General features: G+C 47.0%; 3 protein-coding genes across 8 annotated transcripts in view; all 3 read right to left on the bottom strand.

Moving 5' to 3' along the window:
- Positions 1–5,309: 5,309 nt before the first annotated feature.
- LOC308317953 (uncharacterized protein) lies at positions 5,310–10,936 on the bottom strand. Its single transcript, XM_080767299.1, has one exon. The coding sequence runs from the start codon at positions 10,911–10,913 to the stop codon at positions 6,174–6,176; it is 4,740 nt and encodes a 1,579-aa protein (XP_080623425.1). The 5' UTR covers positions 10,914–10,936; the 3' UTR covers positions 5,310–6,173.
- A 14,494-nt stretch (positions 10,937–25,430) lies between these two features.
- LOC308318816 (uncharacterized protein) lies at positions 25,431–60,583 on the bottom strand. Of its 5 annotated transcripts, XM_080768469.1 has the most exons (18): positions 59,906–60,583; positions 55,485–55,586; positions 53,767–53,886; positions 51,790–52,373; positions 50,817–50,876; positions 50,035–50,292; positions 47,009–47,145; positions 46,218–46,272; positions 45,918–46,052; positions 44,274–44,642; positions 42,635–43,156; positions 39,988–40,185; positions 35,043–35,280; positions 32,934–33,125; positions 31,975–32,102; positions 27,964–28,090; positions 26,739–27,598; positions 25,431–26,522 (listed from the first exon to the last, which is right to left on the bottom strand). In XM_080768469.1, the coding sequence occupies exons 1-18, from the start codon at positions 60,549–60,551 to the stop codon at positions 26,325–26,327; spliced, it is 4,929 nt and encodes a 1,642-aa protein (XP_080624595.1). In that variant the 5' UTR covers positions 60,552–60,583; the 3' UTR covers positions 25,431–26,324. The 5 variants fall into 5 exon arrangements, with proteins under 5 accessions (XP_080624595.1, XP_080624591.1, XP_080624592.1 ...); XM_080768465.1 differs by having other exon boundaries at positions 25,431–27,598; XM_080768466.1 differs by having other exon boundaries at positions 25,431–27,598; positions 50,035–50,289.
- Positions 60,584–70,114: 9,531 nt separating this feature from the next.
- Positions 70,115–72,089, bottom strand: part of LOC308318823 (uncharacterized protein) — a 9,760-nt gene continuing 7,785 nt past the window's right edge. For both annotated transcript variants that reach the window (XM_080768486.1, XM_080768487.1), the window contains exon 6: positions 70,115–71,503. In XM_080768486.1, the coding sequence (XP_080624612.1) occupies positions 70,978–71,503 (526 nt within the window). In that variant the 3' untranslated portion in view covers positions 70,115–70,977. The remainder of the gene's footprint in view (positions 71,504–72,089) is intronic.

Below are 72,089 nucleotides of genomic sequence, written 5' to 3'. Positions count from 1 at the left end.
AGGGGACACGGGGAGAACATGTGAGGGTACCTATACCCTAGGGGACACGGGGAGAACATGTGAGGGTACCTACCCTAGGGGACACGGGGAGAACATGTGAGGGTACCTACCCTAGGGGACACGGGGAGAACATGTGAGGGTACCTATACCCTAGGGGACACGGGGAGAACATGTGAGGGTACCTACCCTAGGGGGCACGGGGAGAACATGTGAGGGTACCTACCCTAGGGGACACGGGGAGAACATGTGAGGGTACCTACCCTATGGGACACAGGGAAAACATGTGAGGGTACCTACCCTATAGGTTGACTTGATTACAGATAGCACAAAATAAATACATTAAAGCATTAACAACCACGGTTAGTGCATTCACTCTAGATTACATTAACTGGTATATTGACATAAACAGAATTACAATTTACCATATATATAAAAAGTCCTTAATCAGTCTTTTCTTAAAATGCCTTTTCCCCTTAATTTCTGTGATGCATACCGGTAGAGAGTTCCATAAAGTCATTGCCCTGTACATGACTGTATTCTTCATTGCATCAGTTCTTGGCTTTAAGGCACTGTAAATCGACCCATTGCAACATGTCTGGTATTATGTATATGTCTATCGCTGGTATAATGAATATTTTTATATAAGCATTTTGGTTTTTTACTTGAACAAATGTTCCTAAAAAATCCAGCCAGACTGGCAGCTAATCTCTGCTCCACCAACAGCCATGACAGCTTCTGATGATTTAACAGTACTAGATCTAGTATTGCAGTTCAGGGCAAGGCGAGCTGCCTTATTCTGGGCTATTTGTAATGTACGCAGGTCCTTTTTAGCTGCATTGGACCACACAACTGGACAATAGTCAAGGTGGGATATCACTAGTGCCTGGATGACCTGGACAGCAGATGTTGGGAGTTAAAAACTCAGCACATCTCCTAATCATGGACAAACCCCCCCCCCCCCCCCCCCCCCTCACATTTTCTTAGTCATGTTTTGAATACGAGTAGACCATGTTAGATGACTGTCTAATGTAACCGCAAGTAGTTTTGTTTCATCTACCTGCTCAACTGCTAGATCGCTCAGATTCAGATTCAATTTGGGTTTTGACTTGAGCATTACTCTGTCTTACTATTTGTATATTAACTTTGGTGAGAACCACATATAAGCCCTCCCTGGGTTTCTTTTCTCACCTGCACACACTTCTCTTTTATTGATGTTACTTTTTTGTACTGTTTTTATTGTGCGAATAAACTAAACTAAACTAAAACTAAGCACATGCTGTGATCCAAAAACAATGGATTTAGTCTTTGAGATGTTCAGGACCATCCTATTGTTCACCACCCACTCTGATATGTTCTGTAGTTCCCATAAGAGCTACAGACAGATCTTCCACATTAGTGGCAGACATATACAAAGTAGTGTCGTCAGAATACATGGCTATATTGGCCCTGTCTAAGACCAGTGGCATGTCATTTGTAAATATAGTGAACAACAAAAGGACCTAAGCAACTTCCTTGTGGAATTCCACAGTGAATATGTTTAGTGTCTGAGAGACTCCCATTATAGTATACTCTCTGTGATCTGCTGGATGAATAGCTTTTTATCCACCTTATTGCAGATAAGGTAAAACCATAACATGAAAGTTTGTCAAGCAATAGATTGTGATCAATAATGTCAAACGCGGCACTAAAATCTAACAGTATTTACCCCACTAGTCCCTTAGAATCCACATTCATTAGACAGTCATCTATTAACTGTGTCAGTGCTGTACATGTAGAAAGCCCATCTCTATAGGCGTGTTGAACGTCAGTATTCAATACATTCTCAGAGAAATATGATTGAATTTGAATAACTTGCCATCAAGGTTATCCAGGCCTGCAGACTTCTCACTGTGTGTTGAAAGTAGCAGTTCCTCCACCACCTCAGAGCTGATGGGTTCAAAACTAAACATACAGGACTTATTATTCATAATTGTGTCTGATATAGAGGAAACACAATGCACATCATTACAAGACATATCCTTTCTTAACCATTCTACTTTGCTGGTGAAGAAGTTGTTAAAAGTATTGAGCTATGTCATAATGGCTTAGTGATAAAAGCCCCATCCACCTCAATGAAGGAGCAAGCCCTATTGGAGCCCCTACCCAGAGCATTGTTAAAGGTTGTCCACAGCATTTTACTGTCCCATTTGGTTTCATTTATCCGTGTTTGATAATAACATTTATTTTTCTTCCTATTCATTTTTGTAACATTATTTCTTGATTTACAGTAGATCTGCCAGACTGCCAGATTCACTTGCCTTTTTCTGAGCAGAAATCCAATCACACACGTGCATCAAACACGCATACTTGTAGGACGGACACACACAACGCAATACAATGTACACGTCAACTTCAATTTTAATTTTCAAGCACTTTTATCCAATTGTTCCTTCATTGTGAAATCTACCACTTGTACAGTAATGCTTCAAGGTATTAGCTTGGAAACAACGATGTGTGTGCGTACATTTAAACAGTACTAGAACTGTCTTTAACCTAGTTAATGTTAGCTTTACTAAGCCAATACAACACCTAACAGCTAGCCCACGAGAACAGAACGTCCAAATGTACTGAACTGCTGCAGTTTAAGGGACACTTCACCCTTTTTGCAAAAAAATATATGTTAATGACGTTTAGAAGCTTTAGAACACTTTCCTGGGGGTCTTTGTGTGTGTAATATGTGGTTTTAGATATTTTAGATTGTAGCAGTGAGCCTGTTGTCTCTGATGTCATGGACACTGGGCTCACTTCCTTCCTGGACTACATGTTGTCTCAGTAAGACAGTTCTCCCCCCTATCCACAAGGAGGAGCAGTGCACCAAAGAATTATGGGAATTGTAGTCCAGGAAGGTAATGAGACCAGTGTCCATGACATCAGAGACAACAGGCTCACTGCTACAATCTAAAATATCTAAAACCACATATTACACACATAAATACCCCCAGGAAAGTGTTCTAAAGCTTCTAAACGTCATTAACATATATTTTTTTGCAAAAAGGGTGAAGTGTCCCTTTAAGGGATATTTCACGTTCACGGTCGCTCACTTCAAACTCCATTTTAAAGATGCATCTTAAAACACCCCGTCCTTATCTTAAAACACCCCGTCCTTGGTTCTGATCATCTTAAAACACCCCCCCCTTGGCTCTGCTGGCGACGGATATCGTCCTTCTAATGCGCGAGGCGGGCCGTGTTTTCCATGTTTATTTTATTTAGAAAGTGAAATATCCCTCAATGACATCTCGAAAAGCTAATTACACATACACACAGATAAACGTCATGGTTTAGTGGTGAATCATTTCCCAATCATTTCCCCAATGCGACATTATGCAGTACGGATCTACATACTGTATAACAGGCCAATATCGGTGCAGTTAATAATCTCACAAATAAATCAATCGGGTTCACGTTGATTGCGTTGTACAAATTGATTCGTCTCGTTCAGAATGGGTTAAATATATGACGGGAATCGGTAGGGCTGAGCAATAGATGAATATTATTATACAGTGGGTTCCCAAAGAGATAGAAATGCCATTAAATGCATGTCTAACTGGGGCTCAATTTAATACTTTTAAACATTTTGAAAATAGTCGATCTACAACAAGCATCACATCACATCATGGTGCTTTGTGAGCTTTTGTGTGTGTGTGTGTGTGTGTGTGTGTGTGTGTGTGGGGTGGGGATACCAAAAAAAAAAGAGAAGAAAGATATCGTCACAAAATTGATATTGAGGTATTTGGCCAACAGTATGATTTTTGTCCACATGGCCCAACCCAGCCCTACACGTACTACATACATACATACATACATACTATACATACATACGTACATACATACATTATGTATGTTTGATATGGTGGGGTTTCAAATCAACACCATTGAGCAACTGAACATAGTTTGCAAACGTACTCAAACCGGGACAAGTTTACCGTAATTAATTTGAGGGAACGATAGTCCCGAACAGTGGCCCCCAGGGGCCATTGAGGGAGTCCCAGGGGGCCCCGACTCCCCAGCTAAATGATAGTTTGGAACCACATGGACCCTTATGGGTCCGTCACTCGGGAGAGTGTACAAATGGAACCAAATGGACCCACTTGGTTCCATTTGTACACTCTCAGAGTTCAATTAACATCGATTTTACAATATAAACGGGGGGGGGGGGGGGGGGGGTCCCAGAGATATAAATTACATTAAACGGGGGGGGGGGGGACTAACGCATGTCAAACTGGGGGTCCTTGAAATTAACCCATTCTGAACGGGAACCCCTTTTGGTGTAAGCATTACGTTATGCTTTAGCTATTGAAAAAAAAAGCAGATCTACAAGCTCATAGCGCGCCACCGAGTGGCGCGCTACGAGCTTGTAGGTTCTGCTATTTTTTGAAAAATCGAAGAACGACTGACACAGAAACACGGCCGTTTCAGAAAACCGTCAGGATGTAGAAGAATATTTATAGAATCGTTCCCGGGTCAAAATGGGTTCAACAGGTCGAGAATCGCTGCTATATAGAGCCGTAAATAACATTCTCTTGTGGGGGTCCCTGGCATGTCTGTTCAAATGGGGGGTCCATCCACGGCCTAATAGATGTCAACGTCAAACGGAAAAAGGTTTGGGAACCACCGGTCCAGAGAACAGCGCCAAAGAGATTCTATATAAAGAGGCGACACTCTCAAATATTTGGAATCACCACTAGATGGCGCATCGGTAGCGCTTTGACGTCATCACACCAAGATGGCGGCGGGAGAAGGGTAATCTTAGAAGTGGAATAGAATGACTTCAAAGACTCTTTTTGGAAGCGTTCGGAAAGAGCGCACTGTGCAATGCAAACTAATACGAGAGTGAGCTCCCGGTGAGCATTTGCGAACGCACCCATGTTTTTTAGAGCAACCGGAAGTTGCGTCATCACACCAATATGGCGGAGGCACTGGGCGCTGGTTGTTACTATGGGGTTTAATGAGAGTGTCGCCTCTTTATATAGAATCTCTTTGACAGCGCGGCGAGACGAGCAGAGATATAAAGGCAACGAAAAAGACAAAAAAACTGTGTGGAGAAAATAAAAAAACAAGGAAATGTGGGGGAAAACAACAGCAATGCAGAACCAATGAAAAGGAAAAGAACCAAACACATTGTGACGTGACGGGATCAGGACTGTGGGTTTAGGTTTCGTCAGTGATTTGCCGTAATAGAGCCTTTCAATAATATAGATTTCCCTCCCACGTATCAGTAGTCGCAGAGCTCTTATCGCCCTTATCGCAGAGCTCTTATCGCCCTTATCGCAGAGCTCTTATCGTCCTTATCGCAGAGCTCTTATCGTCCTTATCGCAGCCCTTATCGCAGAGCTCTTATCGCCAGGCTATGCCAGACCTCAGTCTGTGCAGAAAAAGGCAACTTGTATTTTTTTTTCCTCTCCCCAGTGGATTGTTACGACGGACATTCATTCTCATAAAACGATACACTCTTTAGTTTATACACATTATTCTAGCAATGAAGTCCAGTGTGAAGAACAACCTGAGAATAAGAACACTAGATTAGAAGTTTTTCTTTTTTTACAGCATTTCTGTTAAGATAATAACAGAGCAAAATGGTTCCATCAGTCTCAAGGTCCATCGGCATTTTCTTCTTCTGAGGTAGTAAGACTACCGCGTAACCTCCACAATCCACTGCAGTCGTGTTCAGTCAGTCGTATGACTCGCATGATCCGCGAGCATGTTCCACGTAGCGCTAGCATGATCCGCGAGCATGCTCCATGTAGCGCTAGCATGTTCCATCCATGTAGTGTTAGCATGATCCGGGAGCATGTTCCACGTAGTGCTAGCATGATCCGCTAGCATGATACGCGAGCATGTTCCATGTAGTGCTAGCATGATCCGCGAGCATGTTCCATGTAGTGCTAGCATGTTCCATCTACAGTATGTACTTGCTAGCATGATCCGTGAGCATGTTCCACGTAGCGCTAGCCCGACCCGCGAGCATGTTCCATGTAGCGCTAGCATGATACGCGAGCATGTTCCACGTAGCTCTAGCATGACCCGCGAGCATGTTCCACGTAGTGCAAGCATGTACCATCTATGTAGTGTTAGCATGATCCGCGAGCATGTTCCACGTAGCGCTAGCCCGACCCGCGAGCATGTTCCACGTAGCGCTAGCATGACCCGCGAGCATGTTCCATGTAGTGCTGGTGCAACTCGGTCTCCAGACTGAAAGACACTCCACATTCCAGACAGCTGAGGTCTCCGCCGGCGTGCTCGGAGGCCGCCGCCGGCGGGGTGGCGGCGGGGGGGGGCTGCCCCGTGAACTCGCCCATGCATTTCTGGTGGTGGTCGATGAGGGCCTGGACGTCGCTGAAGGTCCTCGGGCAGTACGGGCACGTGTACGTGTCCGCGTCGAGGTCGCCCGGGCCGTGCTGAGCCTCGTGTTTCGCCAGCGCGGTCGGCGACAGGAAAGACTTCCCGCAGTGCTGGCACTTGTGGCTGGCGGCGGCGGCGGCCTGCGGCCGGGCGGCCGGGTCGTGCTCGGGGGGGTCGTCCTTCGGGTCGACGGAGGCGGCCGGACCGGACTTGGGAGGCCTGGAGGAGGAGGAGGGGGCGGCGGCGGCGCTGAGCCGGTAGCGGAGCTCGATGGGCAGCCGGCGACGCACCTCGTCGTGCCACACCAGGTGCTGCTGCAGCTGCGTCTCCGTCCAGTAGCCGCTGCAGCACAGGGCGCAGCAGTACGGCCGGCTGCGGCCCGCCGTCCGGTGCGCTCCCAGCTGCTCCTCCGTCTGGAAGGCTTTGCCGCACTTGCTGCACTTGAAGAGGTATTTGACCGAGTGGTGCTCGGAGACGCGGCCGGGCGACGCGCGCCGCACCACCTCGGCCGCCGCCGCCGCTTCGGGGAGCCGAGTCTCTCGCGGCGTCGGCGGCTCCTGCTTTACCGCCGGTGGCTCCTGCTTCACGGCCGGGGGCTCCTGCTGGCGGCGCTTTGGACTCGGCTCCTGCTTGTGGTGAAGGGACCCCCGCTTCGGAGTCACGTCCTGGTGTGGGATGGGCTCCTGGTGCGGCGTGGGCTCTTGCTTAAGCTGGAGGCACGTCTTCCTGTGGTTGTGGAGGGCCCCGGGCGAGCTGTACTTCTTCCCGCAGCGCGGGCAGGGGAAAGCCCCACGGGTGTTCGACTTGCTCCCGATCCTCTTCCTCCTCCTTTTGCGTTTGACCACCGCGGTGACGCCGTCGTTTGCGACGGTAATGCTTTGGGCGCGTTTGGCTTCATGGCGCTTCGTGGCCAAGTTGTCTGCGGTAGCAATGGGAGATTTGGAATTGTCCTTTGTGTGCGTGGCATGAGCCTGCCAATGGTGGGCACGCAGGCCTCTGACCTTCGCAAACGTCATGCGACAGAGAGGACACTGAACTCTGCCTCTTACAATCAACGGGGCGGGTTCAGGGTCACTGGGGGTGGCGTCGGTGCCGCTGGGGGTGGCGTCGGTGGCACCGGGCTGTTCCGGGGCCTGCTCAGCCGAGGTGAGCGGCGAGGGTTCTCCGGGAGGATCTGCAGATGTCAAAGTGGCGCAGTGCTCGCTCTCGTAGTGAACGGCTAGCAACGAATCGAGCACAAAGGTTTTGTCGCATTCTGGACATGGCAGTTCTGCACCCGCCGCACTCTCGCCTGGCGCGGGCCGCGTCTCGCCAGCTTTGGCCTGACCCGGCGGCGGGGCGCAGAAGATCTGGTGGCGGCGGAAAACGCACAGGTAGAAAAAGCCCTTGCCACAGTTCTGACACCGATACGGTACGTCGCTCGCCGTCGGGTTCGTGTCGCATTTCCAGTCGCCTCCTTTTACCAGGGAAATGGCAAATGTCTTGTCTGCGTGCCAACGCTTATGCGTCCCGAGGGCCGAGTTGGTGGTGAATCGTCGACCGCACTCCGAGCACAGGAACGACCCCACGGTGTCGTCTCCGTGCGTCGACTTCCTGGGGAACACCGCGGACAGGGCCAGTTTCGCTTTGACCTTGGAGTTGTGACCTTGCCGATGGATTCTCTTGTGGAAGTTCAGCGCTCCGGCCACCGGGAAGCTCTTCGGACACTCTTTGCACTTGTACTGTAACCTCGTCGAGCCGCCGCCACCGCTGGCGTTCTCCGAGGCGCCCGACGACGACGACGACGTCTGCGGTTCCGTTTTGATTTCGACGGCGAGCGCGCTTTCAGCCGCCGGCGCGGCTCCGCCGTCGTCGGCCGGAGGAGCGTCCTTTTCTCGTTTGACGCACAGTTTCCGGTGGGCCCGTAAGGAGGACTTCCTGTCGAAGTGGGCGAGGCACGTGGGACACTGCAGCGCCTCCAGGGCGGCGACAGAGGAGGACCCCGGGGCGGGCGAGGACGGGGAGTAGCCGCTCTCGTAGCCGTGGCTCCTCAGGTGGAACTGCAGGGCCTTGGCCCGCGAGAACAGCTTGCCGCAGTCGGGGCAGCCGTACGTGTTCTTCTGCACCTGCTCCACCTGATGCTGGAAGGACTTGCTGGGGGGCGGCAGCGCCACCTGGTGGGCCCGGTGCACCACCCCGTGCCGCAGCAGGCTGGAGAAGAGGCGGAAGGAGCGGCCGCACAGCTCGCACGTGTGGTTCCCGTCCTCGTGCTTGCGCATGTGCGACTTCATGATGCCCTGGTGCCGGAACTTCCTGCCGCACACGGGACACGCCACCTTGCGGCCGCCGTGGGAGGAGCGCGAGTGTCCGTTGACGACGGGGTTGGGGCCGCTCCTTTGCCTCAGGTCGGCGCACTGGTTCGGACTCTGCTTGTGGTGCGAGTACGCTCCCAGGGACCAGAAGCCCTTCCTGCACTGTTCGCAGTGATAGATCTTTGGACCGAGGAGAGTCTTCGTCGGATTGAACGCTTTCTTAGTCGCCGGACCGTCCTCGTCGGCGGGGTTTTGACCGGGGCAGCGTTTCTTGTGGTCAAACAAGCCGCTCGCGCTAGAGTAAGAGGTCATGCAGTCCGGGCACGAGTACGGCTTCCTTTTAGCATGCTGCATCTGGTGAGAGATCATCGCGGACACGCGCGAGAACTCTTTCCCGCATTCGTCGCACCTCAGGTCGTTCTGCCGAAGCCCGGCGGCTTGTTTGAGGTACTTCTGCTTCAGAATGTGATTGCAGTGCGTGACGCGGTTGAAGGTCTCGTGGCCGCACGTGTCGCACGTGTAGACCTTCTTGGGTTTCCCCGGGTCGCGTCGAGACAGCTTGTTCTTGAGGACACCGTGCCATAGCCTGTGGACGCGCAGCGACGAAGGGCTGCAGAACCAGCGGGGACACTCTGGACAGTGGAACCGGTCCTGCTGATTAGTGGACCCGTCCTGCTGATGAGTGGACCCGTCCTGCTGATGAGTGGACCCGTCCTGCTGATGCCGAGACGCTTTACGCTCAACCTTTGTCATTTCTGATTCCGGCGTCACCGCCCGGTCATCACTTGCCGCCTCAAAGTCTATCTGCACGATGTTCAGATCCACTCCTCCCGGCTCGGCGACCAGCGTGCTCACAGAGACCACGTTGTTCTCCTGGTCGGACTCGCACAGCAGCTCCAGATCGGGGTTCAGGTCTTGCACGTTCTCCGCCTCGTTCTCCTCTTCGGATTCGCTCGCGCTGATCACCTCCACGTGAAAGTCTGCCGTTTCGTAACCCTCCTCGGAGTCGTCTTCCTCCCCCTCGTCTCCTTCGACATTGACAAACACGCCGGAGTCTTCCTCGGTCGTGGCGGGGTGCAAGGTGGCCTGCGTGTCGTCTACGAGCGCCAACACGCGCTGCACCTCCTCCTTGCTGTGCTTCTCCGGGACTACAGGGCGGGCCGGAGGAGGAGGCGGCTCCTTCTCGTCGCCCCTGAACACATCGGTGTGATGGAGCCGGTGGGACTGAAGCGCCGACGCCCTGGAGAACTTCAGCCCACAGTCGGGACACTCGAAGGCCTTCTTCTGCAGCTGGCACACCTGGTTGAGGAAGGACTTGGCCGCCGTGTCCTCGCTGTGGGCCAAGCGCTGGTGCTTGTAGTAGAAGGTCAGCGTCATGAAGACCTTTCCGCACTCCTCGCACGGGAACTTCTTGCCCACGTTGGCCGAGCGGTTGGCGTGCCAGCGCTGGTGGTTGACGAGGGCGATGTGGCCGCCGAAGGTCTTGCTGCACTCGGTGCACTGGAAGGCTTTCTTGGGCGTGGCTTTGGGCTGCTCCGGGGTGCAGCGCACGTTGCGGCTGAAGCGCTGGTGCGTCTTCAGGCGGGACAGGGCGGGAAACGATTTGCCACAGGTGCACTTGAAAGAGTCGTCGCTGGGCGCGACGGCGGCCGTCCGAATTGGACCGTTCTCGGTGTGAAGCGCACCGCCCCCCGCGGCGCCCTTGTCCCCCGCGGCAGGCCCTTCGGCAGGAACAGTCTCTGCTGCACTCTCGTGCCTTTTGGGGCCCTCGGTGTGGACAGCGTCCCCTGCACTCTGGGCCACCACAGGCTGTCCAGTGAGGACGTTGTCCCCTGCCGGGGCCCCTGCAGTGAGGACATTGTCCCCTGCACCCATGTCCTCTACGCGCCCCTCAGTGAGATCAGCGTGTCCTGCACCCTCGTCCCCTTCGCCGTCTCCGACAACAGACCCCTCTGTGTGAGCGGCGGCGGCGACGTCTCGCGCTCGCTTGCCGTCGTTACGCGAGCGGCTCAGTTTCCCCTTGATCAGCTTCCCCTCGTGACAGCGGCGGTGGGCGTCCAGGGCGGAGGCCCGCGAGTAGCTCCGTCCGCACGTCTCGCAGCGGAACGACTTCTTCTTCAGCTGCTCCAGCTCCAGGACCAGAGACTTGGAGGCCTGCCGGTGGACCCGCTGGTGGTTCAGCAGGTAGCCCAGCTGGCCGTACGTCTTCCCGCAGTCTGGACACTCGTAGATGCATTTGGTCATCTTCCTGCCGGCCGGCGCGCTCAGGTCGCCCGATTCGGGACCGGGGATTTCTGGAAAAGGTGAACTGTCCGGCTGGGGGTCTTGGCTGTGAGGTTGGTGGTCTTGGCTGTGTGGTTGGTGGTCTTGGCTGTGTGATTGGGGGTCTTGGCTGTGTGGTTGGGGGTCTTGGCTGTGTGGTTGGGGGTCTTGGCTGTGTGGTTGGGGGTCTTGGCTGTGTGGTTGGTGGTCTTGGCTGTGTGGTTGGGGGTCTTGGCTGTGTGGTTGGTGGTCTTGGCTGTGTGGTTGGGGGTCTTGGCTGTGTGGTTGGTGGTCTTGGCTGTGTGGTTGGGGGTCTTGGCTGTGTGGTTGGTGGTCTTGGCTGTGTGGTTGGGGGTCTTGGCTGTGTGGTTGGTGGTCTTGGCTGTGTGGTTGGGGGTCTTGGCTGTGTGGTTGGGGGTCTTGGCTGTGTGGTCGGTGGTCTTGGCTGTGTGGTTGGGGGTCTTGGCTGTGTGGTTGGTGGTCTTGGCTGTGTGGTTGGGGGTCTTGGCTGTGTGGTTGGGGGTCTTGGCTGTGTGGTCGGTGGTCTTGGTCGTGTGTTTGGGGGTCTTCTTGGGTGGGCTGAGGGCGATTCTCAGCGTAGGCCGACTCGTCGCTAGAAGCGTCTCCATCCTGGGAGAGGACAGGCCCGTCCCCTAAAATGAATAGAGAGGAGAACGTGAGGTCACAAATGAACACCCTTTTTTCATCATTATTGTTATTGGTGACATTCCCCGTTTTTTTTTCTTTTTGTGCAACCCTTCCCCTTAGGTTGGGCAGAGTGACCAAGAGTGGTCACGCTTGCAACTGTGAAAAATGCCATCAGACACCGGTAACACACGCACACATGTTTTGGTCATGTTCGTCTCTGAGCACATTCTGGACTGAAGTCTTTGAGACGCTTACAGTATTAACTGGGACACTTACTGTATAGTGCCTAACGCCATTACAGCGCTGTTTGGCATTTCTCAACTCCCTCCGTCTAGAGCCCATGCAGACCTTATAGCCTTTGTAACACTACTGGCAAGACGTCTAATTCTTATGAGATGGAAATCACCCACCCCGCCCTCCCATACACAATGAGATATTTGTAATAATCTGCAGCTTGAAAGGATTAGATACACAATGAGGGGCCACACAGTATGGGACCCTGTCCTTGCCTTTGCAGAGGGAATCACTTTCCACACAGTATGGGACCCTGTCCTTGCCTTTGCAGAGGGAATCACTTTCCACACAGTATGGGACCCTGTCCTTGCCTTTGCAGAGGGAATCACTTTCCACACAGTATGGGACCCTGTCCTTGCCTTTGCAGAGGGAATCACTTTCCACACAGTATGGGACCCTGTCCTTGCCTTTGCAGAGGGAATCACTTTCCACACAGTATGGGACCCTGTCCTTGCCTATGCAGAGGGAATCACTTTCCACACAGTATGGGACCCTGTCCTTGCCTTTGCAGAGGGAATCACTTTCCACACAGTATGGGACCCTGTCCTTGCCTTTGCAGAGGGAATCACTTTCCACACAGTATGGGACCCTGTCCTTGCCTTTGCAGAGGGAATCACTTTCCACACAGTATGGGACCCTGTCCTTGCCTTTGCAGAGGGAATCACTTTCCACACAGTATGGGACCCTGTCCTTGCCTTTGCAGAGGGAATCACTTTCCACACAGTATGGGACCCTGTCCTTGCCTTTGCAGAGGGAATCACTTTCCACACAGTATGGGACCCTGTCCTTGCCTTTGCAGAGGGAATCACTTTCCACACAGTATGGGACCCTGTCCTTGCCTTTGCAGAGGGAATCACTTTCCACACAGTATGGGACCCTGTCCTTGCCTTTGCAGAGGGAATCACTTTCCACACAGTATGGGACCCTGTCCTTGCCTTTGCAGAGGGAATCACTTTCCACACAGTATGGGACCCTGTCCTTGCCTTTGCAGAGGGAATCACTTTCCACACAGTATGGGACCCTGTCCTTGCCTTTGCAGAGGGAATCACTTTCCACACAGTATGGGACCCTGTCCTTGCCTTTGCAGAGGGAATCACTTTCCTGGTCATCCCTGAATGACTCCCCCTCCTACCTTCTGGTACTATGGGCCCAAGTGCTAAAACTATAAACTACATTGAAGTTACGGTGTGACCGAAATGGCATGGTGTGTGTGTGTGTGTGTGTGTGTGTGTGTGTGTGAATCTGTTATTATTAAAAAAAATTGGCTTGTTTTTTGGTTATCTGTTTTGTCTGTTGTCTGGTGTTCCCTCTTTTTCCCCTCTCCCACCGTGTTATGTTATGTTATGTTATGTTGAAGAAAAACCCAATACATATATAAAAATAAAAAAAACTAGATAAAATTGTTACTATACCGAAACAATGTCACTAATTAGTGACATGATTGTTTCGGTAGTGATGACAAAATTGGATGTTTATGCTTTTTAATGTACTTAATTCTAATTGTTTAGCTTGAGCAAATGTAAAGCATCTTATGAGTTAATATTTAGCAACATAGTTAAGTGGTCACTACCGAAAACCTTGGTTGTTTTGGCTAAAATCAAACATAGTGAGTTATCAACCAATATTATGATTGGTTAGGTGTATGTGTAATGTCAACTACAAATGATGCTGAAATCAATATACCGGTAATCAACTTTATACATTTTACAAAGAATATTGGGTTTAGATTTTGATTACTCTCAATAATTCAACATTAAAAAAAATGTGTTAACATATCAATTTAAATGTATTTAATTGTGGAACCACCTACATACATTTTTTTTAATGGTCTGTAAAGGGGGAAATTTAAAAAATAAAGTAAGTATCTTTATTCCTAACCCTAACCCTAACCCTTGATATTCCAATAAATTATTAAAATACAATATGTCTAAATGTGTCTCTTAGATCTGGTGCAACATGAATATGGTAAAAGCATACAAATTTCACACAATTTCCAACTTTGAACCAATTCGTTAGATTGGCCCATATAGGTTGTGTACAGGTTAGACAAAAATCCCCTGGCTTTCCTGCCGTCTCTCTGTCACTTTGTAAACAAACCACTGTGCATGAGACGGACGTATAGGACCCATAGTCTGGAGGGATGCAACGCTCTGATTGGTTTCTGAAACTTCAGAGCCAGAACTTCAAAATAAAATGCTTTCACTACACGTTTAAGGCTAGACTGGCATTATAGTCATCGAGGTGGACTAGTGAGAGATGAGATTATCTCTCCTTCATTGTGAGACTGCAGAACTCTGGAGATATGTCAACAAACACAACAAATACAATGTGAATTGTGAATGTTAACTCAGTTTTTTAGTTTGTACCTGGAGGAGTAAGGGCCGATTCATACTCTAAATGATTTCGGCTCGTCAGAAATTTTCAGTAGAATCGAGAAAAAAAAACGGTACCCCCCCCCCCCCCCCCCCCACGTCACAATGTAGGCACTACAGCGCCAAACAGACTTTTATTCGGCTCTAAAATAAGAGTATGAATCGGCCCCAAGTGTGTTATCTCTCTGCTGTGCACAGGCGAACCAACCATGTTTAAAAATAGCCAGTTGAACAATCTCTGCTGTGAAAATAGCCACTCTACAAAGCTCACACAACACATCGGATGTTTGGCTAAATGTTTCACAGAATGTTGTCCGGGCCTTTATGACAAGCCCAGAACAAACACGCCAGGCCAGTGTTGCCAACTTAGCGGATTTGTCGTCATATTTAGCTTCTTTCCAGACCCCCCTAGCGACTGAATTAGTGAAAAGCTTCTGGCGAGAAATCTAGCTTTTTTCCCCTGGTGAATTGGGGACAAATCGTGTTGACAGGCGCCAGATATGCGCCAGAGATAAAATCATTTTTTTTTTTTTCTCAGCCTCAAATCCGCTAAATTGGCAAAACTAAAAGTGGTCGGCGCGTCTGGTCTGGCTCACAGGTCACAGCAGGCTCAGTGGCTTCCTCGGCTCGGTTATGTGCACACTGCACAGACTGTCTAACAGTGCTTCCTCCTTTCTTGCTCTGCCTAGGCGAGTGCGCTCCGGTCTAATAACTCTATGGCTCCGGTGCGGTATTTCCGAACGCGCCCCTCGAGCTCGACAGAGCAAGAAAGGAGGAAGTACTGGCAGCTCAGTTTAGTCTGCTAGTAAAAATAAAATACACACTCGGATGCATAAAGTATTAACCTTCTAATTCCTGTATGGATCGGAACAAAATAGCGTTCTAAACATTAGTTGAATTGAGGTATGTTTTTTTTATATTACAATGAGTTTAAACGATGTGTTATCAAATGAAGAGATGATACAAACTAAGTGCACATAAATGACAAATGTTTTTCTGGGCTGGCTACATATTTTCGTTGCTAGGGGCGCCTAAAAGTCGCTAGGGACGCAAAAAAGTCGCTAGGGGCGGCGCGCGCTACGCGCGTGCATATCCCACCCCTGGCGACTTTTAGCTACTTTTCGAGGAGCCACTAGCTACTTCCGTCACTGGAGAGTTGGCAACACTGCGCCAGGCAGGGTTGATGTGGTTGAGCAGGTCAGGCCAGGATGATGATGATGATGAGAAGACAATACATACAACCACCAAAGAAGTGCTTTACTGCTTACTGACTGTCAATGATTGTTCATTTAGGAAGATGGTCCATCCCGATTGGAGCCTCTAAAAGCGACATGGTACACAAATCCTACAAATGGTCTCCTAAGTAGGCCCTGCCTTCAAACGGGAAATCTCGTGAACCCGGGAATCTTAAAGGCAATAGAGCGTCGCAGTCCCGCCCCCTTTCAGAATGACGAGTGGCCCAGGAAATGATTCTCCATTACTTTTCTCCATAGGCTTTTCAAAAAGTATTTATTTAAAGACGGTTACGCCGCGGACAAAGCCAACTCGGATCGTGACAAATCATGACAATAATTACAATGTTTTGGGCCGATCAAATAATGTATAAGAAGAAAAACAAAACAAATAGTGTTGTATCCTGCCTTTATTTTCTTCTTTCAAAATTATTTGATCGGCACAAAATATTGTGTTTGTTGTCATGATTTGTCACGATCCGAGTTGGCTTTGTCCACGACGTAAGTAATATAAGAGGCAACATTTTTTTAATGCTGTTAGCGAAAAAAAGCTGTCATGTTGAAAGCTTGTAGTTCTGACATTTTTGAAAGTCTGTCCTATTTCAGATTGGGGGGTCTGTATTTTGTAGACTATCCATTTGGGGGTCTTTGACATGAAAATGTTTGAGCATCGCCGAGTGAAAACAAGATGAACACAGGAGATATTCTGCAGAGGGATTTTGGACTTGGGTAATTGGGTATATAAAATAATTGGGTTACAACAATAAAAAGGTATTAGAATAATGTTAAATTAACTAGAAAAGTAAATAAAATACAAACATCAACAACAAGAAAGAAGCACTTTGCAAGAAAATATGGACATACAAAATAAATCATTCAAGATGAACTGAGCGGTGCAAGCTGCTCAGAAACCCCACTGGCTGGCTGCAGTTATATAGTGCTCAGTGTGAATGGACCTTTTAGGCTGCTCAACAGCGCCCCTTTAGGTCACCCAGTGGTATTGCAGCTGCCCGTACCCCAAACAGACAGACATACAGACAGACATACACGCACAGCCAGACTCATTGGAGTGGTTTGGCAACGCTCGTAAATTAAATAAAAAGGATATTGTGTGCACTTCGGAGTGTACTTTTGAGGGTCTTGGTAAAATACTTTTAAGACATTTTAAGACCATACAATCATACATCCACACAGAAATGTCCTATCTGATTGACAGCCCCATACATCCACACAGAAAAGTCCTATCTGATTGACAGCCCCATACATCCAAACAGAAAAGTCCTATCTGATTGACAGCCCATACATCCAAACAGAAAAGTCCTATCTGATTGACAGCCCCATACATCCAAACAGAAAAGTCCTATCTGATTGACAGCCCGATACATCCAAACAGAAAAGTCCTATCTGATTGACAGCCCCATACATCCACACAGAAAAGTCCTATCTGATTGACAGCCCCATACATCCACACAGAAAAGTCCTGTCTGATTGACAGCCCCATACATCCACACAGAAAAGTCCTATCTGATTGACAGCCCATACATTCAAACAGAAAAGTCCTGTCTGATTGACAGCCCCATACATCCACACAGAAAAGTCCTATCTGATTGACAGCCCATACATCCACACAGAAAAGTCCTATCTGATTGACAGCCCATACATCCACACAGAAAGGTCCATTGGTCAAGTAATATAAGAGGCAATATATTTTTTAATGCTGTTAGCGAAGAAAGCTGCCATGTTGAAAGCTTGTAGTTCTGCCATTTTTAAAAGTCTGTCCTATTTCTGATTGGGGGGTCTGTATTTTGTAGACTATCCATTTGTGGGTCTTTGACATGAAAATGTTTGAGCATCGCTGAGTGAAAACAAGATGAACACAAGAGATATTCTGCAGAGGGATTTTGGACTTGGGTAAATAAAATAATTGGGAACAACAATAAAAAGGTATTAGAATAATGTTAAAATACACACATCAACAACAAGAAAGAAGCACTTTGCAAGAAAATATGGACATACAAAAGAAATCATTCAAGATTGGAGTGATTGATGTGATTAACCCATTTTGGACTGAGGTTGATGAAAAAAAAGGCATCTAAATCCTAACATTTTTCTGAAAAAACATGTTTCTATGTCAGTAGTGCTCAACCTTTTTCATGTCAAGGACCCCCAGAATTATCTCTATTGGGCCCCCATCTCAAAATCTGTAGTTCCAGGTTTTATTTTGTTTTATGTTATTTTATCCGCTCACTAAATGTATTGAGTAACGAACGGCAAGTATTTCATACAACTTAAGTTAAAAAAAATCTGAACTATCCCTTTAATTGACTAGTTTAGCGGGTTCCAGCATGATTCGCTGCGTTCCGCGGATTTGTAAATGTCACTTGAGTAGCGAAGTTCCATTTAAAAATCCTTGAGTAGCGAAAGTGCCATTTACAGAAATAAATTAATGAGCAATGCTTCATTCAGCAGTGCTCAGTGTTGCCATGTCTGCTTATTATAAGGGACTTTGGACTTGTTTTACTGTAAAGTCGCCTGTGAATATTGGTAGAACTTGAGGTTGTGTTTGTTTAGTTTGGGGGGTTTCTAAAGTGTAGTTGTTTAGTTTGGGGGGGTTTGTTTCTAAAGTGTAACTTTGCTTATTTGGTCCTGGTTCCTAAATGTTATTTAAACCAGTGGTTCTCAAATGTATAGGACACCCAGATGAAGTACTTGTCTGTGACCCACCAAATATTTTGTACGAGATTACAAGATTTTCAAAACCATTCCACGTTTTTCACTTTTAGATTTTTATATATTTTCAAAACAGCTGATGGCTCCGGCCCATTTGAATGTGTGCCCAAGGGCCGCCATAAGAGAAGATGTGTGTTAAAATCTCTCCAGATTACATTCCACATTTTTCAAGATTTCCCCCCAAATGTTTCTAAAATTGCAGATCTACAAGCTCACAACCCGTCGCACAGAGACACACTGTGAGTTTATAGATCGAATAGCCAAAGTGTACAAATAGGGTTAAACGGTTTAACAACAGTTCATCGTTTTGCTGTGGACCCCCTGGGACGGACCCCCTCAAGGACCCCTGGGGGTCCCCGGACCACACTTTGAGAACCAGCGATGTATTCTAGTATGTCTTGCAACTTAAAGCACAAATAACATGCATTTTAAAACTGCTTTTAATATTTACTATCATATTGTCTATGTCCCTCAATGTTATTTCTAATGGTTTGAGCCTCATTCACCACTCTGGTATAACCAGTCCTTGTCATTTCTTTCTGGACTTTGAAAGCAGTTTTAGCTGCAGTACCACAATGTCCTGAGGTGGTGGGAGTGCTGATATGCAGATTATTTAATATTTGAGTCATTATAATACTGATGCTAGATAAAACCTGGCTTGTTTCCATTCCATGCCAGCTTGGAAAATTAACAATGGTGGACATTGTAAACAAAGTGGAAATGCAAATTTGGAACTGAAGACTGGAGAAGAGGAGCTTTATACAAAGTAGGGTGACATTGATGACATCACGATGAGGCCAAAATCAGTCGAGCTGTTTCTGAGAGCACTTTCCATTAAAACACCACACATATGGGAGCCCCAAAAACACAAAATAAATTGAAAAAGTTGAATTTGATGTTATAGGTCCTTTAACACAAAACATCTGCAGCAACAGCTCCAGTTATCAATACATTTGTGTATGTATACATACTTTTGTATTCATTAAAGCTGCTATAAGCAATAGCAGCAATGGATAGAACTCTGTGTCACATCTAGGGGCCACAATCTGCAGTCAAAGACCCGGTCGCAATGACTAACCAATCAGAAAGCAGACAGGCAAAAAATTGAACGATGTTAAAGCTTCTAGGAAAATCCTGTTATTTCTGCGGCCCCTATATGTGTCACAGAGACGCATTATTTTGGGAGCGTTCTACCCATTGCTGGCTGTCTGAATACCTATATAAAAATACAAAAACAAAGATCATTCAAATGTTGACATATTATTGCTTATAGCAACTTTAATCTCTTTTGTAGGGGGTGCATACTGTACGTTTGTTAGACATCAACACAACAGTGTAGTCTAGTCTACAGTAGTTGCGAACGCAGTGAGCACTTACTATGAGACCTAGCAGATCATGTCTGTCCGTGTGTCCGTGTGTGTGTCCCCCCTTTGTGCCCATATATGGAGCTGAGTGATTTGTTTGTGATTGATGCAACACACTGCATATTTGGACGTATAGCTGCTTTGGGGACTCCTTATATGGTTATGGCTAAGTTAAAAACTTAACTTAAAATGAACTTAACTTAAAAAAATAACTTAAAAATAAATCTTTAAAAAACCCAAATATGTACGAGCTGCGTTCGCTTCCCGCGTTTGCGCGTCTTACTGGTACATATGTATAGCATAGTAGTATATATGTATAGTTCATATGTATAGTTTCGTTATATAGATATTCCACTGGTACTTTCTTAGCTTACGCATGTTTCATGATAAATGCTTTTTATGTGATGTATTCCCATGCTTTCTTGTTCTTTGCTTAATGTAAGTCGCTCTGGATTAAGAGCGTCTGATAAATGCCTAAATTGTAAATTGACAACACCGTGCCCTTCAAGTGACATATTTTTCCCAACTCAGAAAGATTATTATTAGATGTTTTTGTGTCTGGATGAATATAATAATATGCATACTGTGAAATAAAATAATAAATCAATCAATAAATCAATCAATCAATCACTAGACATGATTGGAAGAAAAGACAAGACCTGCCAAATCAGCCTCATCCATCCATCCATCCATCCATCTGGCCAGTGGCCATGCATGGATGTCATGCAATTTAAAACTGCGCATCCCCAATTAACATTTCTGCTAATTGGATTTTCGCTCAAAAGTTAAGAAAGTATATGGCTAAGAAAGTATATTTCCAAAACAACATAAATCTAGATTATGAGTTTTAAATTGTAATATGTATCAAAGTCGGTGGATGAGTGGGATTCTTTTTTTTTTTTTTTTTAATCTTTTATCCGCAGTAGGCTACCAACAGTTCTAAAGCCCTGGTATCCATTCCACTCCTAACCGGTGACATCCAGTCTAGACCCCCGCCTACTGCTAAACCGTATCCGGTCAGTTCAAGACGCACACACCACAGGAACCATTTCCGTATCCGCTGAAAGCTGCTCCTATACTGACCGGATATGCAAAGTGGAAGAAGCTAAGTGAACCTAAACACAGAAGGAAGCAGTCTGAGCACATTGCTGCTTTTATATTTATAAATACAAAACCAATGCGTGTGGTTGATGCCACACTGTTATCAATTCAACGTCCGATTCTCTCATCAACGTCCCATGCATACAATACGCACCGTCAACGGGGTTATTTTCGTCTCCTTCTTCGTCTTGAACGTCTTCCTCCTCCATGTTAACGACCACCACGGGGTGGAATTCGTCCATCGCGTGGCTCTGACTGACTGGCGTTACTTTGACACGAAAGTAAAAAAAAAAAAAGAAAGAAACAGCACGTTACCTAAATGCTGCTACATTTACTCTAAATGTAACGTTACTTTGTCTATTTCGGCTATGATAACAGTGTCGTAGCTTGTGATAAATGTTGACTGTATTTGGTCTACTACAGTCAGGGCGTCATTATTAACAGATTAAAAAAAAACCCTGTACTGTTGTTATCTTCTGCACATAAACAACAACGTTGTTTGGCTAATAAGAAAAGCTAAACACTGCTAGCATGCTCACTCACAGACATACATCAGTGTTGCCAGGTTTTGGAAGAGAAACAAGCAACCAGGTCTATGAAAAGAAGCCACTAGACTAGGGGCGATTTGCGACGCATTGTGAGCTTGTAGATCTGCTAATAAATAAATAAATACAAATAAAAAGTCTTCCCAGGGGGGAAGGGGAAAAATGTGACAAATGTGGAATCTTTTTGACATTTTTTAACAACACACATCTGGTACCTGGCACAAAATATGTTAGGCTTGTTATAGGGTCCTTAATATAATAATAATTATTATTATTACATGTATTATCAGTATTATTATTATTATATGTTGTAGGGTCCTTGGACAATGGAATCACAGGTTTATTTGGATTATGAAACAAGCCCAAATAAGCGACTACACTTTAGAAACAAGCGCCAAATAAAATAAAAATATTTGCAAGCAACTTTATAGAAAAAAGAAGCCCAAAGTCACTTATAACAAGCAGACATGGCAACACTAATACATACGGTACTGTAGGCGGTGTTTGTGCGCCTGCGCCGTCTCTACACTGGGGAATCCAATTCACTGTGCTTTGCTTATATCCGTTCCAGAGCGGTTATGAAAACGACTGTAATGTGTACGTGTAAATGACCGGATGCGGTGTGCGGGCTTTATACCGGTTGTGCTGAATAGGAACCTGCAGAGTGACTCGTCTTTAGAGTCGCGCAAATGTATTATAATATAAATAGAAACCAGCTAAGCACATAGCTTGTTGCTTAGCAGAAATGGAATTTAAATAAATAAAAAGTCCCAAAGATATCAGGCTTTTTGTAGATGTGTTCTGTTGTTTTGGGAAAAGGGAGTCAGCTTAAATAAACACAATCCTGGCCTACACAACTGCTTATGTTTATTCACTTAAATTGATGTGCATTTAATTGCAAGATGTAGAATGTGACTATTATGTTTTAGTTCAATATACATGTGTTTTTATTTGTCCAAAATATAACATTGGTTACATTGCATAGCCTACACGAAAATTAAACCAAATATCCATTCTAATACTCTTACTTTAGCCTAGTGTCATTATATTAGCTGCATATCCTTCCACCCCTGATTCCATCTGCATGCAGTAATTCAGCCATAACTCATAAGCCCAAGTCCATTATTTATCCAGCATTTGAGCCACAGACCGCCATTTGATGATATTTAGGGGGTCTCTATTATGCTTAATACATGACTATTACACTTATTCAACTATTACATACACAATTACACTTATTGCACAATTATACTTATTACACTATTACCCTATATTACACTTCAACACTTATTACACTACACTATTGCCCTTATTACACTATTACACTTATTGTAATCAGGTTGAGGGTCGTTTTTTGGATGAGTATGACTGAGCCTCTCAGACCCGGTCTATGTTTAACAATACTTTAACTCTTGAGTGTATTAATGGACCCGTAAGAATCTATAAGGGTCCATTTGATTATACATATACATATATACTGTAGGCACTGTAAATGTACAAGTATAACGAGACACTGTCCCATAATCAAATGGCAGCTTTTCAATGAGTCAAACATCTGGACACTCCTTTTCCGTGCTAAACCAATGGACAGAGGTAAGAACACATCTGGATGGTAAGACACCGACCAGGGAGGGACACGTCTTTCTTTTATTCTATTTTCATATATAAACAGTAAAATATATATTCCAATATATAATAGGGCTAATAATTCTAGCCAAAATGCCCAATAGGAGCTCCGCAAATGAACACATTATTTATTGCAGAGGAAGGAAAACGTTGCACGCAAAAACAGTCTTTAACAATTCCGGAAGAAATTAAGACAACACAAGTGAGTTTCATTTACATGATTGATACGTTTTGAAATGTGGGCATGTCGGTCCCAAAGAGTGATTTGTTTAAGACAAAGATTCTCAAATCCTTTTCATTTCAAAGACCCCCATGCAGTTTAATTAAGCAATATTACACGAGAGGGTGTGGGTTAACGTGATTATTGCCACGACAGGGATGCGCAAAGCATCACTGAAGAACGACCACAAATGTCCCAAGAAACTAGCTAGCCTAACCACTAGCGCTCTGGGGGAACAGCGCAGCTGAATTCTTTGTTTTGATTAGGTGGTGAATGGTGCTGGTTTAACCCACGGCCGTTTCAACCAATCAGTTTGCTTCCCTCGAAACGACCTGTGGTAGAATATCCATTAGGCCACGGACCCCATGCGACGCAAATCTACAGCAACAAGAAAACTAGTTAATTTAACCCCGAGTGTGTGTGCAAATGGAACCAAACGGGAGGGAGACACAGGCCTATTCATACTCCAGTTTTAGGTGAGAAGGTGACCACTATCTTCTATAGGCGACCTTATGAGGTCAAAACGTTGGTTTCCTCTTTTTAACCCTGAGTGTGTGTGCAAATGGAACCAAACGGGAGGGAGACACAGGCCTATTCATACTCCAGTTTTAGGTGAGAAGGTGACCACTATCTTCTATAGGCGACCTTATGAGGTCAAAACGTTGGTTTCCTCTTTTTAAATACATATCTCTGCATCGTGGCTATGAGTGTGTGGCCTTTTTCTTTATCTTCTATAATATGTTTATCACCTTCTCCTGTTTGTTTACCTGAAAACACACAACGACTGAATACAACATACATGATACGTGATGACAAACAAGTCTATGAAGTCTATGTATGAAAAAGTTGAACCCATTTACGGTACGACTTCTAAATCCTGACAGTTTTCTGAAAAACCCCGTTTCTACTTTCTATGTCTGTAATAGGCCGCCGACCCCCATCTGAAAATGTGTTGTTCCAGGGACTCCCCCAGAAGCAGAGATTAATAATAATAATATGTTGTTCCAGGGACTCCCCCAGAAGCAGAGATTAATAATAATAATAATAATAATAATATCTTGTTCCAGGGACTCCCCCAGAAGCAGAGATTAATAATAATATGTTGTTCCAGGGACTCCCCCAGAAGCAGAGATTAATAATAATAATAATAATATCTTGTTCCAGGGACTCCCCCAGAAGCAGAGATTAATAATAATATGTTGTTCCAGGGACTCCCCCAGAAGCAGAGATTAATAATAATAATAATAATATCTTGTTCCAGGGACTCCCCCAGAAGCAGAGATTAATAATAATAATATGTTGTTCCAGGGACTCCCCCAGAAGCAGAGATTAATAATAATAATATCTTGTTCCAGGGACTCCCCCAGAAGCAGAGATTTGAGTTAAAAATGTTTGCTCTGAAAGAATATATATACGGTATTCAAAGATCTGTGCCACATTTTCAAGACTTTTCAAAATTAGCAGATCTACAAGCTCATATAGCGCGGCACTCGGTGCTTGTAGATCTGCTATTTTTCCAATAGCTAAAGTATAGCATAATGCTTAAAACACCAAAAGGGGTTCCCGTCCTGATTGGGTTAAATTGCAATATAATGTTGTACAATATGATGCTTCATCTCTCTCTCTCTCTTTCAGGGGCCGGCGGTGTCTCGGGTGCAGGCTTTAGTTCCGACATACTATTGATCCGAAACCTCAATCCTAACCTAACCCTAACCGCAAGCACGGGAGTCGGACCATCGCTTTTTCGCATCGCATCCCCCCGCTTCGGATCTTCGGTGTGTCGGAAAAGCGTGCGCACCCCGGTGTCCCAGGGGTAGAGTTTCCGGATGGTAACCGCAAGGTCGCAAGCTCGAACCCGGGCTCAAAATGTTGGGAAAATGGCATAAAACGAGTGGCAAAATGAGTTTAAAGTCGTTTAATGCAACCAGATAGAGGAGTATTCTGTGTGGATGTATGGGGCTGTCAAGGCCAGAATGTAGTCATTTCCCACATAACCTCCGGGTATGTTGATGACAGCACCACGCCCATACCCTCTATAGCCAAACCCCCTGTATCCCTTCACCTGCCCGGTAAGGCCTACTCGCACCAAACCCCCTGTATCCCTTCACCTGCCCGGTAAGGCCTACTCACACCAAACCCCCTGTATCCCTTCACCTGCCCGGTAAGGCCTACTCGCACACAGAACATGACAATAACGACACAAGGATTCCATTTGAAACCGGCAACGTGTGCATAAACCGTTAGCAGGCACACATTGCTGGTAATGAGTTTTATTTTACTCTAAATGGTGCAAAATAGATGGTTATTCTCAATATGGCACGGCCTTAAGAGTTTGTTTATTACTAGAGTAAGGACAGAACTAAAAACTAAATAAAAGTGTTGTTTATTACAAAATCCATTCTTTTGACAAGCGTGCCTGTGATATACGACAACAGGACCCGACATTTTGAAACGCAGAAAAGTCTTTAACACAGAGACAGCACACATTCAGCCTATGGGAACAGAAAGCTCTTGAACACAGAGACAGCACACATTCAGCCTATGGGAACAGAAAGCTCTTGAACACAGAGACAGCACACATTCAGCCTATGGGAACAGAAAGCTCTTGAACACAGAGACAGCACACATTCAGCCTATGGGAACAGAAAGCTCTTGAACACAGAGACAGCACACATTCAGCCTATGGGAACAGAAAGCTCTTGAACACAGAGACAGCACACATTCAGCCTATGGGAACAGAAAGCTCTTGAACACAGAGACAGCACACATTCAGCCTATGGGAACAGTAGGAAGGAACACATATACTGATTCTGTACATGAAGAGAAAACAGATCCAAACAAGATGACGCTGAAAACAGAGAACCGTTTGGATGAACTCGTCTTGATCACACAGAGAGGAGAGGAGAGGGGAGGAGAGGGATGGGGAGGAGAGGAGGGGAGGGGAGGAGAGGAGAGGAGGGGAGGGGAGGGGAGGGGAGGAGAGGGGAGGGGAGGGGAGGGGAGGGGAGGAGGAGAGGGTGGTGCAGGTAGAGCGCCCCCTGGAGGTCAGATCTTCACCTGGGCGTGGTGACAGGTAGAGCGCCCCCTGGAGGTGGGAGGTCAGATCTTCCCCTGGGCGTGGTGACAGGTAGAGCGCCCCCTGGAGGTGGGAGGTCAGATCTTCCCCTGGGCGTGGTGACAGGTAGAGCGCCCCCTGGAGGTGGGAGGTCAGATCTTCCCCTGGGCGTGGTGACAGGTAGAGCGCCCCCTGGAGGTGGGAGGTCAGATCTTCCCCTGGGCGTGGTGCAGGTAGTGGACCTGCAGGTCCAGCTCGCTGGGCAGCGAGCCGCCGCAGATCATGCACTGGAGCAGCCGCTCGGGGGCGAAGGGCAGCCGGACCCCCCCTCCCCCTCCTAGGGACAGGGTCTGGTGGTGGGGGTGGTGGTGGTGGTGGGGGGGGCCGGGGTGCATGTGGATCGCCTGTGGTGCGAAAAAGATATTTGGGTGTGGGTGTCGCACCAGAGCGCCGCCACCGACCGCCACAGGATGAAGAGGGTGCGAGGAGGAGGAGGAGGAAGAGGAGGAGGAGGAAGAGGAGGAGCCAGGCAAAGCAGCGAGAGGAGGAGGGGGAGGGGGCAGCGAATGCGAGAAAAAGGGAGACGGCTGATTGATGAGGATCGGAGCGCCCGTCGTTACCATCGGTTGGAGCACCTGGCGCTGGTGCTGCAGCTGCTCCGCCACCGTGAGGCTCTGGTGGGGGGGCAGGGGGGGCCGCGGCGCCGCCTGGAAGCCCCACACGGCGGCGGCTCCCCCGCCGGGGAAGCGCGGCGGCTGCAGGTCGTACTGGACTGAGAACGGCACCGTCGGAGCGGTGCTGATCCAGCCCGGAGGAGGAGGAGGAGGCCGGAAGGCCGGAGCGCCCAGCGCCGCCAGCGTCGTCGGAACGGAACGGAAGTCCCATGGCGGCGGGTGGCTGGCGGCGGCGACCAATCCTGGAGGAGGAGGAGGGGGAGGAGGAGGAGCGGGAGGAGGAGGAGGGGGGGGCGCGGCCGAACCGCTTTGATCTAGCTGCGCGGCCGGAGCGGACGAGGAGGAGGGGGAGGGGGGGGACGAGGCGCCCGGGTCGGGTTTCTGCGGCGGCTCGAACCCGTTCCACGGCGGCTTGTCGGCCGTCGGTACCGTCTGAGGCTTCCTCAGCTCGCCCAAAGCGCCGCCGCCGTCGTCCTTCTGAGGGCCAGCGGAGGAGGAGGAGGAGGAGCTCAGGGGCTGCTTGGGCTCCGCCGCGGCCACCGCGCTCGACCGGTTGGGGAGGTGAAGGTCTTGGGCGCCGGGCGCCATGTGGGCGGGTCTGAGGCTCCAGAGCGCCGCCCCCCCTCCCCCCCCTCCTCCTCCTGCTCCTCCTCCGTCCATGTAGGGCGGGGAGGCGGGGAAGTCGTGCGGCGGTGGTGGGAGCGCGGAGGCGGGAGCGTCGCTCCGGAGCATGGAGCGCTCTGCGTCGCTCGCCGGAGGAGGAGGAGGAGGGGGGGAGGGGGAGGGGCTGCGTCTCTTCAGCGCACCTGGAGGGGGCGGGGACATGTTGGGGGGGGAATAAAGAACTCTTGGTTACAGAGTGAAAGTCAGGGAATTCAAAATGTACTTGTAGGGGTGTAATAATATATTAACTGCATCGAAAAGTGTGTGTGTGGTATTGCTACACACCTGTTGCGATGTCTTTAGCGTGTGTGTGTGTGTGTGTGTGTGTGGTATCGCTACACACCTGTAGCGTTGTCTTTAATAATAATAATAATAAAACTTTATTTGTATAGCACCTTTCATGACATGAAATGCAGCTCAAAGTGCTTTACAGAAAAATGGAGAATAAAAGAAAAGCAAGGCAACAACATAGCGTGTGTGTGTGTGTGTGTGTGGTATTGCTACACACCTGTAGCGCTGTCTTTAGCGTGTGTCTCCTCCAGACTGTGGTCAGGGTGGGTCATCCTGTCTGCTCTCCTCTGATGCTGCGATGGCTCCAGAGGGCCACCGGAGGGCGCCGCTGCGTTGGTTTGACTCTGTTGAGAATGTTCTGTCATCACTTTCTCACCTTTGATGGTGGAGAGGGCCACTATAGTTCCACACTATCTCACTCCAGAGGGCCACTATAGTTCCACACTATCTCACTCCAGAGGGCCACTATAGTTCCACACTCACTCACTCCAGAGGGCCACTATAGTTCCACACTCACTCACTCCAGAGGGCCACTATAGTTCCACACTCACTCACTCCAGAGGGCCACTATAGTTCCACACTCTCTCACTCCAGAGGGCCACTATAGTTCCACACTCACTCACTCCAGAGGGCCACTATAGTTCCACACTCACTCACTCCAGAGGGCCACTATAGTTCCACACTCACTCACTCCAGAGGGCCACTATAGTTCCACACTATCTCACTCCAGAGGGCCACTATAGTTCCACACTCACTCACTCCAGAGGGCCACTATAGTTCCACACTCACTCACTCCAGAGGGCCACTATAGTTCCACACTCACTCACTCCAGAGGGCCACTATAGTTCCACTCACTCCAGAGGGCCACTATAGTTCCACTCACTCCAGAGGGCCACTATAGTTCCACACTCACTCACTCCAGAGGGCCACTATAGTTCCACACTCACTCACTCCAGAGGGCCACTATAGTTCCACACTATCTCACTCCAGAGGGCCACTATAGTTCCACACTATCTCACTCCAGAGGGCCACTATAGTTCCACACTCACTCACTCCAGAGGGCCACTATAGTTCCACACTCACTCACTCCAGAGGGCCACTATAGTTCCACACTCACTCACTCCAGAGGGCCACTATAGTTCCACACTCACTCACTCCAGAGGGCCACTATAGTTCCACACTCTCTCACTCCAGAGGGCCACTATGGTTCCACACTCTCTCACTCCAGAGGGCCACTATAGTTCCACACTATCTCACTCCAGAGGGCCACTATAGTTCCACACTATCTCACTCCAGAGGGCCACTATAGTTCCACACTCACTCACTCCAGAGGGCCACTATAGTTCCACACTCACTCACTCCAGAGGGCCACTGTAGTTCCACACTCACTCACTCCAGAGGGCCACTATAGTTCCACACTCACTCACTCCAGAGGGCCACTATAGTTCCACACTATCTCACTCCAGAGGGCCACTATAGGTCCACACTCACTCACTCCAGAGGGCCACTATAGTTCCACACTCACTCACTCCAGAGGGCCACTGTAGTTCCACACTCACTCACTCCAGAGGGCCACTATAGTTCCACACTCACTCACTCCAGAGGGCCACTATAGTTCCACACTATCTCACTCCAGAGGGCCACTATAGTTCCACACTCACTCACTCCAGAGGGCCACTATAGTTCCACACTCACTCACTCCAGAGGGCCACTATAGTTCCACACTCACTCACTCCAGAGGGCCACTATAGTTCCACACTCACTCACTCCAGAGGGCCACTATAGTTCCACACTCACTCACTCCAGAGGGCCACTATAGTTCCACACTCACTCACTCCAGAGGGCCACTATAGTTCCACACTATCTCACTCCAGAGGGCCACTATAGTTCCACACTATCTCACTCCAGAGGGCCACTATAGTTCCACACCATCTCACTCCAGAGGGCCACTATAGTTCCACACTCTCTCACTCCAGAGGGCCACTATAGTTCCACACTCTCTCACTCCAGAGGGCCTCTATAGTTCCACACTCTCTCACTCCAGAGGGCCACTATAGTTCCACACTCTCTCACTCCAGAGGGCCACTATAGTTCCACACTCTCTCACTCCAGAGGGCCACTATAGTTCCACACTCACTCACTCCAGAGGGCCACTATAGTTCCACACTCTCTCACTCCAGAGGGCCACTATAGTTCCACACTATCTCACTCCAGAGGGCCACTATAGTTCCACACTCTCTCACTCCAGAGGGCCACTATAGTTCCACACTCACTCCAGAGGGCCACTATAGTTCCACACTCACTCACTCCAGAGGGCCACTATAGTTCCACACTCTCTCACTCCAGAGGGCCACTATAGTTCCACACTATCTCACCCCAGAGGGCCACTATAGTTCCACACTCACTCCAGAGGGCCACTATAGTTCCACACCATCTCACTCGAGAGGGCCACTGTAGTTCCACACTATCTCACTCCAGAGGGCCACTATAGTTCCACACTATCTCACTCCAGAGGGCCACTATAGTTCCACACTCACTCACTCCAGAGGGCCACTATAGTTCCAGACTCACTCACTCCAGAGGGCCACTATAGTTCCAGACTCACTCACTCCAGAGGGCCACTATAGTTCCACACTCACTCACTCCAGAGGGCCACTATAGTTCCAGACTCACTCACTCCAGAGGGCCACTATAGTTCCACACTATCTCACTCCAGAGGGCCACTATAGGTCCACACTCACTCACTCCAGAGGGCCACTATAGTTCCACACTCACTCACTCCAGAGGGCCACTGTAGTTCCACACTCACTCACTCCAGAGGGCCACTATAGTTCCACACTCACTCACTCCAGAGGGCCACTATAGTTCCACACTATCTCACTCCAGAGGGCCACTATAGTTCCACACTCACTCACTCCAGAGGGCCACTATAGTTCCACACTCACTCACTCCAGAGGGCCACTATAGTTCCACACTCACTCACTCCAGAGGGCCACTATAGTTCCACACTCACTCACTCCAGAGGGCCACTATAGTTCCACACTCACTCACTCCAGAGGGCCACTATAGTTCCACACTCACTCACTCCAGAGGGCCACTATAGTTCCACACTCACTCACTCCAGAGGGCCACTATAGTTCCACACTATCTCACTCCAGAGGGCCACTATAGTTCCACACTATCTCACTCCAGAGGGCCACTATAGTTCCACACCATCTCACTCCAGAGGGCCACTATAGTTCCACACTCTCTCACTCCAGAGGGCCACTATAGTTCCACACTCTCTCACTCCAGAGGGCCTCTATAGTTCCACACTCTCTCACTCCAGAGGGCCACTATAGTTCCACACTCTCTCACTCCAGAGGGCCACTATAGTTCCACACTCTCTCACTCCAGAGGGCCACTATAGTTCCACACTCACTCACTCCAGAGGGCCACTATAGTTCCACACTCTCTCACTCCAGAGGGCCACTATAGTTCCACACTATCTCACTCCAGAGGGCCACTATAGTTCCACACTCTCTCACTCCAGAGGGCCACTATAGTTCCACACTCACTCCAGAGGGCCACTATAGTTCCACACTCACTCACTCCAGAGGGCCACTATAGTTCCACACTCTCTCACTCCAGAGGGCCACTATAGTTCCACACTATCTCACCCCAGAGGGCCACTATAGTTCCACACTCACTCCAGAGGGCCACTATAGTTCCACACCATCTCACTCGAGAGGGCCACTGTAGTTCCACACTATCTCACTCCAGAGGGCCACTATAGTTCCACACTATCTCACTCCAGAGGGCCACTATAGTTCCACACTCACTCACTCCAGAGGGCCACTATAGTTCCAGACTCACTCACTCCAGAGGGCCACTATAGTTCCAGACTCACTCACTCCAGAGGGCCACTATAGTTCCACACTCACTCACTCCAGAGGGCCACTATAGTTCCAGACTCACTCACTCCAGAGGGCCACTATAGTTCCACACTCACTCACTCCAGAGGGCCACTATAGTTCCACACTCACTCACTCCAGAGGGCCACTATAGTTCCACACTCACTCACTCCAGAGGGCCACTCACTCCTTTAAGTGATGGTGGGGGCCGCATGTGGCCCCCGGGCCGCCAGTTGCCCACATATGTTAAGAACATTTCATATATGTAGCGGTTTTCCTTTGTATTGATTTATTTATATACTAAATCAAATCAAATCAAATCCAAACCAAATCACCTTCCACTGGACCGGCGCTGGGGGGAACATGGCTGGTTCCATCTGACCCGGGGAGAACACGGCCTGACCCGGCGGGAACATGGATGGATGCTGCTGCGCTGGCCGCTGGTTCTGCCACTCGTGTCGGCCTGTCACGATCACAGATTTGAACTTGAAGTTAGTTGTCACACAAACATCAACAATTTAACTCTTTTTTTGCCAGCTACGGATATATCCGTACCCCCCACCCATGGGACGATATAGTTGGAGTTGAACATTTGATCATATGAATAAAGAATACATTTACATATACGTTTGCCTGGTAATCCAAAAAGCCACAGGGCAGAGCAGATATGACTAATAACGAAGAAATGACTGACATTGTTCATTATTTGTATATGTTATAAATTAGCGGAAATAGATGATCTATAAGCTTACAATGCATCACGCTTGTAGATCTGCTATGGACTCAATCAGATAGGACTTTTCTGTGTGGATGTATGGGCTGTCAATCAGATAGGACTTTTCTGTGTGGATGTATGGGCTGTCAATCAGACAGGACTTTTCTGTGTGGATGTATGGGCTGTCAATCAGATAGGACTGTTCTGTTAGGATGTATGGGTTGTCAATCAGATAGGACTTTTCTGTTAGGATGTATGGGGCTGTCAATCAGATAGGACTGTTCTGTTAGGATGTATGGGTTGTCAATCAGATAGGACTTTTCTGTTAGGATGTATGGGCTGTCAATCAGATAGGACTTTTCTGTGTGGACGTATGGGCTGTCAGGACCTTTTTGTGTGGATGTATGGGCTGTCAATCAGATAGGTGTTCCCGCATAAGATTTTTTATATGTTTGAAAATGTTTCGACATAATCTGAAATAATTGCGATTAGACGATTCTGGTGTCAGATTTAGCGCCAGGCCTACCGTCAGAAGTATTATTATAACTATTCTGGTGTCAGAATTAGCGCCAGGCCTACCGTCATGATCCCTCAGCGAGGGCAGCTGGAACGGCGGCGGCTGCGGGATGAGGACCTCTCCTCCCGCGCAGCCTTGGGGTCCCGCTGACCTGGACCACTCGGACAGCGGCGGGCGGCCCGGGCCCCTCCTCCCCGGGCTGCCCCCCCCGCGGCCTCTCATCCGCAGGCCGGACGAGTACGACCCGTACGGACCTACGGCGGGAAGATTACAACAGAAATGGTAAACCCGGAAAGGAATTAGCCCTTCACTAAGGCCCTCCCCCAACCCATCCTTGTCCAATAATATAATAAAAATAATATAATAAACTTTATTTGTATAGCACCTTTCATACATCAATGTAGCGCAAAGTGCTTCACAGGGCAAAAATAGAATACAATAAAAATAAGTAGTTAAAATGATAAAACAATGGCAAAGAACAAAATTGAATATAAGAACATAAAATAAATAAAAACAAATAAAAACAAATAAAATAATAATAAAAACACCACATGCAGCAAATCAGTCAGGGCAGGGTGGGAACGTGCAAATTAAAACTCAATTAAAAGCAATGTTGTAGAAGTGGGTCTTGAGCTGAGCTTTAAAAATGTCTACAGAGGCTGCCTGACGAAGGTACAGTGGGAGTTTGTTCCATGCCGACGGCCCGTAGAAGCAAAAAGCTGCTTCCCCGTATTTTTTAGTTGCCATTTTTTTCGGCAGCGCGAGCAGGCCAGCAGTGGAAGACCTTAGGGAACCCGTTAGCAGCGAAGAAAAGCTTGACCTGCATAGCAACCGTTGCTAAACTATTTGGATTGGCATTGATTGGACAATCGCTTTATGGGGTGGGGTTTAGTGAAGGGCTGATTCCCTGTTCATTGTCCTCATAGACTTTTTCAAAAAGTGTTTATTTAAAGACACAACTCGTGGCCCAGGCGGTGGCGTAACCGTCTGGGCACCCGACTGGTAATCCAGTCGCAGTGTGCCGCGGGTTCGACTCCCGAGCCCGACACGGCCTTTACTGCATGTCTTCCCCCCCCCCCATCTCTTTCTCCCGTTTCCTGTCAGCCTACTGTCTGTCCCTTAAAAAAAAAAACAATAAAAAGGCGTAAGCCGCAAAAAGATATCTTATAAAAAGGAAAAAAAGACACAACTCGAGTATTAATAATTAGAAAGAAGAAGAAGAAAAAGGCCGGTTACAACACTTTTTGTTTTGTTTTTCTTCTTACAAATTCTTTGTTCGGCCCAAAAAAACATTGTGTTTGTTTGTTGTCATGATGTGTCACAACTCCAGTTGGCTTTGTCCGCGGCGTAAACGTCTTTAAATAAATAAATACTTTTTGAGGAAAATGAACAGGGAATTCTTCTCCGGGTCTGGAAAGGCGGCGGGACTGCGACGCTCTATAGAGCGATTTTAATCAAAGTGCTTAACATAGAACATTAGTTCTTAAACTTTTTCATGTCAAGAACCTCCAAATTGACATTTATCAGCCTGTGGACTCCCATTTGTAGCAGTGATTTTCCAACCATTTTCATTTCAAGGAACCATTTTTAAAAGAATTTCTATCCCTGGGACCTCAAATTCCCAAAATAAAATCAATGCTAATTTAACTCTGAGAGTGTACAAATGGAACGAGTGATATAGTCGCGATGATCTAAATGTGCTTTAAAAGTACAAAACAAATGTCACTTTTGTTTAATCCCCAGCATTCCTGTTCTGAGAAAGTTTTTTTTTTTTTTAATCACAAAATAATTATTTTGAAATATTTATATATATTGTTTTAATCTAGGAAAAGAAATGGGATTTTTACTGAAGTCATGACCCATAAAACTGGGTGCCCCCGACCAAGTACTGTTTTCTGGTTCCTCCTTTAACCCATTCTGAACGGGAACCCATTTTGGTGTTGGCATCATGTTATGCTTTAGCTATTGAAAAATAGCAGATCTACAAGCTCATAGCGCGCCACCGAGTGGCGCGCTACGAGCTTGTAGGTCTGCTATTTTTGAAAAATCGAAGAACGACTGACATTTTTTAGAATCTGATCTCAGGTCAGAATTGGTTAATCAGACCAGTGTGTGTCCAGTGGAAACCTCGTATGAATCTGATCTCAGGTCAGAATGGGATAACAGCGTACCGTAGCCTTGGCGCTGCTTGCGCGTGTGGATCTTCTGGTGCACGAGCAGGCTGGTGAACCAGGAGAAGGACTTGTGGCAGTCGGGGCAGCGGTGCGGCCGCTCGCCCGTGTGCGTGTTCATGTGGTCGCGCAGCAGGTAGGCCAGCGCGAAGCTCTTGTCGCACAGGTGACAGCGGTGGGGCTTCTCCCCCGTGTGGGAGAGCATGTGCTGACGCAGCTGCTCCTCGTCACTGTAGCCCTTCACGGAGAAAATAAATAAAATTAAAAAAAGTTTATTTTGTTTTTAGTTTTTTTGTATAGCAGTAGGGTGCACCGATATAGGAATGATTGGCCGATAGCGACGTTTAAAACCCATTTAGCCCCGAGTAAAAAACATTCACTTTGAAAGAATATATATTCAAAGATTTGCGCCACATTTTTACGATTTTTCAAAAATGGCAGACCTACAAGCTCGTAGCGCGCCACTCGGTGGCGCGCTATGAGCTTGTAGATCTGCTATTTTTCAATAGCTAAATTACAACATAATGTTTACAACACCAAAAGGGGGTTCCCGCCCCAAAATGGGTTAAAATAACAACCTTAGCCGACACCGATACCGTTCAGTTTAGTTTTTGTTCGTTTTTATTTCCCCCTCTTCTGCCGGGGAAACAAATACATCTTCAATACAAGAGATACGTCTACAGATCGGTACGGTAGGCTGCAGATCACCAACACACCAGCAACGCAAAATATATATATATATATATATGCTTATCAACAGCAGATAAATATCGGCTATACGGCCATCGGTTAACGTCAGTTAACGGTCGACGGCAGATATCGGTCAAATACCCGATATGTGGTCGTGGAGACATCGGTGCATCCCTAGGACATGAAAAGCATTACAGAGCAATGAAGGAAAACAAAAGCCATGAATCAGAAATAATAGCAGTGAAAAAGGCAATCCAGTGAAGACATCATGAATAACGGAGGGTTTTAAAAGCTCAAGATGAGAGAACATATTACTCCAGTTTTGGCATCACTGCACTGGCTTCCGTTTTTTTTAGGATTGATTTTTAAATAATTTTACTTGTCTATAAAGCTCTCAATGGTCTCGCACCTTCCTACCTACATGACTGTCTGCCTAAATATGTCCCAAACCGCCCCCTAAGGTCTTCCACTGCTGGCCTGCTCGCTTTGCCAAAATAAATGGCAACAAAAAAATACGGGGAAGCAGCTTTTTGCTTCTATGGGCCGACGGCATGGAACAAGCTCCCACTGTACCTTCGTCAGGCAGCCTCTGTAGACATTTTTAAAGCTCAGCTCAAGACCCACTTCTACAACATTGCTTTTAATTGATCTTTTTTTTTTTTTTTTTTGTTATTCATGTCCTCACTGTATTGCATTACTGCTTGTTTTTAATGTTGTTGCCTTGCTTTTCTTTTATCCTCCATTTTTCTGTAAAGCACTTTGAGCTGCATTTCATGTCATGAAAGGTGCTATACAAATAAAGTTTTATTATTTATTATTATTATTAACTAAAAGCAAGAAGAGCAGACGTAGGTCTTTACTTTAACCCATTTAGACCTGAGGACGATTATACAAATGTCTTCTAAATCCGTTTCTACAGTATGTCAGTCGTTATCAAACATTTTCATGTCAAGGACCCCCAAATATATATGTGATTGCCCCCCCCCCCCCCCCATCTGAAAATATGTTGTTCCAGGGACCCCCCCCCCCTCCAGAAGCAAAGCTTTGAGTTAAAAACCTTCGCTCTGAAAGTATATATTCAAAGATTTGTGCCACATTTTCACGATTTTTCAAAAATAGCAGAGATAGATGTAGATCAATAGCTAAAGCATAACATAATGCTTAAACCACTAAAAAGGGGTTCCACTTCCTGCCCAGAATGGGTTACAACATGTAGACAGGCTGCCTGTCGAAGGTACAGTGGGAGTTTGTTCCAGTTCCACGCCGTCGGCCCCTAGAAGCAGAAAGCTGCTTCACCGTGTGTTTTAAGTTGCCATTTGTTTTAGGCACATGGAGCTGGCCAGCAGTGGAGGGGGCAGTTTGGAACATATATCTGGGCAGGCAGGAGTGCTGCGCGATACCTGCTCAAATGTGAAAAATCTCGATTTTTCCTCCTCAAGAATTGAGATCACGATTCTCTGGGGTGTTTTTTTCTCCATGAAAAGTAAGTATTGTCTTTATAGTCTGTAGTTGCTGAACATTAATGACTACATTCAAAATGTGTCACCTTTGAGCCATAACTACTGTGGCTTTAAACGGACAACATCAAAGTGCTTAAAGACTTAAAACCTCTCTTAAAAGTCTCTCTCTTGTAGCAAAAGCATAAGAGTAACTAAAATGAATTGGACAGCTAACTAGTCTTCCTCAAATGTAGAAATGAGTGTCTGAATCTAGATTGCAATCTTTTTTTTTTTTATATATATATATTTTTTTAATGAATTGCAGCAGTAGGGGGGGGGGGGGGTGCAAGTTAAAGGACCACTTCACCTATTTTTCAACCTGTCTTCATATAATTGGTCCTCACTAATGTTCATGATAAAATAGCACCATTCTTTTCTACTCAGTCCGTGTCTCATAGGAAGGCTGTATAGAGACAGTTCAGAGACCCGGCTTCCAGTGACATCATCATCATCATTAGGGAGGTGTTTAACAAAACCATCACACCCGTGTGAAGTTGAGGGGCGTCCTTATCATCGTACGTCATTCAATTAAAAAAAAGTTAACATACTTCCTCATTAACCCATTCTGGCCGGGCACCCATTTTGGTGTTGGCATCATGTTATGCTTTAGCTATTGAAAAATAGCAGATCTACAAGCTCATATCGCGCCCCGAGTGGCGCGATACGAGCTTGTAGGTCTGCTATTTTTGAAAAATTAGAAGAACGACTGACATTTTTAGAATCTGATCTCAGGTCAGAATGGGTTCATCAGACCAGTGTGTGTCCAGTGGAAACCTCGTATGAATCTGATCTCAGGTCAGAATGGGTTAATGAATGTGTCAACATGCCGTCGCTGAGATAAGGCATTACACAATGCCTCCACACACTGTACCACTTCTGGGTCATGTTATACCGACGCCAATAATACGAACGAGAATTATATATACAATTAGCCGAGCATGATTTGCTCAGACACATTATACGATCGGCCGGATAGGGCATTCACTTCCAGTCATTTTTACTAGTTGACTAGTTGCCTAGTTGACTAGTCGACTAGTTGTTTAACTATACCTACCAGTAAGACGCGCAAACGCGGGAAGCGAACGCAGCTCGTACATATTTGGGGTTTTTTAAGATTTATTTTTAAAGTATTTTTTATTTTAAGTTACGTTTTTTTTAAGTTACGTTTTATGTGGACCTGGCCCCTTTTGTGCCCATATATGGAGCTGAGTGATTTGTTTGTGATTGATGCAACACACTCCATATTTGGACGTATAGCTGCTTTGGGGCTCCATATATGGGCACAAAAGCGGGACAGACACACACACACACACACACACACAGACAGACATGATCTGCTTGGTCTCATAGTAAGTGCTCACTGCGTTCGCAATTATGTAAAAAATAAAAAAGTACAAATAAATATTCGTACATTTAAAAACTGTGTACATTGGTGACTATAACGATAATCTACCTGATCTTGAGGCCTACAAAATCGGGGGGGATTTTTCCCCCCTTTTCTTATCAACTAGTACCAACAAGGTAGACTAGTGGGTTTACTGGACTAGTAAACTAGTACCAACAAGGTAGACTAGTGGGTTTTTACTGGACTAGTAAACTAGTACCAACAAGGTAGACTAGTGGGTTTACTGGACTAGTAAACTAGTACCAACAAGGTAGACTAGTGGGTTTACTGGACTAGTAAACTAGTACCAACAAGGTAGACTAGTGGGTTTACTGGACTAGTAAACTAGTACCGACAAGGTAGACTAGTGGGTTTACTGGACTAGTAAACTAGTACCAACAAGGTAGACTAGTGGGTTTACTGGACTAGTAAACTAGTACCAACAAGGTAGACTAGTGGGTTTACTGGACTAGTAAACTAGTCGACTAGGTGCTTAATGCCCTAATTATACGACGTAAATTCTCCTTTCATTGTCAATGGCAAATGTGACACGAGTTAGGACAAAAAGCTGTATATAGAAAAAAACTAATACAAAAACAAGGTTTCTTATTATCGCGAGAACGATGGCGGCCATTATCGTATTGCAACCGTTCCGTTTCTATTAGCTGGGATTCCCCATCGATGATCGTCAGTGGGAGACCGGGTTCTGAACTGCCCACAGGCGGGTTCTGAACTGACCGGGTTCTGAACTGCCCATAGGCGGCTTCTGAACTGCCCACAGGCGGGTTCTGAACTGCCCACAGGCGGCTTCTGAACTGACCGGGTTCTGAACTGCCCACAGGCGGGTTCTGAACTGCCCACAGGCGGGTTCTGAACTGACCGGGTTCTGAACTGCCCACAGGCGGGTTCTGAACTGACCGGGTTCTGAACTGCCCACAGGCGGGTTCTGAACTGACCGGGTTCTGAACTGCCCACAGGCGGCTTCTGAACTGACCGGGTTCTGAACTGCCCACAGGCGCGTTCTGAACTGACCGGGTTCTGAACTGCCCACAGGCGGGTTCTGAACTGCCCACAGGCGGGTTCTGAACTGACCGGGTTCTGAACTGCCCACAGGCGGCTTCTGAACTGACCGGGTTCTGAACTGCCCACAGGCGGGTTCTGAACTGCCCACAGGCAGGTTCTGAACTGACCGGGTTCTGAACTGCCCACAGGCGGGTTCTGAACTGACCGGGTTCTGAACTGCCCACAGGCGGGTTCTGAACTGACCGGGTTCTGAACTGCCCACAGGCGGGTTCTGAACTGACCGGGTTCTGAACTGCCCACAGGCCCCTCCTACGAGAAACCGCCCCGTTAAGACGCATTTGACGTGAACCTTGCGGCAGCTGGTGCAGCGGTAGGGTTTCTCCAGGTGCAGCTTCTGGTGCGTCCTCATGTTCTGCAGGAAGGCGAAGTCCTTGCCGCAGTCGGGACATTTGTAGGGTTTCTCCCCCGTGTGTATGATGAGGTGCTGCTGCAGGTAGCTGCTGAAGCGGAAGCTCTTCCCGCACTCTTTGCAGCGGTACGGTTTGTCCTGCAAAGGATCCATTCAGTTAACACACCTGTGAGACGCGCCGAGGCCGCAATGAAACGACAGGTCTGGGAAGGCCCATATATGGACCTTAAAAAAATAAAAATAAAAACGTTTTCGGGCCAGGCAGGGCGAAACATGCGTGCTAATTATTAGTATGTGTGCTAATTATTAAATGGACAGGTCAGTCAAAAGGGAGACATCAAAGAGGAAGGATGGATGGGGAAGGATGAACATATGGAATGTCAGAACAGGTCAGCAGCTCCATATATGGAGACCTAAGGGTTTGAGGTCTGATGTAGAGTTGCTGGCCGGCTCCATATATGCAGATCTAGGTGATGATCCAAGTCCTCTCCATGTATGGCTATCCGATGAGGTCAGTGTCGTGATCTCCATATATGGAGCGTGTCACGAGGCGCGATGGACTGTACGGCCATATATGGTGGCGTGACGTGTCACGAGGTGTGTGACATGTATGGAGGGCGTGACGGACGTACTGACTGACAGGTTTTCATAGTATGGTTTGTCCTGCAAACAATCCTGTAGGATTCTGAAATACAGGTAGGCCTATGTCTATGTCAGTGGTTCTCAATATTTCATGTCAAGGACCCCAAAAATTATATGTAATTGGCCACCGAGCCCCATCTGAAAATATGTTTCAGGGACCCTGGGGCAGCGGTGGCCGAAGGGTTTGCGGAGCGGTCTTGATATCGGAAGGTCGCTATAGTTCGTATCCCCGTACCGGCACGTTAAAATTACCACCGCTGAAGTGCCCAGCTTGGACAAGGCATTTAACCTCTACCATGAAATGTTCTATGAGCAGGGCCTGGCTGTAAACAAGTTCTTGAGCTTAGTCCAGTTACCCTGCAGGGTAAACATAGTACCTTTCCTTTCCTTAGTCCAGTTACCCTGGGTAAACATAGTACCTTTCCTTTCCTTAGTCCAGTTACCCTGCAGGGTAAACATAGTACCTTTCCTTTCCTTAGTCCAGTTACCCTGGGTAAACATAGTACCTTTCCTTTCCTTAGTCCAGTTACCCTGGGTAAACATAGTACCTTTCCTTTCCTTAGTCCAGTTACCCTGGGTAAACATAGTACCTTTCCTTTCCTTAGTCCAGTTACCCTGGGTAAACATAGTACCTTTCCTTTCCTTAGTCCAGTTACCCTGCAGGGTAAACATAGTACCTTTCCTTTCCTTAGTCCAGTTACCCTGCAGGGTAAACATAGTACCTTTCCTTTCCTTTAGTCCAGTTACCCTGGGTAAACATGGTACCTTTCCTTTCCTTAGTCCAGTTACCCTGGGTAAACATAGTACCTTTCCTTTCCTTAGTCCAGTTACCCTGCAGGGTAAACATAGTACCTTTCCTTTCCTTAGTCCAGTTACCCTGGGTAAACATAGTACCTTTCCTTTCCTTAGTCCAGTTACCCTGCAGGGTAAACATAGTACCTTTCCTTTCCTTAGTCCAGTTACCCTGGGTAAACATAGTACCTTTCCTTTCCTTAGTCCAGTTACCCTGCAGGGTAAACATAGTACCTTTCCTTTCCTTAGTCCAGTTACCCTGGGTAAACATAGTACCTTTCCTTTCCTTAGTCCAGTTACCCTGCAGGGTAAACATAGTACCTTTCCTTTCCTTAGTCCAGTTACCCTGCAGGGTAAACATAGTACCTTTCCTTTCCTTAGTCCAGTTACCCTGGGTAAACATAGTACCTTTCCTTTCCTTAGTCCAGTTACCCTGCAGGGTAAACATAGTACCTTTCCTTTCCTTAGTCCAGTTACCCTGGGTAAACATAGTACCTTTCCTTTCCTTAGTCCAGTTACCCTGCAGGGTAAACATATAGTACCTTTCCTTTCCTTAGTCCAGTTACCCTGGGTAAACATAGTACCTTTCCTTTCCTTAGTCCAGTTACCCTGGGTAAACATAGTACCTTTCCTTTCCTTAGTCCAGTTACCCTGCAGGGTAAACATATAGTACCTTTCCTTTCCTTAGTCCAGTTACCCTGCAGGGTAAACATAGTACCTTTCCTTTCCTTAGTCCAGTTACCCTGGGTAAACATAGTACCTTTCCTTTCCTTAGTCCAGTTACCCTGCAGGGTAAACATATAGTACCTTTCCTTTCCTTAGTCCAGTTACCCTGGGTAAACATGGTACCTTTCCTTTCCTTAGTCCAGTTACCCTGCAGAGGGTAAACATGGTAACTTTGCTTTCTCCCCCCCCCCCCCCACACACCTCCCCCCTCTGTAGTGATCGAGTCTAAAGTGACTCGAGTTCGTCTCCTTTCTCTCCAAAAGCAATTTAATATGATATTATTAAGGAACCAGGATTACTGTGATTGTGGTAAGCCCACGCACACACACACACACACACACACACACACACACACACACACACACACACACACACACACACACACGAACACACACGAACACACACACACACACACGCCTCGTTATACCTTGGAGTGGATGCGCATGTGCAGCTCCAGCACGGAGCGATGGCGGAAGGTCTTGCCGCACTCGGGACACGTGTAGGTCTTGCTGCTGGCGGCGTCGGGCCGCCACTTCCCCTTCACCGCGCCGGCCGCGCCGCTCAGGTTCACCAGCTTGGTGTGGGGGAGGGGGAGGGGGGCGCTGTCGCCCCCCGGGCCCGGCCTGCCCCCCCCCCGCGCCACCGCCGGGAGACGCATCTGCTTCATGTAGTGCGCCGAGGAGTCGTGCGCCCTCAGCAGGTGGCCGAACAGCATGGGCTCGTCCCGGAAGGTGGAGGGGCAGTGCGGGCAGGTGTGCCCCTCCTCCCAGTGCAGACGCCGCTGCAGGCTCTCGCTGTCGGGATGCGCCGCGGCTGCGGACGTCGCGGACTTCGCGGCGGTCGCCGCCGCGGCCGCCGTCTCCTTGCCCAGGACCGCGTTGTCCAGGGTCTCGAACTCCGCCTCGTGGATCTGCATGTGACCCCGGAGGTCGGCGGGGGAGTGGCACACCTGTGGAAATATATGTAATGGGGAAAAAACATCATTCATGTACTCAGTGGCTAACCTGACGCTGCCAGATGGGGGCGGTATTGGGCATGTTCTCCAACACAGCTTCCATCTGGGATTTCTCAGGGAGTTCAGCTAACACCAATCCGTTCCGTACCGAACCAATCAGCGTGAGCTAAGGGCGGGATATGTGCGAAACCGGATGTGAAGCTATACAGACACGTCAATATGATTGGTTGTGTTTGCACGCCCACACGGTGATAGACAGACGGTCCCATCCAATCATCTACCGAGTATCTTGAAAAAAAGGAACAGCCCCGTCATCGAATTTGCTTCCGCGAGCGATCCCAGATCCCAATAAGCTGTGAAACAAATTTGTGTAGCAAGCTTCTTGGATCTGGCAGCGTCAGGTTACTCAGTGGCAGCAGTTCAGTGGAATGTCTTGCCTTCCAGCCTCACGGTGATCAGTTCCTTTGACATTTTTTAAATCCACATTAAAAAGATGGTTCGGCCGAAAACATGTCCTAACTTTTATTTTAGTATACTGACTTTTATAGTGTAGAATCGATAAATGGCACAAATGAAAAAAATAAAAAATAATAAGGGGAAAAAAAATAAGTTTTATTGGTCAGTTTATATGAATTTTGTCCTGTTTTTGTTTTATGTTTGTTTTCTGCCTCCTGTTATTGTCTGTATTGTCTGTTATTGTCTTTATTGTCTGTTATTGTCTGTATTGTCTGTTATTGTCTGTTATTGTCTGTATTGTCTGTTATTGTCTGTTATTGTCGTTATTGTCTGTATTGTCTGTAATTGTCTGTTATTTTCTGTTATTGTCTGTAATTGTCTGTTATTGTCTGTTATTGTCTGTTATTGTCCGTTATTGTCTGTTATTGTCTGTTATTGTCTGTATTGTCTGTATTGTCTGTTATTGTCTGTTATTGTCTGTATTGTCTGTAATTGTCTGTTATTTTCTGTTATTGTCTGTATTGTCTGTTATTGTCTGTTGCTCCCCTTCCCCTTTCCCCAAGAGGACCACCATGGCAACGAGCCTGACGGCTTTCTTGTGACTCTCTATCCTTTTTGAAAATATATATTTTTCAATAAAGTATTCAATTCACACCTGGGGACAGAGGGGGCAGCTGTAGGAGCGCCTGGGCGCCGGCGTCTGGGCGGCGGAGAGGCTCTGCAGGCCGCCGGCGTTCTCCTTGCCGCCCGGCGGGCCTCTGGCGTAGGGGGCGTCGCCCGGCGGGCCTCTGGCGTAGGGGGCGTCGCCCGGCGGGCCTCTGGCGTAGGGGGCGTCGCCGTGGTGGGCCGCGGCTACGGTCTGCGCCGCGGCCTGCTGCCTCCTGGAGGAGGAGGAGGAGGAGGAGGGGGGCAGCACGGGACCGTGCAGCCGGTGCTGACGAGAGTGGGCCTTCATGTTCTGGGCGAAGGCGAAGGTTCTGCCGCAGTCGGGGCAGCGGAAGGGCTTCTGACCCGTGTGGAGGTACTGGAGAGAGAGAGAGAGAGAGAGAGAGAGAGAAAGAGAGAGAGAGAGAGGGATGGAGACATTTATTATCCCGCGGGGGGGGGGGGGGGGAATCAGTCGCCCAGAGGCGGCACAGCAGTTAACCCATTCTTGGAATTGGAACGAGAGAAGTATGTGACATGGCTGCCACCTGCTGGACGCAAATCCAACTTCTGACTGTCTAGGTTCGCTAAAAGAAGGAAAGGCCGAGCCAAAATAATAATGAACTGTCTAGGTTCGCAAAAAGAAGGAAAGGCAGAGCCAACATAATAATGAAAAAATCGTTCTCAGCGACGCGGATTGATATCCATAATAAAGCTAATCTGACGGAGCAGAGAGAGAGAGAGAGAGAGAGAGAGAGAGAGAGAGAGGAGGGGGGGAGAGAGGGGAGTTGCACCACTCGGTTCACACGGGTGTGATTTCTAATCCGTGTTTGACCGGTTTGGTCGCTTTGAGTCCTCTCTTCCTTCCTTTATTTATCGCCATCCTATCGTACCGCCTCCCGCTGTGGGGTTGGCTAGCTGTGGGGTTGGCTAGCTGTGGGGTTGGCTAGCTGTGCGTCCCGACGTCCCTGCCTCTGATCTGCTCCGCCATAGCTATAGCGCCACTAGCTATAGCGCCACTAGCTAGCCAGATAGGCGGTACAATGAGGCGTCAATAAACAAGGAAGGGAAGAGAGGAATCAAAGCGACCAAATCGGTCAAACACAGATTAAAAATACTTAGCGGCTCCTGCGGCCACAGGAGAATTCGCAGCAGGTTTCCGTTGTATCTTATCCCATTCTGGGCGGGAACCCATATTTGGGTTCTGTACAGTATTCAAAAATGTAATTTTTTTGATGCTGCTATATAAATATTTGAAGTTTTTCAGAAAAAAAACCTTAGGTCAGGATTTAGAGGCGTTTTTAGAATCGGCCTTAGGCCTAAATGGGTTATAGCTCTCAGAATCAGAATCACTCAAACGATCAGAATCATCACTCAAACGATCAGAATCACTCAAACGATCAGAATCACTCAAACGATCAGAATCACTCAAACGATCAGAATCATCACTCAAACGATCAGAATCACTCAAACGATCAGAATCATCACTCAAACGATCAGAATCACTCAAACGATCAGAATCACTCAAACGATCAGAATCACTCAAACGATCAGAATCACTCAAACGCCGCAGAAACGAGGTTTCCGACCTGGTGCTGCTGCAGACCTGGTTCTGTGGTTCTGTACTGACCTGGTGCTGTGGTTCTGTACTGACCTGGTGCTGCTGCAGCAGGCTGAGGTACTTGAAGGCCTTTCCACACGTGGCACAGCGATGAGGTCGTCCGTTCTTCTCCCAGTGCTGACGGCGCCGGTGGTCCTCCATGAGAGAGTAATACCTGAGTACAAATACCTCCATGAGAGAGTAATACCTGAGTACAAATACCTCCATGAGAGAGTAATACCTGAGTACAAATACCTCCATGAGAGAGTAATACCTGAGTACAAATACCTCCATGAGAGAGTAATACCCGAGTACAAATACCTCCATGAGAGAGTAATACCTGAGTACAAATACCTCCATGAGAGAGTAATAATACCCGAGTACAAATACCTCCATGAGAGAGTAATACCTGACCTGACCTGAGAGTATTGTATTTCATTGAAGCGCCCTCTTGTGGTGTGAAACGTGCTCTCTGTAAGTGAACTGACCTGAAGGCGGTGCCACAGTCGGGGCACTCGTAGGGCTTGTGGTGTGAAACGTGCTCTCTGTAAGTGAACTGACCTGAAGGCGGTGCCACAGTCGGGGCACTCGTAGGGCTTGTGGTGTGAAACGTGCTCTCTGTAAGTGAACTGACCTGAAGGCGGTGCCACAGTCAGGGCACTCGTAGGGCTTGTGGTGTGAAACGTGCTCTCTGTAAGTGAACTGACCTGAAGGCGGTGCCACAGTCTGGGCGTTCGTAGGGCTTGTGGTGTGAAACGTGCTCTCTGTAAGTGAACTGACCTGAAGGCGGTGCCACAGTCAGGGCAATCGTAGGGCTTGTGGTGTGAAACGTGCTCTCTGTAAGTGAACTGACCTGAAGGCGGTGCCACAGTCAGGGCAATCGTAGGGCTTGTGGTGTGAAACGTGCTCTCTGTAAGTGAACTGACCTGAAGGCGGTGCCACAGTCGGGGCACTCGTAGGCCTTGTGGTGTGAAACGTGCTCTCTGTAAGTGAACTGACCTGAAGGCGGTGCCACAGTCGGGGCACTCGTAGGCCTTGTGGTGTGAAACGTGCTCTCTGTAAGTGAACTGACCTGAAGGCGGTGCCACAGTCGGGGCACTCGTAGGGCTTGTGGTGTGAAACGTGCTCTCTGTAAGTGAACTGACCTGAAGGCGGTGCCACAGTCGGGGCACTCGTAGGGCTTGAGCGCGGCGTGGCAGCGTTGGTGCTGCCGCAGCGCGGCGCCGTCAGAGAACGCCTGGTGGCACTCCTGGCACGACAACACCGACTCCAGGGAGTGGCCCTGCGCGGCAGAGGGGCGGGAATAATGATCCATCACTTCTTTCATTGATAACCTTAAAGGGACACTTCACCCTTTTTGCAAAAAAATATACGTTAATGACGTTTAGGAGCTTTAGAACACTTTCCTGGGGGTCTTTGTGTGTGTAATATGTGGTTTTAGATATTTTAGATTGTAGCAGTGAGCCTGTTGTCTCTGATGTCATGGACACTGGGCTCACTTCCTTCCTGGACTACATGTTGTCTCAGTAAGACAGCTCTCCCCCCTATCCACAAGGAGGAGCAGTGCACCAAAGAATTATGGGAATTGTAGTCCAGGAAGGTAGTGAGACCAGTGTCCATGACATCAGAGACACTGGGCTCACTGCTACAATCTAAAATATCTAAAACCACATATTGCACACATAAATACCCCCAGGAAAGTGATCTAAAGCTTCTAAACGTCATTAACATATATTTTTTTGCAAAAAGGGTGAAGTGTCCCTTTAATTAAACGGTAAATGGTACTTTATCCAAGGCGCTTTACATAGATTTAAGCAATGTTACACGAGAGGGTGTGGTTTAACGTGATTATTGCCACGACAGTGATGCGGTCAGGAACGAGATCGAAGTCGAAGTGGTGAACAGTTGCCCTTAAAAACTAAGAAAATCGCTGAAGAAATATATATTTTTAATGACAGATGTAGTCACTACGATCACAAATGTCCCAAGAAACTATCTAGCCTAGCCACCGAGTTTGCTAAAACAGAGCAGCTGAAATCTTTGTTTTGATTAGGTGGTGAACAGTGCTGGTTTGATCCACGGCTAGAAACCGTTTCAACCAATTAGATTGCTTCCTCTTAACGACCTGTTGTAGTATGTGCATTACATTCACCCGTTCACACACACATTCACACACCGATGGCGGCGGAAGCCATGCAAGGCACCAACCAGCACATCGGGAGCAATTTGGGGTTCAGTGTCTTTGCCCAAGGACACTTCGACATGTAGACAGGAGGAGGAGGAGCCGGGATTCGAACCGCCGACCCATGGATCATTGGACGACCCGCTCTACCTCCTGAGCCACAGTCGCCCTGACCTTATCGGTCGCTTAACCGCTTAGTTGATAAGCGCCGTTTTTTAATTTATTGATCTGAGAATCTTAATTTCCCTCAACATAAAAAAATAATCTACATTTTACGGGTTAATACAGAAAGAATACAAAAGGCATATTATATTCCTTCTAAGCATTATGTTATACTTTAGCTATTGATTTTGAATATACTGTATATTCTTTCAGAGTGAACATTTTAACTCAAATCTTTCCTTCTGGAGGGTCCCTGGAACAACATATTTTCTGATGGGGGTCGGCGGCCAATTACATATATTGTTTGGAGGGGGGGTCCTTGAAATGAAAATGTTTGAGAACGACTAACGACTTATTCGGCTCTAAAATAGGAGTATGAATCGGCCCTCAGATGTGAGCGGTCCGAGCGAAAAACAAATATCCGCTCCGTCACAGTCGTACCGCGGCGATCGCCAAGATTTTGGCTTCATTTTACGCATGCCGTAATGATTTGTAATGTTTTTTTTCCCCCACTTTCTTTTCGTCGCGCTGCGACGCGTTGTGGGCTTGTAGATCGGCTATTTTCAGCATGCAACTAATTGTAAAATGATTTATAGTGGATATATGTAGTCTTAGTTGTAGTCGTCATAGCTTAGTTTCCATGTAGTTTTCGTCAGTGGAAAAGGGTAAACACAATTTTCGTCTCAGTTTTTTTAGTCGACGAAATCAACACTGACCCCCCTCTTACCTCAGGGATGTCAAACTCAAATACACGGTGGGCCAAAATAAAGACATTGGTAGAAGTCGAGGGCCGGACTGTGTTTCAACACACGGGGCACCGCGGTCAGGAGGACGTCCCATAGGTCAGGAGGACGTCCCATAGGTCAGGAGGACGTCCCATAGGTCAGGAGGACGTCCCAGGCAAACAGCAAAAAAAGTAAATGCATTTCAAACTGAAAATGCATTATTATTATTATTAAGCTCAGTTCCCTGTTCTATGATCCTCACAAAGCAGGATAATATACCAGAGGGCCAGTTCTTTTTATTTTATTTTATCCCACGATTTTGTAACCCATTTTTCACCCCTGTGTCAATCATCTAATGTGATCCTGGGCTCTACACACCCTCCACCAACCTAGTCCCCATATATGGGGGACAAGGGGAGAGCAACCTAGTCCCCATATATGGGGACAAGGGGAGACCAACCTAGTCCCCATATATGGGGGACAAGGGGAGACCAACCTAGTCCCCATATATGGGGGACAAGGGGAGAGCAACCTAGTCCCCATATATGGGGGACAAGGGGAGACCAACGGACTTGAACTCGTGCTCCCTTCATGCCTGAGTGTCCAAGTTGCTCCTTTACAACCTGACAGGGGGGAGTTTCCCTGGTTGGACGTAGCGCGTGGAAGGAACACGTTATTCCAACCAGTTCCTTTCCCCTCCATCAGGCGCCCTGGCTGGCCAGGGGGAGGCAGTTTAGAGACCTGGATTACTGCATGTTTTTTGTGAGGGTATACCTACCCTAGGGGACACGGGGAGAACATGTGAGGGTACCTACCCAAGGCCGGGGACACGGGGAGAACATGTGAGGGTACCTACCCTAGGGGACACGGGGAGAACATGCAAACTCCACACAGAAAGGCCCTTTCGCCAACCCCCGCCTTCGGGTATGGGCACTGATGACGCGGAGGAGAAAACACGCCGCCAGCACCCACAGCGTCCCGATCTGGGAATCGAACCCAGGAGGGCCAGTTCTAATACTAATTAAATAATCATCCCGCGGGCCAAAGATAATTCATTCACGGGCCTGATTTGGCCCCCGGGGGCCTCTTGAGTCTGAGTTACCTGCATGTGTTTGGTCAACGAGCTGCGGACGCCGAACTCCTGGCGGCAGAGCGGACAGCGGTAGGGTGTCTCCCGGGCGCCGCAGGCCACAGCGCCGCAGCTGTGGGAGCGCAGCCGCTCCACCGTGGGGAAGAACTTCTCGCACGCCGAGCACTTGAAGGACAGCGTCAGGAAGGGTCGGAGCGCCTCTCTGCCGCCGCCGCCGGGAGGAGGAGGAGGAGTCGTCAGGAGCTGATGCTGCTGCTGCTGCTCGCTCTCCTGGTGGAGGGGGGGGGGGGGGGGGGGGGGGGGGGGGGAGTTATTATCACAGTTATTATCGCCGTATAATCCTCTATTCACAATTATCCCATTTTTTCTGAAAGACCTACGTTTCTATGTCAGTCGTTCTCAAACTATTTCATGTCAAGGACCCCAAAAATATTGTGAAAATATGCTGTTCCATGGACCCCCCCCCAGAAACAAAGATTAGAAAATATAAATTCAAAGATTATTGCGCCACATTTGCACGATGAAAAAAAAAAAAAGGCAGATCTACAAGCTCGCAGTGCGGCACTCAATGCCGCGCTGTGAGCTTGTAGATCTGCCATTTTTTACATTACATTACATATTTTACATTACATTAAAACAGCTAATGTGAAAGTATAGCATAATGCTTAAAACACTGTTGCTGTGGTGAATGTGTTAACGGTGTAACGGTGACGGCGCCCTAAAGGGGGCGCTGTGGCGTAGCGGTGACGGCGCCCTAAAGGGGGCGCTGTGGTGTAACGGTGACGGCGCCCTACCTCGCGTTGCTCGCTGCGGTGCTTGCTGTGGGCGTGGCCGCTGCGTTGCTCCTCCCTCTCCTGCAACGTGACGAGAGTTAATAAAAAATAACTAAATAGACAAAACTAAAAAAAATGAAAAACATTTTCGTTAACTGAACAAAATAAAAAACTATTATAAAAAGACAAAAAAACAATAACTAACTGAACTGAAACTGTTATTGTGTTTAACAATAACAAAACTTAACTGAAACGAACTGAGATTATAGAGAAAATAAAGTGATTTCTGGACATAAAGCTGTATGAAATACTGAGTCCCATGGTGGGAGTTCTGCTCTGGTTTTGGGGAATATCAAGTAGTTCCCATGCAGGGGCCCAGCTGGGGCCAACACTAAACCTATAATGAAACCATCCCTTAGTGTTGGCCCTAGTCCAGGTTCAGGTCCAGCGACGCCGGCTTCCTTGAGATCCCAAAAAGGATCAAACGGGAAAACCTGGGGCGACAGGGCCTTCTCCGTGGCCGCCGCGCCCCCCTACCCTCTGGAACGCTCTCCCCAAACACATCCCAGATGCCCCCCCTCACTTCCCACCTTCAAATCTGCACTGTGAAAACCCACCTGTTCACAATCGCATTGCCAGGCTGATGTGTTTTTAAAAACTTGTTATATGCACTGTTTAATTGGTTTTATTCTTTTAATTGTCCTTTTCTCTTGTTCCCCCCCATGGCCCCAACAACACATGTTAAGCGTCTTTGAGTATCAATAAAAGCACTATATAAATCCCAGATATTATTATTATTAGGGGGTCATCCTGACCTCTCTCTCTCTCTAATATCCCTTAGGGGGTCATCCTGACCTCTCTCTCTCTCTCTAATGAAACCATCCCTAGGGGGTCATCCTGACCTCTCTCTCTAATGAAACCATCCCTTAGGGGGTCATCCTGACCTCTCTCTCTCTCTCTCTAATGAAACCATCCCTTAGGGGGTCATCCTGACCTCTCTCTCCTGGCGGTGCTGGCCCCGGTGCTTCACCAGGCCGCTGCGCTGCTGGAAGGTCTGGCCGCACTCGCGGCAGGTCAGCGGGTCCAGGCCGTCGTGGTGCGTGTGCGAGTAGCGGTGGAGGTTGTACATCTCGCGCCGCGAGAACATCAGGCCGCACTCCTCGCACTGGAGGCTCCTTCTGCGCCGCTTCACGACCGCCGCCGCCGTCCCCTCCTCCTCCCCCCCGTTTCCCCCCTCCTCCTCTCCGACGCCTTCCGCCTCTTCTTCCTCGTCGCCGCCATTGTCCGCGGTTTCCATTTCCTCCGCCGCCGCCGCCGTCGCTAACGCTCCGTCGACCGCCTCGCCTCCCGGGCCGCGGCCCGCGTCTTTGTCGTTGGTGGTTTTGTCCGCGTGGGCCGGCGGTGCCGGGGCGAGCGGGGTTTCTTCGCCATCGTCTTCTTCGGCTTCTTCTTCCGGTCGGCCGACGGCAGCACCGTCGTGCTTAACGAGGCGTTTCTCCGCGCCGGGCGGCCCCGGCGGCGGTCGCTTCCCGTCGACTCCTTCGCCGTTCCGCTCGTCGTCCGCGTCTTCAGCGGCACCTGTTTTTTTTTAACGACCGCGAGAACAATCGACACGTCTTTAAAAAAAACGGCACATCAATCAACACGTAATTACATAATTGCACCCGTAGGAGGCCGAAGACAGTGTGGGCACGTTTTCAGGTCCTTTGTAATTATATAAAACGCTTAAAAATAAATTCTGAAGCACAATTATGTACTCTAAAAAGATGGCTGTGTTGAAACCATTGTTAAAGGAGAATTCCATACTAAAAGGCTTTCTTACCTTTCTTTGTAGTTGTTACGTCCCCACCAAAGAGGTCCAGGTGTTATTTTGTGCAAAAGCTCCTTATTGGCTATTTCCCCTACCATAAGCCCTCAATGAATTGCATTGAATTGAATGGGGCTATGGGGTGTTATGCTAATTCGCTTATTTCCATCGCTCAAAATTATAATTTCTTTGTATATATCCTCTCTTCATAATGTAAATAATATCCAAAGTGTCACACTTTACTACTTATTTCAATGGAAATAAGCGAACTAGCATAACACCCCATAGCCCCATTCAATTCCCATTCAATGCAATGCAATTCATTGAGGGCTTGTGGTAGGGAAAATAGCCAATAAGGAGTTTTTGCACAAAATAACACCTGGACCTCTTTGGTGGGGACGTAACGACTACAAAGAAAGGTAAGAAAGATAAGAAAGCATTCTAGCATGGACTTCTCCTTTAAGTTTTCACTGTCAGTGGACCAACACCATGCAGATAACATGGCCTCACTCGTCTGCGTGTTGAACAATACAAAAATAATTCACACGCATGCACTGTAGTGCGATGATGTATCCTTTTGACAGATATCATTTCTAAATATATTTTTTTATCCCACGATTTTGTAACCCATTTTTCACCCCTGTGTCAATCATCTACTGTGATCCTGGGCTCTACACACCCTCCGCCAACCTGGGGAGAGCAACGGACTTAACTCATGCTCCCTTCATGCCTGAGTGTCCAAGTTGCTCCTTTACACCTGACAGGGGGGAGTTTCCCTGGTTGGACGTAGCGCGTGAAAGGAACACGTTATTCCAACCAGTTCCTTTCCAATCCATCAGGCGCCCCGGCTGGCCAGGGGGAGGCAGTTTAGTGACCAGGATTACTGCATGTTTTTGTGAGGGTACCTATACCCTAGGGGACACGGGGAGAACATGCAAACTCCACACAGAAAGGCCCTTTCGCCAACGCCCGCCTTCGGGTATGGGCACTGATGACGCGGAGGAGGAAACACGCCGCCAGCACCCACAGTGCCCCGAGCGGGAATCGAACCCAGGACCTTCTAGCTGTGAGGCGACAGCACTACCCACTGTGCCACTGTGCCACCTTGACAGATATCATTGTATAAGTGCGTTTATGTCTGTGTCAATAAGAACATCGGTGCACCTTTCTCTGCGTCAGAGGCGGGGTCGTGTCTGTGGGCGGAGTCTGCGTCTTCATCGGATATGTCTTCTATCAGCGCGTCCGTCTGCGGCGCTTCTCGTTCGCCCGCGTCACTGCTGCATTCTGGGGGAATTTAAAACATTTAAAAAAAAGGTGTTGTAAGCACATCAGCGCTGCAGTCTGGAGCAGAGTTCAACCACTCCACTCCCTTGTAGGTTCTGCTATTTTTGAAAAATCATGAAAATGTGGTGCAAATGTTTGAATATATATATTCTTTCAGAGCGAACGTTTTTAACTCAAATGTTTGAATATATATTCTTTCAGAGCGAACGTTTTTAACTCAAATGTTTGAATATATATTCTTTCAGAGCGAACGTTTTTAACTCAAATGTTTGAATATATATTCTTTCAGAGCGAACGTTTTTAACTCAAATGTTTGAATATATATATTCTTTCAGAGCGAACGTTTTTAACTCAAATGTTTGAATATATATTCTTTCAGAGTGAACGTTTTTTAACTCAAATCTTTGAATATATATTCTTTCAGAGAGAACGTTTTTAACTCAAATGTTTGAATATATATTCTTTCAGAGCAAACGTTTTTTAACTCAAATCTTTGCTTCCGGGGGAGGGGGGTCTCTGGAACAACATATTTTCAGATGGGGGGGGGTCAATTACATATAATTCTGGATGTCCTTGACATGAAAAAGGTTGAGCATCACCGACATGGGTTTAAAAAAAAAAAAAGGTGTCAGGATTTAGAAGACATTTTTTTAGAATCTGATCTCAGGTCTAAATGAGTTGAAGTGAAATCTGAAATAGCAGATAGTTCTTTCAGAAGGCATCACTGGTACGCGAGTCGTACGGTAGTCTCTCTCTCTCTCTCTCTCAAACGTTGTCTGTTCTTCCTTTGTGTTCCCAGATTGCTCGCCATGGTAAATGGTGCATCTATAAAGCATTTTACACTCAAGCGTAACCCATTTTGACCTGAGATCAGATTCTACTAAATGTCTTCTAAATCCTGACAGTTTTCTGATGTTTCATTTCAGTCGTTCTTTTCTATTTTTCAAAAATAGCAGACCTACAAGCTCATAGCGCGCCACTCGGTGGCGCGCTACGAGCTTGTAGGTCTGCTATTTTTCAATAGCTAAAGCATGACATGATGCTAACACCAAACAACAACAGACAGCTTGTATAATTTCTGTCAAACTGCGATCATCACGCGGTCAAACTATAGTAATCACACCGACCGGAGCGCGTCTGAGCTATAAGTGCAGCTTGGGCTACGTCATGTAGGCGAAACAAAATGCCCCGCACGGAACACATTATCTCTATATTAATTCATCACAATTATTATCATTGCATTTTCAGATTTCATTCGTGTTTGTTTTGTTCCCTTAATATAATGTGGTTATAATGTAATAATAATAATATAATTAATAATCCATAATAACTACATTAACCCATTCTGACCGGGCACCCATTTTGGTGTTAGCATCATGTTATGCTTTAGCTATTGAAAAATAGCAGATCTACAAGCTCATATCGCGCCACCGAGTGGCGCGATACGAGCTTGTAGGTCTGCTATTTTTGAAAAATTCGAAGAACGACTGACATTTTTAGAATCTGATCTCAGGTCAGAATGGGTTAATCAGACCAGTGTGTGTCCAGTGGAAACCTCGTATGAATCTGATCTCAGGTCAGAATGGGTTAATAATTACCAGGTTTCTTCCCCAGCAGCATCAGTATGTTACGAGAGATGTTTTTTCTCTCTTTCTCATTCTGGAAACGTCTCCCAAAGAAACTGCATGTTTGTTCTGATTCTGGAGGGAGGGAGGGAGGGATGGAGGCACACACACACACACACACACACACACACACACACACACACACACACACACAGTTAGGAAAGCCTTGACTAGGTACAGACTCCTAGACCCCACTCCTAATTGAAGATTTTTATTTTGTATAATCAGGGATGAATCTAGAGTTGCAGTACCCTCCATCGATCCAAATCTAATTTCCTACCTGCTTGTATTAAACAACGTTAAACTCACCAACATTGCAGCTGTAGGGCAAGCTTGAATTATCAGCACTCATATTTGTATGTCCTACATGATTTTATTTACCTCCGAGAATGAAAAACGCATACGCATTTCGGCCTGTATACGCTGAGGAAGGCCGAAACACGCACGTTTTTCATTCAGTTTCAGTTTCAAAAGTACACCTTTTCATTTTGCCTCATTCCTTGAAAAGGCCTGGTCAATGAGGAGGAGGGCCATTTACATGTAAAATGGCCTTGTTATGTTTATTTTCGTTTTGTTTTCTTTTTTGTTCGAATAATGTACAAATAATAAATATGTATGAACAGGAAGGACTGTAGTGTCAGTTGTATTCAGTGTACTCTGTGAAACGTGTCATATTCAATGTGTCATATTCCATATTCCACTGCTGGCCTGCTCGCTTTGCCTAAAAATTATTTGCTTCTACGGGCCGACGGCGTGGAACAAACTCCCACTGTACCTTCGTCAGGCAGCCTCTGTAGACATTTTTAAAGCTCAGCTCAAGACCCACTTCTACAACATTGCTTTGAATTGATCTTTTATTTTTTGTTATTCATGTCCTCAACTGTATTGCATTACTGCTTGTTTTTTAATGTCTTTGCCTTGCTTTTCTGTTTTTTTTTTCTCCATTGCTCTGTAAAGCACTTTGAGCTGCATTTCATGTCATGAAAGGTGCTATAGAAATAAAGTTTTATTATTATATAATCCCATTATGGGATGGGCCGAAGTGGCATGACACGAAAATACATATTTAATTCATTCATAAAAGGACAATGATTTTCTTCACCTCAACTTATATCTTCGAGCCTTAAGTTGCACCTGGAAAGATTTAGTTTGAACCTGGAGTGCTGCGGGTTTGTCTGCTACGGCAGTACTTTCTCCAAGCTTGAATTATCCTCTTTCAATCTGCAAAGTGTTTATTTGCACATAATGCAGGAGGGCAGCAGCGTGATTACGGCAGTGGTGGCCGAACGGTTTGCGGAGCGGTCTTGATATCGGAAGGTTGCTATAGTTCGTATCCCCGGACCGGCACGTTAAAATTACCACCACTGAAGTGCCCTTGGACAAGGCATTGAACGTCTACCATGAAATGTTCTATGAGCAGGGCCTGGCTGTAAACAAGTTCTTGAGCTTAGTCCAGTTACCCTGCAGGGTAAACATGGTACCTTTCCTTTCCTTAGTCCAGTTACCCTGCAGGGTAAACATGGTACCTTTCCTTTCCTTATTCCAGTTACCCTGGGGAAACATAGTACCTTTCCTTTCCTTAGTCCAGTTACCCTGGGTAAACATAGTACCTTTCCTTTCCTTAGTCCAGTTACCCTGGGTAAACATAGTACCTTTCCTTTCCTTAGTCCAGTTACCCTGGGTAAACATAGTACCTTTCCTTTCCTTAGTCCAGTTACCCTGGGTAAACATAGTACCTTTCCTTTCCTTAGTCCAGTTACCCTGCAGGGTAAACATGGTACCTTTCCTTTCCTTAGTCCAGTTACCCTGCAGGGTAAACATAGTACCTTTCCTTTCCTTAGTCCAGTTACCCTGGGTAAACATAGTAACTTTCCTTTCCTTAGTCCAGTTACCCTGGGTAAACATAGTACCTTTCCTTTCCTTAGTCCAGTTACCCTGGGTAAACATAGTACCTTTCCTTTCCTTAGTCCAGTTACCCTGGGTAAACATAGTACCTTTCCTTTCCTTAGTCCAGTTACCCTGGGTAAACATAGTACCTTTCCTTTCCTTAGTCCAGTTACCCTGCAGGGTAAACATAGTACCTTTCCTTTCCTTAGTCCAGTTACCCTGGGTAAACATAGTACCTTTCCTTTCCTTAGTCCAGTTACCCTGGGTAAACATAGTACCTTTCCTTTCCTTAGTCCAGTTACCCTGGGTAAACATAGTACCTTCCCTTTCCTTAGTCCAGTTACCCTGCAGGGTAAACATGGTACCTTTCCTTTCCTTAGTCCAGTTACCCTGGGTAAACATAGTACCTTTCCTTTCCTTAGTCCAGTTACCCTGGGTAAACATAGTACCTTTCCTTTCCTTAGTCCAGTTACCCTGGGTAAACATGGTACCTTTCCTTTCCTTAGTCCAGTTACCCTGGGTAAACATAGTACCTTTCCTTTCCTTAGTCCAGTTACCCTGCAGGGTAAACATAGTACCTTTCCTTTCCTTAGTCCAGTTACCCTGGGTAAACATAGTACCTTTCCTTTCCTTAGTCCAGTTACCCTGGGTAAACATAGTACCTTTCCTTTCCTTAGTCCAGTTACCCTGCAGGGTAAACATAGTACCTTTCCTTTCCTTAGTCCAGTTACCCTGGGTAAACATGGTACCTTTCCTTTCCTTAGTCCAGTTACCCTCAGGGTAAACATGGTACCTTTCCTTTCCTTAGTCCAGTTACCCTGCAGGGTAAACATAGTACCTTTCCTTTCCTTAGTCCAGTTACCCTGGGTAAACATGGTACCTTTCCTTTCCTCTTTCAATCTGCAAAGTGTTTATTTGCACATAATGCAGGAGGGCAGCAGCGTGACCCGTTAATAAAAAAAACGACTCTGAGTGCTTCCGAATTCCAACACTGACAGAAAAACAATATCACAGCACGGAATGTCTTTAGCAGGAAGTAGATCGTAATAACATGTATGTACAGGTGGATTTTTATGACACAAACGTTTGGCAGATTGAAAGAGCTCAATTCAAGCTTGCGCTGTAATGTTGGGGAGTTTAACGTTGTTTAATACAAGCAGATCGGAAATTCGATTTGGATCAACGGGCTGTCAATGGAGGGTATTGCAACTCTAGATCGTCATCCCGTTATTACAAAAAAATCTAGTGTTGCAAATTGCGACTAAATTGAAGACAAGACTATATGCACATTTATGTGGTGGAAACAGAGCTACGCTTTCTAACAGCCTCCTGCCCACTATTACCAAGACATCAGAGACACAAACTTCCCCACAGAGGTGGATCTTTGTTGGTTGTAAAGTGTCTTGAGACGACTTGTTGTGATTTGACACTATAATATAATTGAATTGAATTGACAGATTACACACACGCCCAAAGTGAGTTTTTTTAAACTATGACCAATAACAAAAAAATAACTCCCATACCTATTGGGAGAAATACAACATTGTGCAAAACACAGCAGCTCAAGATGTGTGAACTGCTGCGGTTAAAGAAGGCTAGCCAATGGAATACAACCACCCTAAGGACTACTATTTGTACCTGTTAGACCGCGGTGCTATTAACCATATTGCACATGTAAACAGAGCTGCCATCTTGTGACATTATGTGTCAAATCTGAGGGTTATCTTTTTTGTATACTATTCAAAGGGTGGCACCTAAACCAAGAACAAATATTCTTAAATCTTCTATTATCTACAGAGCAGTAATAGGTTGGAATGCACTACCAAAGTGTATAACCAATACTAATACAAGATTCATCTTTAAAATCAAGTTCAAAGAACACCTTATGTAAACCATACTGCAGTAACCCTGGGAAAATAATAATTCAAATGTATAATGTGTTGAAAGTGTTTTTTATTTGCTATGTTTTTCTTTGTTTTTTATTTCTCCTATGTTTTTTATTTTCTTATTTTATTTTTAATTGTACTATGTTTTATTTAGAGTTAGTGTTTGTAAACAATTGTAAGTATTGCCTTTGTTAAATGTTAAATGTTTGTCAGGAAGACTATAGCTTTTGTCAAGGCAGGATCCTTATAAACAATAAACAAATAATCTTGAGGGGAAAATGCTGCTATTTTCTCTTCTTTTTTAAAAAGCTTTATACCAAGTATATCATCATCATCATAACCACACAGATTGTGACATATATGTAGCTCTGTTTAGACAATGCTGTAGCCCTTACAACTGTATATACACAGTATACTTTTCAACTGTGTTTATTATGTTGACACTTGCTTTGGCAATGTAAATGTAAATGTATGTTGTTTTCCCATGTCTTTTCCTTTGAACTGAATTGAGTTAGTGTCTCTATAGTCTTGACTTCGGAGTACAAATTGAAACACATGTTCCATTTGTACACTTTCACAGTTAAACATCACACCCACACACACACACACACACACACACACCTGTGTCCATCGCAGGAGTTCCATCTGCGGGCTCCTCTCCCTCCTCGGGACCCGAGGAGGAGGAGGACAGCTCGGCCTGGTGGTCTGGTGGTCCCCGGCCACGGGCCTGGTGGTCCCCGGCCCGGGGAGTCCCTCCGGGGGTCGGCGTTGAGGCCTGGTGGTCCCCGGTCCGGGGAGCCCCTCCGGGGGTCTGCGGCGGTGAGGCCTGCTGGTCCTCGCCGTCCTCCGGTGCGTCACGCTGGGCTGCTGCAGGAGCACCTCCAGCCTCCTCCTGCTCCACGGTGCTCATTGGCTCCTCCACGCCGGCGGAGAGGCTCCCTGCGCCGGGCCGCTGGGGCAGGGAGCCCCGCGGCGGCGGAGCACCACCACCGGGTCCAGTGCATTCTGCTGCTGCTCCTAAGAACATCCTGTCGCGGTTCTCTGGCTCTGCTGCTCCCCGCGGCGGGGCTCCTTCCCCCGGCGGTGGGTCTTTGTCTTCCTCCCCCGGTGGGTCTGGGTCTCCCGGCCCCGAAACCGGTGGGTCTGCGTCCCCCGGCCCCGGCCCCTGTGGGTCTGCGTCCCCCCGCCCCGGTGGGTCTCCCTCCCGGGCAGGAGGAGGGGAGCGTCGCGGTCTCTCTGACCACTCTACAGCAGCAGCGGCGGCCATGTTTACAGAGCAGAGACAACCCCGCTCCTTCAGTGTTGCCACATTGTGAGAGAAATAAGCAACCAGGTCTGTTAAAACAAGCACAAAAGAAGCGACCACTGGGCTATTAGAAAATGGCAACGCAATCTTGGGGGGAAGTCATAATAAAAAGTGACAAATGTGGAATATTTTTTTTAAACATTTTAACAACACAAATCGGGTATGTATGTATGGGGGTCCACAGCATATCTTTTGACTGTAGGCTACTTGTTTTTTAGGCTTGTTTTTGAGTGGTATAGAGACAGCTATGTGTGTCCCTGGCTGTGTCCGAGCACGAAAATAGTGTTATAGCGTTTGTTCACCACCAAGTGGCCCTGTTATTTGTACACTGGCTCTAAATGTCCTGATGAATTGAACATGGTGGACCCTGTTATAAACAAGTGTAATGCTTAATCATGGTGTGTCCAGAGTAACAGTTTTTGTATTGACCTGTACTTTCGTTTGGATGTAGGCAATCAATCAATCAATCAATGAATCAATCACATCGGAGGAAAACATGGACAAATACGTGAATGTGGGGTCAAACCCCGCTGTGATTGGCCAGTACGGTCAAACCCCGGGCCAGTACGTCTGAGTGGCGGCTGCTTTCAACCAACCCCATCTGTCCAGTGACCAGTGTTGCCAGGTTTTGTGAGAGAAATAAGCGATCGGCTTTTTCGTCTGTGAAAACAAGGCCAAAAGAAGAAGCCAGCTCACTCCACAAATGTAGCCTGGGCACCATTTCATTTCGGTATATGATCCGGGCTGGAGCCGGATGATATGCTTACGCCATGTTGTAGGCAATGGTTTGCCTACAACTAAAAGCAATAAAAGCTCTCGTAAGCGAGAGCTTTTATTGAGAGGGAAAAGGAAGTTGTCGCCGCCTGTTCCGACTACAAAACAATACTACAACATGACGTAACCACATCATCCGGCCCCAGGCGGGATCATACGGACTTTTGAAACAGAGACCAGGCTTTCCTCCGAGGCGGTGGAAAGCCTGGTGAGGCGAGGTTACCACAAATGAGCAATTTAAAATGTCGAAATATTAAATATAATATTCAGCAGATCTACAAGCTCACAGCGCGTGTTGTGAGCCTGTAGAAAGCTTTGGCAGAACATGTATTTATTTATTTATTTGACAGGGACAAAGCTCATTAATCAACATGTCAGTATTCACCTCAATGGGCCAGAGTTAGCCGAAGCTAAATTTCATCTGTAGTCCCTGGGCAGGCTCTTTTTTTAAATATATATATTTTATCCCACGATTTTGTAACCCATTTTTCACCCCTGTGTCAATCATCTAATGTGATCCTGGGCTCTACACACCCTCCACCAACCTAGTCCCCATATATGTGGGACAAGGGGAGACCAACCTAGTCCCCATATATGGGGGACAAGGGGAGAGCAACGGACTTGAACTCATGCTTCCTTCATGCCTGAGTGTCCAAGTTGCTCCTTTACAACCTGACAGGGGGGAGTTTGAGTTTCCCTGGTTGGAATAACGTGTTCCACTGTTCCTTCCACGCGCTACGTTCCTTTCCCCTCCATCAGGCGCCCCGGCTGGCCAGGGGGAGGCTCTTAAAAAATGAATGATAAAAGAGAGAGACAAAGTGTGTGTGTGCCTGCAGTGCACACAACACCATGCGCTGATGCCATGTGTGCCAGATATGTGCACGCACCCAACATAATCAGATGGACATCGATAGGGCTTTAAAAGAAGTTAAGTATAGAAGGTCGGGGACCACCTGATGACCTCTCTTCCAGTTCCAGCCCAAAACCTCCTTTAGAAATGGATTATAAAATAATCGCATCTTTGATTCACAAACAGTTTGTGTTTCCGTTTTGGTGATACAAGCAGTAGGCTATTCATGAGATCACGTCATGAATCAGTTGTAATTCACAGGAGACTTTATTAAAGTTTTGTTGATGATACATTTCAGCAGAACATAGGCCCCATCTACAAAATATAAATGGTGCAAAAATATTTTTGTTTTAATTTTTAATTTATGGTTTTCCTTGCAACACTATAGTACAGTATGTACAGTACACATGTGCACTGCATGCAGGAGTATTATACATATAGCCCTGTACTTTTAATGGATATCCTTTTATCAACTGCACAAACTAAAAGTGATAATGTTTTTGATAAAAAACTTAAAAGCTCTGTGTTGTGATGGTAAACACTGCTATAGAGTGTTTGTTCACGAAGATAAATATCGTAAATTGATTAAAATATAATACGATATTCGTTAAATCACAATTTGAATCGTGATGCAAACAGCAGAGAGCGTGTGTGGAGAAAAAGGGACGAAAATACAGGATCTTTGTAAGAGAATTGATTATTTTTTTAGTTTTTTTAATAGATTTCGGGGCGCCCGCTGGCCTAGTGGTCCAGGCGCATGCCACATATGTTCGAGTCCCGCTCATGACGATCTTTATTGCTGCATGTCTCTCTCTCTCTCTCTCTCTCTCTCTCTCCCGCTTTCCTGTCCGTCTTCACTGTAACTATCAATAAAAGGCACAAAAGCAAAAAAATCATCTTTGAAAAAAGAAAGAAAAAGCAGTTACCAGCCTTCAAGGACACCAACCATATATTCACAGAATCGCCTAACTGGTTTTTGATTAAAACAATGTCTTGTCTTGTTGTGTATACAGTGTTTGATGAGGGCCCAGGTAGGGCCGGGCCTTCATTTTCAGGCCTGTTGAGAACTCTAGTTTTCTCCGGCTGATGAACTTTGGAGCGGGCCCGTCTAGAGTTTAAATGGACAGGTATCAGTCAACAGGCCCCGTCTAGAGTTTAAATGGACAGGTATCAGTCAACAGGCCCGTCTAGAGTTTAAATGGACAGGTATCAGTCAACAGGCCCCGTCTAGAGTTTAAATGGACAGGTATCAGTCAACAGGCCCGTCTAGAGTTTAAATGGACAGGTATCAGTCAACAGGCCCCGTCTAGAGTGTAAATGGACAGGTATCAGTCAACAGGCCCGTCTAGAGTTTAAATGGACCGGTATCAGTCAACAGGCCCGTCTAGAGTTTGAATGGACAGGTATCAGTCAACAGGCCCGTCTAGAGTTTAAATGGACAGGTATCAGTCAACAGGCCCGGCTAGAGTTTAAATGGACAGGTATCAGTCAACAGGCCCGTCTAGAGTTTAAATGGACAGGTATCAGTCAACAGGCCCGTCTAGAGTTTAAATGGACAGGTATCAGTCAACAGGCCCATCTAGAGTTTAAATGGACAGGTATCAGTCAACAGGCCCGTCTAGAGTTTAAATGGACAGGTATCAGTCAACAGGCCCGTCTAGAGTTTAAATGGACAGGTATCAGTCAACAGGCCCGTCTAGAGTTTAAATGGACAGGTGTCAGTCAACAGGCCCGGCTAGAGTTTAAATGGACAGGTATCAGTCAAAAGGCCCGTCTAGAGTTTGAATGGACCGGTATCAGTCAAAAGGCCCGTCTAGAGTTTGAATGGACAGGTATCAGTCACATATTTTAGTAGCTAGTCTAAACGTTGTGTTTTTCACAAATCGTCTAGTGTGTTGGTACTCACACATGGTACTGGTACTCACACATGGTGGTACTGGTACTCACACATGGTACTGGTACTCACACATGGTACTGGTACTCACACATGGTACTGGTACTCAGTACACATGCACCGTTTGTCTGCCGTCCAAAAAAAACACCCAGCGGTAGAATGTTTGCCCAACTGTTTTCACCCAACATTGGCCTAAATAAGAGGAGTTAGTCTGGACTTGAGCAGGCTGATCAGACACTCACACATACAGGTCCTTCTGAATATAATTATTAGAATATTTTTTTTAGTCGACTAAATATCATTATTTATATAATATATATTTATATCATTTTGGCGGGGATTGATGCCGTCATAAGTGATTTTACACTTGCTGAATATATAGCTGATCTACAAGCTCACGTGTTGCGGTGCGTTGTGAGCTTGTAGATCTGCTATTTTCAGCACGCAACCAAGTGTAAAATGACTTACACTGAATATCTTGTTCATTTTAGTCTAGTTTTTATTTGTGGACAAAATTGTCAATATATTTAGTAGTCTTACTAGTCAACTAGGCAGAGATCTCTGATCGCCTGGACACACACACACACACACACACACACACACACACACACACACACACACACACACACACACACACACACACACACACACACACACACACACACTTCATTTACAAGAAGTCTTACACAATTACAGAACGTAGACGAATTGTTACTTTGATCGTTTTCCCGTTCTCTCTCCTATCCACACTTTTCCTGGGCTGTGTGTGCTCCAGTTCCTGTTGATTTCATTGGTCATCTGACCAGTTTCATTGGCTTTCATTGGATCAAATCGACAGGAACTGGAGCACACACAGCCCAGGAAAAGTGTGGATAGAGGGTTATGCGCGTGACATCATCATCAAACCAGGAAGTTATGCAGGAACGCCAACTGAGTGGCAAAAAACTACTTTCTGGCCTTGACAGCCCAATGCATCCACACAGAGATCTGATTGCATTAAACAACGTTAAACAATGTTAAACTCACTTTGCATGTTGCTTTGCCACTCTGTGTGTGCGGCATACCCTCTATTGGTACCAATTAACATCAATACAGCATGGACTTGTGGACAAAGTCTTGTCCAATGACAAGAAAACATGAATTGGGTCTGAGAGGTTGAATATGCTGAAATGTTGAATAAAGAATGGACCTTGATTTGAACTGGGTTGAAAACCACTGCTTTATTCAACACAGATACAACTCAAGAGTGTTCAGAACTTTCCACTGTGGTCCTGATCCGTTGGAAACAGACCCAACGTTGAGGAATCTGGAACCTATTTTTTGTTGTCGTTTTTGTCAGTGAAAGCCGTTATGTGGACTTCACCTCTGCTATGCAATTAATACCACTGGTTCAATTTGTACACTCTCAGAGTTACAGACCTGTAAGGGTCCATTTGTTACACTCTCAGAGTTACAGACCTGTAAGGGTCCATTTGTACACTCTCAGAGTTACAGACCTGTAAGGGTCCATTTGTACACTCTCAGAGTTACAGACCTGTAAGGGTCCATTTGTTACACTCTCAGAGTTACAGACCTGTAAGGGTCCATTTGTACACTCTCAGAGTTACAGACCTGTAAGGGTCCATTTGTACACTCTCAGAGTTACAGACCTGTAAGGGTCCATTTGTTACACTCTCAGAGTTACAGACCTGTAAGGGTCCATTTGTACACTCTCAGAGTTACAGACCTGTAAGGGTCCATTTGTTACACTCTCAGAGTTACAGACCTGTAAGGGTCCATTTGTACACTCTCAGAGTTACAGACCTGTAAGGGTCCATTTGTTACACTCTCAGAGTTACAGACCTGTAAGGGTCCATTTGTTACACTCTCAGAGTTACAGACCTGTAAGGGTCCATTTGTTACACTCTCAGAGTTACAGACCTGTAAGGGTCCATTTGTACACTCTCAGAGTTACAGACCTGTAAGGGGGCGACATTTGGGACGGTGAACCCGCAATTAGCCCTTCGCTAAACCCCACCCTATAAGCGATTGTCCAACCAATGCCAATCCAAATAGTTTAGCAACTGTTGCTATGCAGGTCAAGCTTTCGCCACTTCATAGCCGTCAATGTTATGCTGCATGGCTGTGCTGTTGGAACACATACACAGCTTAACATCATGGCTGTGTTGTTGAACACACAGCTTAACGTCATGGCTGTGTTGTTGAACACACACACACAGCTTAACGTCATGGCTGTGCTGTTGGAACACATACACAGCTTAACGTCATGGCTGTGTTGTTGAACACACACACACAGCTTAACGTCATGGCTGTGTTGTTGAACACACACACACAGCTTAACGTCATGGCTGTGTTGTTGAACACACACACACACAGCTTAACGTCATGGCTGTGTTGTTGAACACACACACACACAGCTTAACGTCATGGCTGTGTTGTTGAACACACACACACAGCTTAACGTCATGGCTGTGTTGTTGAACACACACACACAGCTTAATGTCATGGCTGTGTTGTTGAACACACACACAGCTTAACGTCATGGCTGTGCTGTTGAACACACACACACAGCTTAACGTCATGGCTGTGTTGTTGAACACACACACACACAGCTTAACGTCATGGCTGTGTTGTTGAACACACACACACACAGCTTAACGTCATGGCTGTGTTGTTGAACACACACACACAGCTTAACGTCATGGCTGTGTTGTTGAACACACACACACAGCTTAACGTCATGGCTGTGTTGTTGAACACACACACACACACACAGCTTAACGTCATGGCTGTGTTGTTGAACACACACACAGCTTAACGTCATGGCTGTGTTGTTGAACACACACACAGCTTAACGTCATGGCTGTGTTGTTGAACACACACAGCTTAACGTCATGGCTGTGTTGTTGAACACACACACAGCTTAACGTCATGGCTGTGCTGTTGAACACACAGCTTAACGTCATGGCTGTGCTGCTGAACATGAAAACTCCTGTTGCGTGGTCGTTAAAAGTCGATTTCTCCCTCGTATTTCTAGTATTATTTAAATAATGTCATGCACATGTTGTCCAGTGCATTTAGCCTATACTGTGCAGGCCCGGTCGACTACATTTAGAGGACATTTTGATGCTCTTGCTAACTGAAATGATCGATTCTGTTAAATGGAGAAATCCCGTCATGTATAACATGCATCGCTACGTGCCTATTGGACAAGGACGGGTTGGGGAGGGACTTAGCGAAGGGCTATAAAATAAGGTCTGTGGCGGTATAAAACCCAGAATAAACCCACAACGGTCGGGAGAGCGTCACAATGTGTGTGCGGACCTTTTCCTTTTCTTTGTGACGAAGACTCGGCTTTGTGAGTCGAAACATGTTGGCGTTTTAACTTTACTAACCCATTCTGGGTCCGGGAACCCCTTTTGGTGTTTTAACCCATTCTGAACGGGAACCCATTATGGTGTTCGCATCATGTTATGCTTTAGCTATTGAAAAATAGCAGATCTACAAGCTCATAGCGCGCCACTCGGTGGCGCGCTACGAGCTTGTAGGTCTGCTATTTTTTAAAGAATCGAAGAACGACTGACTGACTCAGGTCAGAATGGGTTAATCAGACCAGTGTGTGTCCAGTGGAAACCTCGTATGAATCTGATCTCAGGTCAGAATGGGTTAAGCTATTGAAAAATAGCAGATCTACACAAGCCCATAGCTTTGTAGGTCTGCTATTTTTTGGAAAAACCCGTGAAAATGTGGCGCAAATCTTTATATATTCTTACATTTTAAAAACTCAAAACGTTTGCTTCTGGGGCGGTCCCTGGCTGGAACATGCTTCTGGGGCGGTCCCTGGCTGGAACATGCTTCTGGGGCGGTCCCTGGCTGGAACATGCTTCTGGGGCGGTCCCTGGCTGGAACAACATGTTTTCAGACGGGGGGTCGGCAGCCCAAATACAGATCATTCTGGGGGTCCTCGACATAGAATGTAGAAACACGGGGTTTTCAGAAAAGACATTTGTAGAGCTTTAAATGGGTTAATAAAGTACCTTGATTTTATATTCTTTTACTTTTTTTGTGTACTCAGATCGCCACCTTTTCGTCTGCATTTTAGTCCCGTTTCTGCACCTCCATGACCATGAGCACTTAGTTGATTTTCTTTCTTTACTTACTGAGTTTTCCTCGTGTCCAAGTGCTGATTGTTTTATGTTTTTTTAAAGTACTGTGGGTGTGTGTGTGTGTGTGTGTGTGTGTGTGTGTGTGTGTGTGTGGGGGGGGGGGTGTGCATATTGCTACGAGCTTTTCATATGACTGATTAATGACCTTCCCAGAACAAGGTCTTTGTAGACTCATTAATGACCTTCCCACAACAAGGTTCATGTGATTTTATACCATGCTGTAAGTCTGATGGCGTTCCTGATCAAAAGGTTGAAAGGTCAAAGTCCTCCGGTCCAATGCATTGAGTCCTGATGTCACTGGCTCATCCCCGGGTTCCTCTCCCCTGCTTCCTCTATGGAGAATAACATCTGATGTCGCTGGCTCATCCCCGGGTTCCTCTCCCCTGCTTCCTCTATGGAGAATAACATCTGATGTCGCTGGCTCATCCCCGGGTTCCTCTCCCCTGGTTCCTCTATGGAGAATAACATCTGATGTCGCTGGCTCATCCCCGGGTTCCTCTCCCCTGCTTCCTCTATGGAGAATAACATCTTAGAATATAGTCTCATATAAGCATCGTGGTCCAAAAAAATAAACTGCCTCTGCGTCGATATTGTCGTGGGGCGGGGGAGGTGTCTCTGTATCGTCCGTTTTCTTGGGCGAAAATTAACAAATCCTGGCGACATTATTATATAGTACATCAGTACGATTTCTCCCAGTCAGGCCAAAGTGAACTCTATACTCTGTGTAACCAACTATAACCTCCTAGCCTGTGTTGTTTAGTGTGTTATTAAAGAAGAACGAGCAATAATGTCCAAAATCAATGAAAGCCAAAGTGGCCGTTTTCAAGACGTTTTGGACATTATCTCTGGAACAGAAAGTGCAATCTCCTCAGTTCAAAGCGTGATGGATGCGTGACTTTGAGGACTTTTTTTTTCGAGGGAGGGAGAGGGGGTGGGGGGGCTCTAGCAACTCTCCTTGGGCCCTAGGCGGTCGCATATACAGCAGACGGGCACCTCACACACAGTCAGTTGATTCTTCATATCCAAACGAGTCAAAGCTGCCGGGGATGATCATTTTGTTTATTTTCGGAACACAGTTCTTATTTGACGATAATCGATACAACGGAAAAAGTCGGTGGTGGGATTTCAGAATGCTGGGGAAAAACGTACAGACGCCACCCAGGCAGGAGGATGTTGTGTGAATTCAATAAAACATGGCTATACGTTTAGGGATAAGGGGTAAGGCAAGATAGGGCCCTTTTAAGACTAAATCTCAGTTCGTAGCATGTTATTTACAACATGTCGTTTACAACATGTCATTTACAACATGTCATTCACAACATGTTATTTACAACATGTTATTTACAACATGTCGTTTACAACATGTTATTTACAACATGTCATTCACAACATGTTATTTCCAACATGTCGTTTACAACATGTCATTTACAACATGTTATCTACAACATGTCATTCACAACATGTTATTCACAACGTGTCATTCACAATATGTTATTCACATGCTATTTACAACATGTCGTTTACAACATGTTATTCACATGTCATTTACAACATGTTATTTAGAAACATGTCATTCACAACATGTTGTTTACAACATGTCGTTTACAACATGTCGTTTACAACATGTTATTTAGAAACATGTCATTCACAACATGTCGTTTACAACATGTCGTTTACAACATGTCGTTTACAACATGTTATTTAGAAACATGTCATTCACAACATGTCGTTTACAACATGTCGTTTACAACATGTTATTTAGAAACATGCCATTCACAACATGTCGTTTACAACATGTCATTCACAACATGTCGTTTACAACATGTCGTTTACAACAGCGTCAATAGAAAAAGAAAAAAACAAAGGAAATAAGAACCTGATTTCAAGCAAGACGTTTTGACAGCAAGTTCAACAATGCTCGACCCTGTGTGTGTGCGCACGTGCGTGTGCGTGCGTGTGTGTGCGTGTGTGTGTGTGTGTGTGCGTGTGTGACTGTGTGTGTGTGTGTGCATGCGTGCGTGCGTGCATGCGTTGAGTATAACCGGGTCCGCGTTTCACACGGAAAGTCTGAATCGTACTTTGTTGTTTGTTCCGGGACGACGGCGACATTGCGCTCGCCCGAGGACACCCGACGTACAAGCCCTCAGGAGGACACCAGACGTACAAGCCCTCAGGAGGACACCAGACGTACAAGCCCTCAGGAGGACACCAGACGTACAAGCCCTCAGGAGGACACCAGACGTACAAGCCCTCAGGAGGACACCAGACGTACAAGCCCTCAGGAGGACACCAGACGTACAAGCCCTCAGGAGGACACCAGACGTACAAGCCCTCAGGAGGACACCCGACGTACAAGCCCTCAGGAGGACACCAGACGTACAAGCCCTCAGGAGGACACCAGACGTACAAGCCCTCAGGAGGACACCAGACGTACAAGCCCTCAGGAGGACACCAGACGTACAAGCCCTCAGGAGGACACCAGACGTACAAGCCCTCAGGAGGACGACCCCCAGACGTACAAGCCCTCAGGAGGACGACGCGGCGAACACGAACACAACACCAACGTGGGCTTGTCGGTCTAGCTGTTTTTTATTGTCGTTTCATATCACGGTGGCGGTTTCTTCTGACAGTCATAGAGACCGCGGGGAGGAGGAGGCCATCATATCATCATCATGGCCTCCTTCCTCTTCCTCCTCCTCCTCCTCAGCGCCTCCTCCGTCTCCTGTGGTCCACAGTTCTGCCCCGCCGCGGCCGCTGCAGCGGTCCGTTCGCCGCGCCCGCCGCCGTGGCGTTGGCGCCCCCCCCAGGGGGGGTGGGGGTGGCGGGGGGGAGTTGAGGCGGAGGAGGAGGAGGATCATCGGGGCGGAAAGAAGAAGCGCCGCCGTCATGCGTCGTCTCGGGCTCCTCCGGGGGCGGCGAAGACGCCGTGGCGGTGGCGCCGACCGGCGGGTTGTTGGAGCGCCGGGGGAGGACGAGCTGCAGCGCCCCCTGCTGCTCCTGCTGCTGCTCCAGCGGCTGCTCGTTGTGTGGTTGTTGTAGGTCCGTGGGCTGGAGCTGCAGCGGGCTGGGAGGAGGAGCCTGTTGTTGCGGCGGTGGCGGCGGCGGCGGTGGGACGTGTTGTTGGTGCGGCGGCTGAACCCGGTGGTGTGGTTGTGGTGGCGGCGGAGCCGGAGCCGATTGTTGTTGTTGTTGTTGTTGTTGTTGCTGCGCTTCCAGAACTCCCAGAAGCCTTTGCACCATACAGGGGGGGGGGGGGGGGGGAGGAGAATAACATTAATTCATACGGTGTTGTTTTTGGCAGGAACTTTTTATTTTACTTTTAGTCATCTTCTCTCTTCTCTTCTCTGTCTCTCTTGAATAGTTTTCATTTAGTTTTAGTCAAGCCAAAACTAGTGTTTTGACTAATCAATACAAGTGGCTCTTATTTTGATGAGGCAGTTAGTTCTGCACAGGAAGTCCGTTTGACTTGTAAACGAGCTACGTTGGATGAGCCGTCAAAGTACTATAGTCGCTAAACCACGTTAGCGACTATGTTTTCAACATGAGAACGGTCACTTAAACAATGTAGGTTAACACACGCTGGAAGCCTGGGATTAAACATGGAACCTGCAGGCAGCATTAGGTGAGTAATTCATGGTATAGACTCAGTATGTGTTGGACGTTCTTGGTTGTGCTAGACATAAACGGACAGCTGCTGCGTGGGATCCTCCTGCTGCTTAACAACGACACTGTTTTGTGTCAGACTCTTCTTATCTAAACCGACCAATCATCATGGATTTTTTCCAGGGATTTTTTTTCTTCCACAAAACCTTATT

Source organism: Protomyctophum bolini, assembly GCF_963924005.1.
Source record: "Protomyctophum bolini genome assembly, chromosome: 7".
NCBI classification, from domain to species: Eukaryota; Metazoa; Chordata; class Actinopteri; order Myctophiformes; family Myctophidae; genus Protomyctophum; species Protomyctophum bolini.
Note: the sequence above shows the minus strand (reverse complement) of the source record. Positions and strands in the feature narration are given on the sequence as shown.

Excerpts from the sequence above, each read along its gene's own strand:
- LOC308318816 (XM_080768465.1), bottom strand. The coding sequence starts at position 60,551 with ATGGCCGCCGCTGCTGCTGTAGAGTGGTCAGAGAGACCGCGACGCTCC. Across the intron at positions 46,053-46,217 it reads ATTATTACTCTCTCATGGAG|GTATTTGTACTCAGGTATTA; the intron begins GTATTTGTACTC and ends TCTCTCATGGAG. Across the intron at positions 32,103-32,933 it reads CTCGCTGAGGGATCATGACG|GCCGACACGAGTGGCAGAAC; the intron begins GTAGGCCTGGCG and ends TGATCGTGACAG.
- LOC308317953 (XM_080767299.1), bottom strand. The coding sequence starts at position 10,913 with ATGACCAAATGCATCTACGAGTGTCCAGACTGCGGGAAGACGTACGGC.